We start from the raw sequence: 66,123 nt of genomic DNA, 5'->3' as shown, positions 1-66,123 counted from the left end.
CTACCCAAGGGGACTCATTCGACTGCATTTCCTCTCACCTAGCAAGGTGCCTGCACCGTGGTGGTTGCTCAGCTAACGTTAACATAATTTAGCCAGTCAATTATCAACCAACAATTATTGAGCACCAGTACAGCTCAATATACAGCGGTGACCAAGACAGACAAGGTCCCTGTCATCATAGGGCTTACATTATAGTTGGGGAGACAGTCCCTGTAGGAGTAGATACACACCAGACAATTTCAGGGAATCTAAGTGCCCCTGAGGGAAATGAAACAGGGTATTGAGACTAGTTGGGAAAGAATAAATGGTGAGCCATGGAGGCACCCACCCACTGGGCTGGGGTGGGAGATTAGGAGGAGGAGTTGGGGATCTTAAAGCCCAGGGCAGGGAGCTTGGTCGGGATGGCTACACTCCAGGCTGTAGGGCCAGGCCTCACAGCACTGGGAGGGAGTGGACAGGGAGTGGTTCCAAAGTTAAGAATTTAGTGTAAAGGAGAATGCCTAGAACTGCTGACAGGAGCAATGCTGTGTTCCCGAGTCCCCTGTGGGCCCAATCATGACTCAGACTTGAGCTCTGTGCCTGGCAAAGAACACTGAGGGGAAAAGGGGCATGGAGGACCTGGAGTAGCCCCGCAGAGGCATCCAAAGCTCCCACTGCTGGCAGCCCTGTTGGGAAATTGTCTCTTAGGACCCTGAGTAGACGTTTTGAGGCGGAGGTGTGGTGTGTGGGGCCGAGGCTAAGGACCGATGGATACTAGGGATCAGTGAGTCCTCAGAGGGTCAGTCCTGGAATACAGACACTGCCATGGCTGGCCTAGCATACCTCCTCCCGGGGAGGAAGGGTGGAGCCCTCACCACTGGGTCTCACTGGGCCTGTGAGCTCAGCCACACTCTGGGTTCGCCCCAGGTACTGTGCAGTTCTTTGCTGAAGGTTTCAAAGTTTCTGTGCATGGGGAAGGAGACAGCAGGGGAAGGGAGGATGAAGGGTCCAAGACCTAATCCCTAACTTTGAGAAGGAGTCATCCTTATCCAGGAAATGGATGAAGACATCTATGACTCGAACACTAGTCAAGAGCCAAGTGAATTTCATAGTAAGAGGTTCCCCAGAAGCGAGCAAAGCAAGGGTAGAAGACACCGGGAGAAACTTTTAGGAGGTTGAGATGGGCCTGGCTGAATGAATTCTGGCAGGCAAAATGGGGTTGGGGGCTGGGTGAAAGAAGAATGAGTGGTAATCCAGAGATCAGAACAGTTGGAGCAAAGGTACGGAGGAAAGGGAGTGTGGTCAAGTTTAGGTATGAGTAAGACTCAATGTGGCCAAGAGGAACTTAGGCTGGGTGAGCTTGGGAAAGCTTTCACCATTCTGCCCAGTCCCCAACCCTTCCTCTACCCAAAGTAGAAGGCCTCCAAAGTCAAAACCAAACCAGATGCTGGGCGCAGTGGCTCACGCCTGTAATCCCAGCACTTTGGGAGGCCAGGGCAGGTGGATCACTTGAGGCCAGGAGCTTGAGACCAGCCTGGGGAAATCCCGTCTCTACCAAAAATACAAAAATTAGCCAGGCATGGTGGCACACGCCTGTAATTCCAGCTACTGGGGAGGCTGAGACAGGAGAATTGCTTGAACCCAGGAGGCAGAGGTTGTAGTGAGCTGAGATAGCGCCACTGCACTCCAGCCTGGGCAACAGAGTGAGATCTGTCTCAAAAACCAAACCAAACCAAACCAAGCAAAACATAAAACAAAACAAAACAAAACCAGATACAAGGCAGCAGAAGCAGCATGATGTAGGGGAAAGACCTCACACTTTTATACAGTTATACAGATTTGGTCGAATCCAGACTCGCACTGTAAAGACTTACAATCCTGGATAAGTTACTTAGAATTTCTGAGCCTCAGTTTCCTCAGCTGTAAAAGAGTACTTGCCTCATGTGGCAGATGAAAAGAGTAGGGCCTGGGTAGAGTGTTTGGACATTGCAGGTGCCCAATAAACCTGAATTCTCTCAGCCCCTACAATAACACAGGTCTCTGATGATAGGGTGTTAATGTGACAGTGAAGGGCCAAAGCCAGGCACCTTTTCTCCCTCTTGCATGAGGCCCTCTAGGGACGCTCAGGCTGTGTCTGTTCTGGCTTTGCTCATTTCTTCTAGAACTGCCTCTCCAATAAGGAGGTAGCCCAGACCTCCTTACTCACCAATATGGGGCATATGTGTTGGTACTTGCTAACAGAAATTGCACAAAACCAGGCCCACTTCCTCCCTTTGCCACTTCCCAGCATTCCTCATGGGCTCCTCCATTCTCAAGGGTCTATGGAAGGGTCCTCATGTCCTCCAGATTCATCACTATCAAGCACAGGCAGCTTCTAGTTCCTCTCCACTGCTGGCATTTAAGTCCAGGCGGCTGGTGGTCCCTTGGCCTTGCTTCAAGCTGAGCCTGAGCCTGCACCTGGACTCTGGCTGAGGAAACTATTCACCCCCACGGCTGGCCCACTGCTGAGTTCCCTGGGAGGCTTGGAGCAGAGGGCAGTGGGCGGCGGCATCCCACTGGCTGCTAGAGAGAGAAATGCAGAACTCTCAGCACATGACAACTCTGTCCAAACCTCTGAACTAAGAGACTTGCCCAGACTCTAGATTGGCTTTTAGCAGCACAAGGCTGTATCCCTAGGGTGACCCCAGCCCCTCTTAAAGTGCCGGCTTTAGAAAGCTCAGTGCTGCCAGAAAAATTTATTATTTGTTCTAGCCAACACCTGATGATAGGCCCCCTGACCTCACTTTCTTAGAGCGTTTGGCTCAAAATGGCTTGCCGTTGTAAATATGTATCTTTTGCAACTCAGAAGCATCAGGTCTTCCTTTAAAATGTAGTCATCAAGGCCAGGCATGGTGACTCAATGCCTGTAACCCCAGCACTTTGGGAGGTGGAGGCAGGTGGATCACTTGAGGCCAGGAGTTCAAGACCAGCAACATGCCAAAACTCTGTCTCTACTAAAAATACAAAAAAAACCCAAAAAACAAAAAACAAAACAAAAAAAAACTTAACCAGGTGTGGTTGCACATTCCTATAGTCCCAGCTACTCAGGGGGCTGAGGTGGGAGGATCGCTTGAGCTGGGGAGGTACAGGTAGCAGTGAGCCGAGATCGTGCCACCCACTGAACTCCAGCTCACGCGACAGAGTGAGACCCTGCCTCAAAAAATAAAGGACAGAGCCCTAACTTAGATACATGCCAGCCAGAGACAGAGAGACAGCTGGCCTCATTCCATTCACTCTGAGGCTCTGCTAACCCCCTGCCTCCTCCCTTTAAAGCTCCCAGATCACCTCTGCACAAATCAGAATGGAGCTCAGCTCTTTCCCCTACTGTCAGTAGTTACTGAATAAAGCCTGCTTTCGCTGCTTTAACTAACATCTGCTATTTCTCTTTGATACCACCTGCAGAAGACCCAGCCCATGCTCCTCCTTAGCCCCTGCTCAGTCCTGAAGTGACTCCTGCCTCTTCTGCTGCTCAACATGAGGCCCATCAGCCTGGTCAAACCAGCAGCCACAGGGCTCTGAGGAGAACCCCGAGGCCAGGGCACCCATGGGCATGTGTGTTGGGGGAACTGAGTGCAGTGTCAGGCAGGGACTCAGGACACACTGAGGGGGCAAGGATGCCCTTGGTGGCCTGAAGGCAGGAGCTGAGACAGTGGTGAAGCTTGACAGAGAAAGGCAGGGATAAGAATGTTGTATCACCCCCAGGAAGGTGAAACCTGGATGAAACGAGAGTTGTGTCCAGCCTAGGGAGATGCCTGGCTGTGGCGACCCCTCCCGCTCCTTTGAGTCCCCACCCTGGGTCTTGCCATGGTTGCCTAATGTTTTCATGACACCAACTGGAAGCACTTTGAGAACTGGACCTTTGTCTCATGAGGCTTGCCTGTACCCGTCCACCCTGTCCTGCCCAGGATGGGCACACAGGAGGCTGCACAAATACCAGCTGACCAGGAGATGGAGGGTTAAAGATGGGATTAGAGCACAGGGGCCAGTGAGGACAGGCGGGTGATGGGCTGAGGGGTTGGGAGGAGCAGTGCAAGGAGGGGAAGCCTGAGAAGGTGGAGGCAGCAGGGCCCAGGGGAGTGCGCTTGGTGGAAAGGATGGGCCAAACGAGGGGAAGACCAGGGACTGGACATGATGGGGAGGGGCTGTGGCAAAGGACTTCTGAGGTCGTAGGTGGGGCTCTCCCCAGGGATGGGGAGGCCAAAAGCCTAAGGGACCAGATGCCTCAGCAGCAGTGCCAAGGCCTTTGGCGTGGGTGGTAGGTGACAGATGCCTCAGAGACAGTGCCAAGACCTTTGGCGGTCGTGGGTGGGTAGGAGCCAGGGTGAGAAAGGGAAAGGGCAGCCCTGGGCCCAGCCGCCTGCCTGGATTTTTCCACTGGGCCTGAGCTCCCATGGGGCCCTTATGCGTGCTCCTCACTCTCTGTGCCTGGATCGCACCCCACTGTCACTCACATCGCCTCCTCACTTCCCCGGCCTGCCAGAGACCTCCCCTCCTACTCATGGGCCCAAAGGGGTCTTCCTGAAGGAGGATGGAAACTCCTCCTCAGTGACTTGTCCGTAAATCTGGAGTCAGTTATCCCTTGGTCCAGCCCTGCACCCATCCTCTTCCTGTTTAATGTACCAGTTGGTCAAAGCTCACATCAGTGGAGACACCTGGAGATAAGAGGCTCCACAGTCAGCCTCATTTTGATACCTCACAGTCCTCGGGCGGTTGTTCTACAAAGAGGAATCTCCATGTGACATGCATCTCACAGCCATGTTTGGGTCCACTTCCTTGGAGGAGACCGGGGCTGGGCCAGGCTGCTCAGGCTGGTCTCTTCTAGGCATTCACACTGCTTCTCTGCTGTCATTAGTCTCTATTTAAGCTGTCACGCTTTCCTCTTACCCTCTCTGCTGGTGGGGTAGGGAAGTTTCTGGTGGTGGGAGCAGCTGCTTTAGGACCTGGGAAGGGGTTGGGGCTCTGAGTGCACTTAGAAGTGTTGGACACAAGGGCCAGAGTGGGCCTCAGACTGAAAATTATGATCCCTCTGCTGGAGAGAGAGGCCCAGATTTGCACGCAGCAAATCTCTTCTCTGAATATCCTAGACGTTTGCTTGTAAGGTATGGGCTTTCTCTGTGGCCACCCAAGAATGCAGTAGCACTAGCTGCCTCTGGGCTGAGGGCAGGGATGAGAAGGAGACTTTTCATTGTGCATCCTTCAATACCTTTTGGATTCTGAGCCATGTGAATGTGTTACCTCTGAAAAATATAAATCAACAGGCCAGGCACAGTGGCTTATGCCTGTAATCCTAGCACTTTGGGAGGCCGAGACAGGCAGATTGCCTCAGCTCAGAAGTTCGAGACCAGCCTGGGCAAGATGGTGAAACCCCGTCTCTACTAAAATACAAAAAATTAGCCAGGTGTGGTGGCTGGTGCCTGTAATCCCAGCTACTCAGGAGGCTGAAGCATGAGAATTGCTTGAACCTGGGAGGTGAAGGTGGCTATGAGTCAAGATCACGCCACTACATGCAGCCTGGGCAACAAAGAGAAACTCTGTCAAAAAAAAAAAAAAAAAAAAAAGTAACAATGCAAAACAAAAATCTCTTCTTCTCTCCCTGGGTTCCTTTGAGGAATTAAGCGTCTTCAGGGACCTGCCAAGAACCTTGACTTGCTCCAGTTGGGGCGGGCTGCATCTCGGTCAGGCCCTCAGTGCCCCACCAGTGCTATGTCTGGCAGACCGGCTTCTCCTTCACTGCTCAGGCACATTCTTTCTTTCTCTGTACCTGTTGCTGGTTTCATGGCATCCCTCAAGCCAGGGATACCACCACCACAGTCCCACAATAGTCCCAGGTGCCTGTTGACTCTGCCTCCTACAATGTCTCATCTGCTCACACTTTCACTGCATCACATCCCAGGGATACTGATAGCGGGCTAGCCTTCTGGCTACTCCTCTGGTGTCTGCCTCTCTCCTCCCACTAGTCCATCCTCCCTATACCTAAGCCCCAGTGAACTTCCAAAATTCAAATCTGATGATTTTATGCTTCTGCTTAATTCCTCCTGCAGCTGACAGTGTTAATGCTCTGCCCAGATCCCCCTTGAACTTTTTCATTTTTGTGCATGACACCTCACTCTGTCCTTTCTTTTTTTGTTTTTATGTTTATTTTTATTTTTAGACAGAGTCTCTCTCTGTTGCCCAGGCTGGAGTGTAGTGGCGTAATCTGGGCTCACTGCAACCTCTGCGTCCCGGGTTCAAGCGATCCTCCTGCCTCAGCTTCCTGAATAGCTGGGATTACAGGCACACGCCACCACACCAGGCTAATTTTTGTATTTTTAGTAGAGACAGGGTTTCACCATGTTGGCCAAGCTGGTGTGGAATGACTGACCTCAAGTGACCCACCCGCCTCTGCCTCCCAAAGTGCTGGGATTACAGGTGTGAGTCACTGTGCCCGGTCCCCACTCTGTGCTTTCAAGGCTGGCACCTGCAGCCCTTCTTGGAGGACTGCCTTTGGCCTCTTGGACTGCTTTGCCCTGGGTGGCAGTGTACCCAGTGACTGCTCCATGGTCACTGAGCACCATGTGCTGGTGGTAGTGTTGGTGGGAATAAAAGCCCAGAAAAACCTCGTCCCAGGCTGGAACTGCTCTGAGGCCTTACACGCCAAAGCTGTTCCCTTGCATCATGCCAAAGCTGCTTTCTGAAGCTGAGAAGGTGCTCGTGCTTGGCTTCACCAACGCTGCTTACTGGTCTCCCCAGGAGTACTTCATAAATCACTCAGGGTCTAAGGTGGATCCTCAGTGGAAACCTATCACCCACCATTTAAGTCTCAGTCATATATCTTTACTCCACTCTCTCTCTGAAAATGTATTCCATATCGAATCTAAATTTAAGCCACATCGAAATTCTAGCTGTTCTGCTACTTCTGTGTCTTAGTACCTGCCTTTAAAAAGCAAAAACAAGGCTGGGCGCTGTGGCTCACGCCTGTAATCCCAGCACTTTGGGAGGCTGAGGCGGGCGGATCACAAGGTCAGGAGATGGAGACCATCCTGGCTAACACAGTGAAACCCTGTCTCTACTAAAAATACAAAAACTTAGCCGGGCGTGGTGGCGGGGGCCTGTAGTCCCGGCTACTCAGGAGGCTGAGGCAGGAGAATAGCGTGAACCTGGGAGGCAGAGCTTGCAGTGAGCCAAGATGGCGCCACTGCACTCTGGCCTGGGCGGCAGAGTGAGACTCTGTCTCAAAAAAAAAAAAAAACCCACCACCACCCCCGGCCCATCCTTTACATGTCTGGTTAGTCTCGCCCCCTTCCTCAGTTCTCCAGGCATGCTGCTTCCTTCCTCCTGTGTCCTCAGGACACTCTGGGTAGTTTACTGTAGCTGTAGCACTCCTCTCGCCAAATTCAGCTAGTCTTCCCCGGTGTCTTGCACGGGGCTGGGCAGAGAGTTTCAAAAAACAAATGTTTTTGAATGAGTATTGATTCCCCAAAATGTCCTAGTGTTCTCTAGTGTCAGGCTTCTCACATCCTGAATCTCTTCTATCTTCAGTCAAAAGTGACTGTCCATGTGCCATTCCCTTGGGTGGTGTACTCTGTGGCTTATGTTTCTAAGATGAGTGAAACCTCGTCAGAGAGAAGCACAGTGGTCTGCTGTGAATAGCACTGTTCCTCCTGGTTTCTTGGGATACCAGGACCAAGGTCTTACTCCACATCTTATGGACTCTTGGGGTCCCAGTTCACTCGCTGCCTTCAATAAATGGAAGGTCTAGATGACTTCTAAAATCTCCATGGCTGAAATGAAAGTCTTCTGTGGGCGGGGGCCTGGTCTGTCTTGCTCTCTCTTCTATCCCGAAGCCAAGAATGGTGCCTGGTACAGAGCAGGCTGTTAGATTTATTTGTTGAGAGAAGGAATTGACAATTTCTTTTCTTTTTTTTTTTTGTTTGAGATGGAGTCTCACACTGTCGCCCAGGCTGGAGTGCAGTGGCGTGATCTCCGCTCACTGCAACCTCTGCCTCCCAGGTTCAAGCGATTCTCCTGCCTCAGCCTCCCAAATAGCTGGGATTAGAGAAATGCTCCATCATGCCCGGCTAACTTTTGTATTTTTATTAGAGACAGGGTTTCACCGTGTTGGCCAGGCCGGTCTCGAACTCCTGACCTCGTGATCCACCTGCGTCGGCCTCCCAAAGTGCTGGGATTATAGGCATGAGCCACCATGCCCAACCAGGAATTGACAATTTCAGTGGTTATGTATTGCTTGTGTGGGGAAAAGAACGAGAGATCAGCTTGTTACCATGTCTATATAGAAGGAAGTAGACATAAAAGACTCCATTTAGTTCTGTATTTGAGATGCTGTTAATCTGTGACCTTACCTTCAACTTTGTCCTTGCAAGAGACATGTGCGAAGGTGATTTAAGGTTAAAAGGATTTTGGGCTGTGCAGAATGTGCTTTGTTAAACAAGTGCCTAAAGGCTGCTTGTGGTTAAAAGTCATCACCATTCTCTTAAATCTCAAGAAAGAGAAAAACATTTGTCTCCTGCCCCTCCCTGGGCAATGGAACATCTCCGGGTAATACCCATTGTGTGCCTTGCTTACTGAGTGAGGAGAAACCACCTTTAGGAATAAGGTGGGACTTGCTGGAGCAATACTGCTAAAAGGTTTATGGAGATGTCGCATATACATCTCAAGGCACAGCATTTCCTTTAAACTTATTCATATTACAAGGATTTTTTCATATGTCTTACTGCCGATTTCCTCCCTACAATAATCCTATTGTCCAGCCACTCCCTTATCCTTTTAATGACTAAGATAATTCTCAATAAATACTAAGGGAACTCAGAGGCCGGTGCCAGCGTGGGTCCTCTGTAAGCTGAGCGCCGGTCCCCCGGGCCCCGCTTTTCTTTCTCTACACTTTGTCTCTGTGTTTTATTCCTTTTCTCAAGTCTTTCGTTTCCACCTAACGAGAAACACCCACAAGTGTGGAGGGGCAGGCCACCCCTTCATCTGGTGCCCAACGTGGAAGCTTTTCTCTAAGGTGAAGGTACGCTGGAGCGTGGTCATTGAGGACAAGTCGACGAGAGACTCCCGAGTACGTCTACAGTCAGCCTTGCGGTAAGCTTGTGCGCTCGGAAGAACCTAGGGTAAAATGGGGCAAACTAAAAGTAAATATGCCTCTTATCGCAGCTTTATAAAAATTCTCTTAAAAAGAGGGGGAGTTAAAGTGTCTACCAAAAATCTAAATACGCTCTTTCAAACAATAGAACAGTTTTGTCCGTGGTTTCCGGAACAGGGAACTTTAGATCTAAAAGATTGGGAAAAAATTGGCAAAGAATTAAAACAAGCAAGTAGGGAAGGTAAAATCATCCCACTTACAGTATGGAATGATTGGGTCATTATTAAAGTAGCTTTAGAACCGTTGCAAACAGAAGAAGATAGCGTTCCAGTTTCCGATGTCCCTAAAAGCTGTGCAGTAGATTGTGAAAAAGAGGCAGGGATAGAATCCCAGAAAAGAAAAGAAAGTTCACACTGTAAATGTGTAGCAGAGCCGGTAATGGCTCGGTCAATGCAAAATGTTGACAATAATCAATTGCAGGAGGTAATATATCCTGAAACGTTAAAATTAGAGGAAAAAGATCCAGAATTAGCAGAGCCATCAGAGTCTAAACCACGATGGCCAACTCCTCTTACAACAGCTCAGATGCCTGCAACCTTAGAACCTCAAATGCAGGTTAAACAAGTACAAACTCCAAAAAAAGATCAAATAGAAAAAGATAGAGTCTCTGTCACGGCAATGCCAATCCAAATACAGTGTCCACAATATCAGCAGGTAGAAAGTAAGATCCAGCCGCCAGTAGCCTATCAATACTGGCCGCCAGCTGAACTGCAGTATCTGCAGCCCCCAGAAAATCTGTATGGACAGCCAGGAGCACTTCCAGTGCCACAGGGCAGGGCGCCATATCCTCAGCCGCCCACCATGAGACTTAATCCTACAGCACCGCCTAGTACACAGGGTAGTGCAATACATAAAATTATTAATGAGGCAAGAAAACAGGGAGATATTGAGGTGTGGCAATTCCCAGTAATATTAGAAGCAAGACCACCTGGAGAAGGGGCCCAAGAGGGAGAGCCTCCTGTAGCTGAAGCCAGATATCAGTCCTTTTCTATAAAAATGCTAAAAGAAATGAAAGAAGGAGTAAAACAGTATGGACCCAACTCTCCTTACATGAGAACATTATTAGATTCCATTGCTCATGGACATAGACTCATTCCTTATGATTGGGAGATTCTGGCAAAATCATCACTTTCACCCTCTCAATTTTTACAATTTAAGACTTGGTGGATTGATGGGGCACAAGTACGGGTCCGAAGAAATAGGACTGCCTATCCTCCAATTAACATAGATGCAGATCAACTATTAGGAATAGGTCAAAATTGGAGCACTGTTGACCAACAGGCAATAATGCCAAATGAGGCCATTGAGCAAATCAGGGCTATCTGCCTTAGGGCCTGGGAGAAAATCCAAGACCCAGGAACCGCCTGCCCCTCCTTTAATACAATAAGACAAGGCTCTAAAGAGCCCTACCGTGATTTTGTAGCAAGACTTCAAGATGCTGCTCAAAAGTCAATTACCGATGAGAATGCCCGTAAGGTCATAGTGGAGTTAATGGCATATGAAAACGCCAATCCTGATTGTCAATCAGCCATTAAGCCATTAAAAGGAAGGGTTCCCGCAGGATCAGATGTAATCCCAGAGTACGTTAAAGCCTGCGATGGAATTGGAGGAGCTATGCATAAAGCTATGCTTATGGCTCAAGCAATCACAGGGGTTGCTTTAGGAGGACAAGTGAAAACATTTGGGGGAAAATGTTATAATTGTGGTCAAATTGGTCATCTAAAAAAGAATTGCCTAGTCACAAATAAACAAAATGTAACTACTCAAGTTACTACAACAACAGATAAAGGGCCACCTGGCCTATGTCCAAGATGTAAAAAGGGAAAACATTGGGGTAATCAATGTCATTCTAAATATGATAAAAATGGGCAACCACTGTTGGGAAACTAGAGGAGGGGCCAGCCTCAGGCCCCGCAACAAACTGGGGCATTCAAAATTCAACCTTTTGTTCCTCAGGGACAACAATCCCCACTGTTGCAAGTGTCTCAGGGAATAAGCCAGTTATCACAATACAGCAATTATCCCCCGCCACAAGTGGCAGTGCAGCAGTAGATCTATGTACTTTACAAGCAGTCTCTCTCCTTCCAGGGGAGCCTCCACAAAAAATCCCCACAGGGGTATATGGCCCATTGCCTGAGGGGACTGTAGGACTAATCTTAGGAAGATCAAGTTTAAATCTAAAAGGAGTTCAAATTCATACTGGTGTGGTTGATTCAGACTATAAAGGAGAAATTCAATTGGTTATTAGTTCCTCATTTCCTTGGAGTGCCAGTCCAGGAGACAGAATTGCTCAGTTATTACTCCTACCTTATATTAAAATTGGAAACAGTGAGATAAAAAGAACAGGAGGGTTCGGAAGCACTGATCTGGCAGGAAAGGCTGCATATTGGGCAAGTCTGGTCTCTGAGAGCAGACCTGTGTGTAAGGCCATTATTCAAGGAAAACAGTTTGAAGGGTTGGTAGACACAGGAGCAGATATCTCTGTCATTGCTTTAAATCAGTGGCCAAAAAATTGGCCTAAACAAAAGGCTGTTACAAGACTTGTCGGCGTAGGCACAGCCTCAGAAGTGTATGAAAGTACAATGGTTTTACATTGTTTAGGGCCAGATAATCAAGAAAGTACTGTTCAGCCAATGATTACTTCAATTCCCGTTAATCTATGGGGTCGAGATTTGTTACAACAATGGGGTGCAGAGATCATTTTGCCTGCTCCATTATACAGCCCCATAAGTCAAAAAATCATGACTAAGATGGGATATATACCAGGAAAGGGATTAGGAAAAAATGAAAATGGCATTAAAGTCCCAATTGAGACTGAGAAAAATCAAAAAGGAAAAGGAATAGGCTATCCTTTTTAGGGGCGGCCACTGTAGAGCCTTCTAAACCCATTTCATTAACTTGGAAAACAGAAAAACCGGTATGGGTAAATCAGTGGCCGCTACCAAAGCAAAAACTGGAGGCTTTACACTTATTAGCAAAGGAACAATTAGAAAAGGGACATATTGAGCCTTCATTCTCACCCTGGAATTCTCCTGTATTTGTAATTCAGAAAAAGTCAGGCAAATGGCGTATGTTAATGGACTAAAGTGCCGTGAATGCTGTAATTCAACCCATGGGGCCTCTCCAACCTGGATTGCCCTCTCTGGCCATGATCCCAAAACACTGGCCTTTAATTATAATTGATCTTAAGGATTGCTTTTTTACCATTCCTCTGGGAGAGCAAGATTGTGAAAAATTTGCCTTTACTATACCAGCCATAAATAATAAAGAACCAGCCACCAGGTTTCAGTGGAAAGTATTACCTCAGGGAATGCTTAATAGTCCAACTATTTGCCAGACTTTCATAGGTCAAGTCCTTCAACCAGTTAGAGACAAATTTTCAGATTGTTATATCATTCACTATATTGATGATATTTTATGTGCTGCAGAAACAAGAGACAAATTAATTGACTGTTACACATTTCTGCAAGCAGAGGTTGCCAATGCAGGACTAACAATAGCATTTGATAAGATCCAAACCTCTGATCCTTTTCATTATTTAGGGATGCAAATAGAAAATAGAAAAATTAAGCCACAAAAAATAGAAATAAGAAAAGACACATTAAAAACATTAAATGACTTTAAAAAATTGTTAGGCGATAATAATTGGATTCGGCCAACTCTAGGCATTCCTACTTATGCCATGTCAAATTTGTTCTCTATCCTAAGAGGAGATCCAGACTTAAATAGTAGAAGGATATTAACTCCAGAGGCAACAAAAGAAATTAAATTAGTGGAAGAAAAAATTCAGTCAGCACAAATAAGTAGAATAGATTCTTTAGCCCCACTCCAACTTTTGATTTTTGCCACTGCACATTCTCCAACAGGCATCATTGTTCAAAATACTGATCTTGTGGAGTGGTCATTCCTTCCTCACAGTACAATTAAGACTTTTACATTGTACTTGGACCAAATAGCTACATTAATTGGTCAGACAAGATTACGAATAATAAAATTGTGTGGTAATGACCCAGACAAAATAGTTGTTCCTTTAACCAAGGAACAAGTTAAACAAGCCTTTATCAATTCTGGTGCATGGCAGATTGGCCTTGCTGATTTTGTGGGAATTATTGATAATCATTACCCAAAAACAAAAATCTTCCAATTTTTAAAATTGACTACTTGGATCTTACCTAAAATTACCAGACATGAACCTTTAGAAAATGCTCTGACAGTATTTACTGATGGTTCCAGCAATGGAAAAGCGGCTTACACAGGGCCAAAGGAGGGAGTAATCAAAACTCAATATCAATCAGCTCAAAGGGCAGAGTTGGTTGCAGTCATTACAGTGTTAGCAGATTTTAATCAACCTGTTAATATTATATCAGATTCTGCATATGTAGTACAGGCTACAAGGGATGTTGAGACAGCTCTAATTAAATATAGCATGGATGATCAGTTAAACCAGCTGTTCAATTTGTTACAACAAACTGTAAGAAAAAGAAATTTCCCATTTTATATTACTCATATTCGAGCACATACTAATTTACCAGGACCTTTAACTAAAGCAAATGAAAAAGCTGACTTACTGGTACCCTCTGCATTCATAAAAGCACAAGAACTTCATGCTTTGACTCATGTAAATGCAGCAGGGTTAAAAAACAAATTTGATGTCACATGGAAACAGGCAAAAAATATTGTACAACATTGTACCCAGTGTCAAGTACTACACCTGCCCACTCAAGAGGCAGGAGTTAATCCCAGAGGTCTGTGTCCTAATGCATTATGGCAAATGGATGTTACCCATGTACCTTCATTTGGAAAATTATCATATGTTCATGTAACAGTTGATACTTATTCACATTTCATATGGGCAACATGCCAGACAGGAGAAAGTACTTCCCATGTTAAAAAACATTTATTATCTTGTTTTGCTGTGATGGGAGTTCCAGAAAAAATTAAAACTGACAATGGACCAGGTTATTGTAGTAAAGCTTTCCAAAAATTCTTAAATCAGTGGAATATTACACATACAACAGGAATTCCTTATAATTCCCAAGGACAGGCCATAGTTGGAAGAACTAATAGAACACTCAAAACTCAGTTAGTTAAACAAAAAGAAGGGGGAGACAGTAAGGAGTGTACCTCTCCTCAGATGCAGCTTAATCTAGCACTCTCTACTTTAAATTTTTTAAACATTTATAGAAATCAGACTACTACTTCTGCAGAACAACATCTTACTGGTAAAAAGAACAGTCCACATGAAGGAAAACTGATTTGGTGGAAAGACAACAAAAGTAGGACATGGGAAATAGGGAAGGTGATAACCTGGGGAAGAGGTTTTGCTTGTGTTTCACCAGGAGAAAATCAGCTTCCTGTTTGGGTACCCACTAGACATTTGAAGTTCTACAATGAACCCATCGGAGATGCAAAGAAAAGCGCCTCCACGGAGACGGAAACACCGCAATCGAGCACCATTGACTCGCATGATGAATCAAGTGGTGATATCAGAAAAATATAAAATATGAAGATTTCATGGACATTTTATTAGTTCTCCAAAATTTATACTTTTGTAATTTCCTGTATCTTTACTTTCATCTCTTAATCCCATCATCTTCTTTGTAAGCTGAGGAGGATATATGTCACCTCAGGACACTGATGATTGCCTTAACTGCACAAATTGTTTGTAGAGCACGTCTGTTTGAACAATACGAAAACTGGGCATCTTGTAAAAAGAACAGGATAACAGCGGTGTTCAGGAAACAAGGGAGGCAACCTTGAACTGGCCGCCGGTGAGCCGGACGGAACAGAGCCATATCTTTTCTCCTTTTGCACACAAATAGGAGAGATATCGCTGAATTCTTTTTCTCAGCAAGGAATATCCCTGAGAACGAGAATGTGCTCTGAGGGTAGGCCTATAAACGACCCCCTTGGAGGCGTGCCGCCTTTAACGGTTGAAGCCGAAGGGATGAAATAAGTCCCGGCCTCCTGTAGTGCTCCCAGGCTTATTAGGATGAGGAAATTCCCACCTAATAAATTTTGGTCAGTCAGGTTGTCTGCTCTCAAACCCTGTTTCCTGATAAAATGTTATCAATGACTATGCGTGCCCAAAATTTCGTTGGCAATTTTAATTTTAATTTTAACACCATCCTGTGATCTCGTCCAGTCTCCATTTGCTTTGTGATATTCTATTACCTTGTGAAGTATGTAATCTCGGTATCGTGATGACAATGGTGGTTTTGTTGAAAAGAAAAGGGGGAAATGTGGGGAAAAGAACGAGAGATCAGCTTGTTACCATGTCTATATAGAAGGAAGTAGACATAAAAGACTCCATTTAGTTCTGTATTTGAGATGCTGTTAATCTGTGACCTTACCTTCAACTTTGTCCTTGCAAGAGACATGTGCGAAGGTGATTTAAGGTTAAAAGGATTTTGGGCTGTGCAGAATGTGCTTTTTTAAACAAGTGCCTAAAGGCTGCTTATGGTTAAAAGTCATCACCATTCTCTTAAATCTCAAGAAAGAGAAAAACATTTGTCTCCTGCCCCTCCCTGGGCAATGGAACATCTCCGGGTAATACCCATTGTGTGCCTTGCTTACTGAGTGAGGAGAAACCACCTTTAGGAATAAGGTGGGACTTGCTGGAGCAATACTGCTAAAAGGTTTATGGAGATGTCACATATACATCTCAAGGCACAGCATTTTCCTTTAAACTTATTCATATTACAAGGATTTTTTCATATGTCTTACTGCCGATTTCCTCCCTACAATAATCCTATTGTCCAGCCACTCCCTTATCCTTTTAATGACTAAGATAATTCTCAATAAATACTAAGGGAACTCAGAGGCCGGTGCCAGCGTGGGTCCTCTGTAAGCTGAGCGCCGGTCCCCCGGGCCCCGCTTTTCTTTCTCTACACTTTGTCTCTGTGTTTTATTCCTTTTCTCAAGTCTTTCGTTTCCACCTAACGAGAAACACCCACAAGTGTGGAGGGGCAGGCCACCCCTTCAGCTTGGTGCCATACATATATATATATATATAATTTCATTTAATTCTCAAAGTGGTGGAGTCAGGATTTGCAAGACAGTTTATGAGTTTGAAGTCCATGCTTCCCTCATAGTATCTTGAGACTTCAGGAGACAATACCATCATGCAAGGTTTTGTTCCAATAGTGGTTTTGTTTGTTTTTTGTTTTTTTGAGACTGGGTCTCACTCTTGCTCAGGCTGGAGTGCAGTGGCGTGATCACACTCACCAAATCCTCCTACCTTAGCCTCCCAAGTAGCTGGGACCACAGGTGCATTCCACCACACCCAGCTAATTTTTTAAAAATCGTTTTGTAGAGATGGGGTACCCCTATGTTGCCCAGGCTGGTCTCAAACTTCTGGGCTCAAGCAATCCACCTTCCTCAACCTCCCAAAGGACTGACATTACAGGTGTAAACTACTACGCCCAGCCCCATTGGTGACTTTAATGATGGCTGTGCAAGGCTAGAGGTGGTCCTGAGGCGCATCTTCTTTTTATATCACATAGGCAACTGCCTTTGCCCCTCACCAGCCTCAGGGGATAACAGGAATTTAGGCTGGTAAGTGGAAGAGGGTGAACAGGTGCTGAGGAAATCTGATCACTGTGATCTTAATTAGCTGCCACAGCAAATGGTGGCATTTAGGTACACAGTTCCAAAGGTTCTATACCAGTCACGTACTGATAAGCCAGCCCTCTCTCTAAAAGAAAGCCTTGATTGGTAGCATTTGTGGACTTCCATGGGACATGTACGGTCGCCATGGCTGATTCAAGACACCACATGAAGTCACTGAATGAGGACTTAGAAGAGATGAGCATCAGCAGCTCTCACAAGCCGGTGAGTCACTCCACTCACTACTGGAACGGTAACCGGGGACGGTCTCCAGAAAGCCACAGGAAGAGTTCTGCCAACCTCATGGGCAGCCTGGGGAAGCCTCAGCTCTCACTCTGAAGATTTTGAATAAGTAAAATGATTTATGCTTCTCTGATTTATGGCAGCCATCCTATCACTTTGGATGGTTATCTAGGCTGTTGGGTGGAAGGATCCCTCAAAATAGCCCTTGGCTCCTCTTAGGAACATATCCCATTGCCTTGCTTCAGGCTAGGACAGCCTCCTGCATAGGCAAGGCAGCTCTATAGGGCTCATGCAATTAGTTCTGCAGAAAGCAATTCAGGCAGTACCATCCTGAGAGGAAGGATGAGAGTTGTCGGTGTCACAGCTATTCCTCTGTCCCTCACTTGGATTCAGGCAGTACCTTCTCCCCAAGTTCCAGGAAATCATAAACACCAAGGAATCTACCTTTGCTGGACTGGGCCTCAGTCAGAGATCAGGCCCAGCTAGAAGGTAGTAGGCATCTCTGAAGAGATGGTGGAATGGGGGTGGAAAACCAGTGTGGCTGGATGTGCCCGCTTCCAGCTGTGGAGTGACTCTGCTCCTCAGCTGGGGCATGGGAAATAGGTCTTGCAGGGCAGAGCAGGAACAGGTCTGGAGGAAAGGGGTCTTGTCCTGGGGCAGAACCCCTTGAGAAGCTTCACATTTATACATCTTTGAGTCCTTCTACCAAATAGGTAACATGTTGCCAAGTACAGAATCAGCAGCCAAAAACATATTGAAAGAGAAATGAGACTTTTATTAGCTCCCAGAGCATTTTTCAATACTAAGGCAAAAAGTAAAAAGAAAGGACCTAGGCAGACCCCAGAACTCACCACGGACACACAGCAGAGTCCTTCTTTTCATATCAAGGGTATGGGTAGGCAAGAAAGGCTGCTATTTCATTGAGATAGGACCAACCACCAAGCTCAAATGAGAAGACAAGTGGAGATGTGGTGTCAGACCAGGAGGGTTAGAACTTGCTAGTGTAGAGGGCAATAATCCACTTGGGCACACGGAGGAAGGAGGGCAAGTAGGAGGCCAGCCAGCCTATGCCGGACACGTGTGAGAGAACAGAGCTCAAAGACAAATAGTCTTGGACAGGGCGGCCTGGGAACAACAGGAGTAGGAGGATTAGATTCTCATTTCCCACTCCTCAGATACCCTCACCTTGGCTGGAGAGACCGAGGGAGGAGTGGGCAGGGAACAGAGGGAACAGCAGTCAAGGCTGGCTGCTGTGCCAGGGTCCTCACCGTCCACATCCTGAAGGCCATAGCGTCGAGCAAGGTCACAGGATGGTAGCACCTTACCACTCAGGCTCAGGATATTGGGATCTGCGGGCACAGAGACAGGTGGAGATGGCAGGCAGGGGAGCGTGCAGATGACAAGGTTTGGGCCCAGTTGGACAGGGTACTGCTGAGACAGACTCAGGAGCCCTGGAAAACTCTTTCTGTTCCTAGGAAGGCTCTTGGGCCTCGGATTTTTCCACACTTCCCAGGAGCCCACTCCTAAGGTTCCCAGACCTCAAACTGGGAATGCTGACCCCTTGGGCCTCAAAAAACAGAGAAAAGAACGACATGTTCCTCAATCAACTCCCGAGCCAGATCTGGGCACTGGATGCTACCACCCTACACATCCTCCATGCCCTTTCTTATTACCAGCTGCCCCCAAACTTCACCTGTTGCCAAAGCCACCACACATTTTCCACTCAATTCTGTGGTTTCTGCAGATGAGAAGACTGATTTGAACTGAAAAACAGGGGCAGAGAAGTGAAGGGTTAATTTCCAAGAGCACTGCCCAAGTCTCCCAGTTTCAACTTCTGTTCCAGGAGAAAGAGACCAAAGACCAAAGAGGCCAAAGACCTCAAGCAGGGCCTGTAGGATCCAAAGTATTGGCAGGTGCCAGAGCCACTCCTCCCCATATCCAGGTGAGCCCTGTTCCCTGGCACCAGGATCTGCTGTCTTTGCTAAGTGGAAGGATCTGGTAGTGCCAAATAGTGTTTGGACCTTCTAAGCTAGCTGGTGTGGGGGTCAAGCGCATGGGCTTTGGAGCTAGACAGCCTTTCCACTTAGGACATATGTGACTTTCAACAAGTTTTTGCCAGGCGCGGTGGCTCACACCTGTAATCCCAGCACTTTGGGAGGCCGAGGCAGGTCAATCACGAGGTCAGGGGTTCGAGACCAGCCTGACCAACATGGTGAAACCCTGTCTCTACTAAAAATACAAAAATTAGCTGGGCATGGTGGCGGGCACCTGTAATCCCAGCTACTCAGGAGGCTGAGGCAGGAAAATTGCTTGAACCCAGGAGGTGGAGGTTGCAGTGAGCTGAGATCGCACCACTTGCACTCCAGCCTGGGCAACAGAGTGAGACTCTGTCTCAAAAAAAAAAAACCAAAACAACAACAACAACAACAACAAAACCAAGTTTCTAAACCTCTCTGGGTTTCAGTTTTGCCATCTGTAGAATGGAGCTGGTATCTCCCTTACAGGATTAAAGGAAATAATGTGTGTCCCATGCTCAGCCCTGCACCTGCCACAGTAAGCAGCTGGTGAATGGGAGTATCGGCTCTTGTTATTGTCTTGTTATTGAGGATGGAGAGGCTGACTCCCCTGTGTTCTCTGCTTCCTTCGCTCTCCCCTTACCAACCTGCTTAAGCACAGGATCATTCAGGACCTCCTCTTTTGTCATATGCTCCTTCAGCAGTTCTGTCTGCACAATTCCTGGCCACAGAGACACATAGCTGACCCCATGGCGCCGCAGCTCGTGGGCACAGTCAGCAGCCAGCTTGTCACACTGTGGAGAGGTGGAAGGCAAGGTAAGAGCCACCTAGTCATGTCACTTTCCTGCCCTGCCCTCTCTGCTTCTACTGTGAATGCTCCACCAACCCTGCCCTTCCCAGGAGCCCCAAGGCTTCAGCTGCCCACCCTCCCCAGTGTGATGCCTACTCTAGCCAACCGAGAGGAGCACAAGCAAAGGAACTGTCCATGGATGAGGCAGAGGAGGAGCTGAGAGGAGCCAGCCTTACCATTCTGACCACTGGGGACTGTACCTTCTGAGCTATAAGTACCATCACTGTCTTTTACCTCCTCAGCTCCTATGCCACTGGGTCCTCACCGCAGCTTTGCCCACACCATAGGGGACGTTGAACATATACTGCAGGCTTCCAGGGGAGGAGATGACCACGATGAGCCCCCGGCCAGCTGGTACCATCAGCCGTGCCCCATACACAGAGCAAAAGTAGTGGCCTCTAGAAGGTGCGGCAAGGGAAGAAGGAATGAACCATGTTAGTGCTGGCCTGGGTGCCACAGCCTCCGGCAGCTTCCCCTGCCTTCTGGTGGTGGTTGTCCACTAGGAAGGCTACATAGGGCAGGGTAGCAACCTGAGGAATTAGGGGCTTGAGACCATATTCTGAGAGGAAAACTGGTCAAAATAACCACTGACAGGCCTGGGCATGGTGGCTCACGCCTGTAATCCCAGCATTTTGGGAGGCTGAGGTGGGAAGATCACAAGGTCAGGAGATTGAGACCATCCTGGCTAATACAGTGAAACCCGGTCTCTACTAAAAATGCAAAAAAAGAAGCCAGGCGTGGTGGCAGGCGCCTGTAGTCCCAGTTACTCGGGAGGCTGAGGCAGGAGAATGGCATGAACCCGGGAGGCGGAGCTTGCAGTGAGCCGAGATCATGCCACCACTGGACTCCAGCCTGGGCGACAGAGTGAGACTCCGTTTCAAAAAAAAAAAAAAACCACTGAAACAGATGAGAAACAGCAATCTTTAGAAGATGAAATAGAAGGCAAGAACCCTGTCACGGTAACAATTACAAACAAAATTGCCCAGGGGGAGAAAATTTAAGAAATATATAGTGTCTACATGGAAAAACTATAAAACCATGACAGAATAAGTACAGACAAAATCTTTCAAAGCTAAGAACTGACATGTAAATCATCATTTCTATGTAAATCAATCCATAGATTCAGTCATATTGGATTATATCTCAATAAGACCTTTTGGAGAAATTGATAAAATAATCTAAAGCTCAATGAGAATAATAAACATGTGAGAACAGCCAGAAAAGCTGGGCACAGTGGCTCATGCCTGCAATCCCAGCACTTTGGGAGGCCAGTGGGGCAGATCACTTGAGCTTAGGAGTTTGAGACCAGACTGGCCAACATGGTGAAACCCCATCTATACTAAAAATACAAAAATTAGCCAGGTGTGGTGATACGTGCCTGTAGTCCCAGCTACTCGGGAGCCTGAGGCAGGAGGATCTCTTGAGCCCAGGAGGCGGAGGTTGTGGTAAGCTGAGATTGTGCCACTGCACTCCAATCTGGATGACAGAGTGAGACCGTCTCAAAAAAAAAAAAAAAAAAAAAGAGAAAGGGAACAGCCAGGAAAATTCTGAAAAAAGGATTAATGTCTTGTGGGTGGGGGGATTGCTTTCCCTACCCCTGTTGTCACCCATATGAAAATGCACAGGGGCCAGGCATGCTGGCTTATGTCTATAATCCCAGCATTTTGGGAGACTGAGATGGGAGGATTGCTTGAGGTCAGGAGTTTGAGACCAGCCTGGCCAGCGCAGCAAGACCCCATCTCTAAAAAATAAAATAAAATAAATTAAAATGTACAAGACATAATAGTTAAAAGAATGCAGTACAAGTGTAACAACAGACTGATAAGTCAATGAAACAAAACAGTGAATAATTAGATACAAGTATATGTGAGAATGCAGTGTATTACAAAAGGAACCTGTCAAGTCAGTGGGGAAAGATGGATCATTTGGGACAACTGACCAGTTATTTGAGTTGGGGGAATTGGGTCTCTGTCTCATTTATTATTTTAAAATTAAGCCTAAAAGAATCAAATATTTAAATATAAAAAATAAAAGCACAGAAGTACTGAAAGAAACATGATCAAATGTGTTTATAAACTTGAGGTGGGGAAGGCTTTTCTTAGCACCACACCCAGATAGAAACTAAAAAAGACTGACAGATTTGACTTCTTAAAATTAAGACACACACACACATACACACACAAATACAAAGATACATGTATATTTCTGTATATACAAAGAGCAGGGCAGGACTGAGTGTGGTGGCTCATGCCTATAATCCCAACACTTTGGGAGGCTGAGGCCAGCAAGAGATGAGGGTGTGGAAGGCACCTCTCTTTGGAGGCTATGGCCATGAACACTGGCCAATTTCCAGCTCTTAGGGTGTTCCTTTCTTGCCTTTGGCCTGACCATCCTTCTCTGTCCTAATGATCTTCCTTCCACTTTGGAAATCACAATTGCATTCTAATCCTGCTTTCTTGGGATTGTCACCAGAGTACCAAAATTGGAGCAGTGGGTGTTCTTACATGCTTTAGTCACATATTTGCCGATAATCTGGTGGTTACTCCCACAGGTGACTGATCACATTCATCAGGCATGGCTTGATTACATGAGAGCGTAACATCATTCCAACAGTAACAGAGGCATAACTGGTGCACATTACGCTAGGTGAATTCTAAATGCTGTGTTTCATCTGACTCCTGGGCTAGATGACCCGGTGTGACCCAATGATATCCCTGCTCTCCCAACTCTGACCCGTGAGTGCCCTTGCCTGTGGGTATGGAGTTAGGATGTGGAGACTAAAGAGCATTGGTGTTCACTCCTTCTTCTTAAGCTTCTCCTGGTCTAAAACAAAACAATTTCTCCCTCTAACCATTTTGAAAGTATAGACTACAGGCTGTGTGCATTACTGAGAGGAGCAGGCTTTCTCCCTTCTGGGTATTTCATTTGGATGGGCAGAGAGTGAGGCAGAAGAGAGGCCAAGGGCTTGTTCTGATGAAAATTACTGACAAAAACAAGGCAAGAGTTGACATTCTCAGGAACAGACTCACCTGGATGGAACTTCTCCAGAGGTAAGTGGGACAAATGGAACAGAAGGGAGAAGAAAGAGATGGGGGAGGCCAGAGGGAAAAGGAGAGGGCATGTAAGGAAAGGCCTGGCTGTTGAGCTGGCTAAGTGAGTGAGGGAACACGGGCCCTGGCAGTGGAGCACCCACCTGAGTCCAGCGTTGTTGATATCATCCCACATGGAGGCAGGGGTTTCCCAGAATGCCTTATTCCTGGTGTTCAGGATCGTCTGGAAGGCACAGGGAGGGTGATGAATGATCTGAAGGCTGGGAGGTGTGAGGGGCTAGGTAATGGAAGGGACAATGAGTGGGGATGAAGATGCAGGGGTCAGAGGGGGAGGTCAGAAATGTGGAGCTGGGACCAAAGTTCAAAGGGTACCTGGACTCCTGCATAAGCGTTGTTGACCAGCACATCCAGATGCCCTTGCTGTTCCCGAGCCACTTGCTCAAACAGGCTTCGCACTTCACTCTCCTGGCTTGAATCACACACCACAGGCACACATCGGCCCCCGAGGGATTGTGCCTGGAGTAGGACAGGGGATATGAGCTTACATTCACACACGGGTGTAAGTCATGACAAAACTCCCTCAACCAAAAGTGGACTTGAGCACTGAGAAGACAATCCTAGGAGAGCCAGCTGCAGAAGCAACATGGCAGGCAACGCTGCCCTCTGGTGTCTGTTTGAGTAGTTCCAGGAATGATAGGCCTCCCCACCCCAGAACAAGGTGAACTGCAAAGTAAGTTTTAATAATCTACAAACATTTACTGAGGCCCACCATGTGGTGTGGAGTGAGGATGTAGAGACTAAAGAGCATTGGTGTTCACTCCTTCTTCTTAATGTACTTCTCAAAGTACAATGCAAGGCATTGTACTTTACAAGTAGAGGGTAAGAACAAGTGAGGCATGGAGTCTGTTCTTGAGAAATGAGTAGGCAACCTTTTCCTTTTTGTGGTCTTTTCTATCTCTCATGCCCTTAGCTCCCACCCTTCACCACTCACCTAGAACCTCTACTCAGTCCCAGCTCTCTTACCCTCACTCCACCAATGCTCCTGCTTGGTAACTGAAAAAACCAAAGCTATCAGCCATGAATGATTTCTACTTCCTGTTCTGTCTCACTCTCTACAAATGCCCACAAACCTCCAACTGCAGAGGAAGAAGAGTCCCTTATCCAAGAACAATCCTCCTATTCTCCAAATTTATGGATCTTCCCCTATTACCCTCCTTGCCTGAACTACTGCAATGCCTCCCAACTACTCACCTGACCTCTAGTCTGTCTGCCTCAAATTAATTCTTCATAATCCAGCCAGTACGAACCATCTAAAACACAAACCCTGTTCAAAATCTCCTAACTGGATCTCCATCTCTTAGAGAATGAAGCCTGAGTTCTCTTCTAGGGTCTTCCAAGACCTACTCTTTCCTCTCCAGCCTCTCACTCACTACTCTTCCCTTGCATTATCTCGACATCTACTCTTTCACACTGTCCCTATGCTTATGGAGCTCCCTCTGTTGGAAAGGTTTTCCTAACTTCCTTTACCTAACTCTTACCTTTCAAAACTCAGTTCAAGAACCACCTACCTCCTCCAGGATGCATTCCCAAACCACTTTCCCTAGCCACTCTCCTGTGGCATCCGGATGCTCCCCAACACGCCTAGAGTATTCTGTGCGTATCTCCCTCTTACAATTTACCATATTCACATTACATTGAAATGACTGTTTTCTGTACTTCATTTCCTGTTGGACTCTATCTTCATTTTTAATTTTAATGTTTTTTTTAGAGACAGGATCTCACTGTCACCCAGGCTGGAGTGCAGTGGTGCAATCATAGCTCACTGCAACCTCGAACTCCTGGGCTCAAACGATCCTCTTGCCTCAGCTTCCCAAGTAGGTGGTACTACAGGTGCAGGCCACCGTGCCCAGCTAATTATTCAAAAAATATTTTTTGTAGAGACTGGGTCTAGCTGTGTTGCCCAGACTGGTCTCCAAAAGGCTGCACATGTTCTTAATCTTCCTTCAGAAGCACAGAAGGCCCCAGCTCGGGAATGTAAGCCAGCTGATTCTGAAGTCCCTGAAACCTTTTTAAATTGCCTTCAGGACCTGACCTCCTCCTTTCTGAAGGACATTGCAGGTAAGTGATCTTGCTGCCTTGGCCTCCCAAAGGGCTGGGACTCCAGGCATGAGCCACTGTACTCCACCATGGACTGAATCTTTGAAGAGCAGAAATTAGATCTTATTAGTCTTGATAACTTCCGTGCTTTACCCAATGCCTAGCAAATCATGGATACTCAAATATTTATTTAACTGAAGTCTAGTAAATAAGCAAAAAATGTACAGTTCAATAAAGTCTTGCCTAAAATAGAGGAAAACACAGGTCCACAACCCTTTAGTTACAATTCCAAAATCTCTGCTCTCAAACACAAAGTTCTTTTCTTTTTCTTTCTTTCTTTTCTTTTCTTTTTTTTTTTTTTTAGACAGTGTCTCCCTCTGTCGTCTAGACTGGAGTGCAGTGGCGTGATCATGGCTCAACTCCTAGGCTCAAGCGATCCTCCTGCCTCAGCCTCCAGAGTAGCTGCTGGGACTATAGGCACATGCCACCATGCCTGGCTTAAACAAAGTTTTTTCATAAAACTCACTGGGCAGCAAAATTCTACCTTACCTGAAGTTATTTACGGGGTTTTAAATTTCCACTTTGAATAAATACTCACATCTTGTTGAGTAGTATTATAGTTTCAGGTAAGGGATTAGGAAAGGGAGCGGTTAAGTGGAAGGGCTCTCTTGGGTGGTTTCTGCAACTGTGGTCCCAGAGGAAGCACTCACCTCCTGAGCAGCAACGCGAAGGGTGTCTAGATGGCGGCCAGTGATGTAAACTGTGGCACCTGCTTTGCAGAGCTGCAAGGCAATGCCACGGCCAATACCCCTGGAGGCACCAGTCACCACACACACTTTGCCCTTCATGGGAGCTGCCATGACTCACAGGCAAAGGAGGAAGGTCTGTGGAAGCAAAGACTTGCTCTGAGGGAAGCCTGGAGACTGTGTGTGTGTTGGGGCGGGGGTCAGGGGGAGGGGAGAGCCTCACTAGGGGTGAGAGGAGGAGCCAAGGTAAGAATCCTTTGAGGGGAGAGGAGTCAGAGGCGGACAACTGGGTGCAGCCCTAAGGGTAAGGGAGTCAGAGGCGGACAACTGGGTGTGGGCCTGAGGACAAGGCTGACTGTCTTTTGGGACGCCCAGAGAGTGAAGAAGGGGCTGAGTGGGACTGTCCAGAGGTGGACAACTACTACGACCCTCTGAGTGTGGCTGCCTGGATGGGGGAATCTGGCGCGGCAGCCCCTCGGGGCGCGTCCAAGCAGAGTCCTGGGCTATCTGGAGCTCCGGTCCCTGGCCTGACCCAGTCCAGCTGAGCCAGAGGCGCAGCTTCCGGGCCGGGGATGAGCGGGAAGCCTGGAGATCCGAAACCCTAAATGTGAGGCGCGTGTGCCGCTTACCTGCCACCTGCGCTGCCGCTGAGGTCCTCGCGCTGACTAGCTCGCCGTACACGTATAGTTCGAGAACTTTAATTCTGGCCGTAGGGGCGGAACAAAGTGACTACGACTGGGGCAAATTGCGGGTCTGCGGTGGAAGTCTGGGTTCTGGCCCAGATTGAGCTGGCGACGTGGAGGTAGTGTTCAAGGACTGATTCTACAGTAGGACCCGGGACGATTCTGTGCTGGGATCGAAGGGCGGAGTCCTGGGTCAAAGTTAGAACCCGCGGATAGGGCGGAGCGATCTGGGGGACACACCCACCCCGCCCGGCTGGGGCCGCGCGTAACTATGACGTAGTAGTTGCGTCAGGAGCGCGCCCGCGTTTCTGAACTTGGTTTGGGCCAGGCACACGCTTGGCGACGTTGAAGGTTCGTCCACAGCTAAGGAAACTTTTGCAGCTGGAGAGGTCCCGAAACACACATGGGGCTGGGTCCGCGCTCTCCACACAAGGTGGGGCGCCGGTTCCCAGCTGGTGGCAAACGGGGGCGCGGGGCCAAGGGGTCGGGGCGCCCCTTACCCGGCAGTAAGCGGCAACCCTGGCCGCCTCCGGATAGGCGCTCGGAGCCGCCTCCAGATTCGCACCCGCACCTGAGCCCCGAAGCTCTGGGATATTTCCGCCGGGCGCTGTCAGCATTGAAAGAGGCTCCCGAGACTGGGGAAGAACGAGGTAGGAAGCAACTTCGGGGTTTAGACCAAGAGCATCAAATCCAGGGCAGGCAAGGAAACTTTCTCGGGTCGGCAGGGCGTGGGGACTTAGTTTCATTTCCCATGTCCTCTTCCTCGGTCTCCCACCCACGACCCTTGGTTAAGTGAGGGTACATAACCGTATTGTCTACTAAGTCTCTTCAAAGTGTGTTTTTCTTCACTTTTCCAGATCTGATGGTGCACAATATTATGAAGGAAGTAGAGACTCAGGCCCTAGCTTTGTCCACTAACAGGACTGGCAGTGAGATGCTGCAGGAACTGTTGGGATTCAGTCCCTTGAAACCGCTTTGTCGCGTATGGGCTGCTCTGCGCTCCAACTTGCGCACTGTGGCCTGTCACCGATGCGGGGTCCATGTATTGCAAAGTGCTTTGCTACAGCTCCCTCGATTGCTGGGGAGTGCTGCGGAGGAGGAGGAGGAGGAGGAGCAGGAAGGGGAGGATGGGAAGGATGGTCCCACGGAGACCCTGGAGGAGCTGGTCCTGGGACTAGCCGCTGAGGTGTGTGATGATTTTCTTTTCTACTGTGGAGACACACATGGCAGCTTCGTGGTCAGAACTCTGCTTCAGGTATTAGGAGGGACTATTCTGGAGTCTGAGAGAGCCAGGCCCCGTGGTTCCCAATCATCTGGTAAGTATTACAAGAGGAGAGTGGACCTAGGGGGAAGAAGAATTTAGAAAGTTCAGAAGGAGACAGTAAATAGAAGACTAAGTCTTCATCGGGGAGCTTGACCTGGAAGAATTAGCTTGACCTGTCCTAATCTGAACAGGGCTTTAGCAAGCCAAAGATTAGTGTGTGCAGAGGCCCAGAGGTAGGGATGTATAGTTGTGTTTGGGGGACGGCTATTAGAATGGACACAGGAGGAGAAATTTTTCTTTTTAAGCATGACTTAACATTTAAATGGACTTAAGCAAAAGTAACATACATACTGGACTCAAGCAAAAGTTCAGGAAAGAATACCCTTACTACATGCAGCCCACTCTGTTATTTTATTTTATTTTTTTCCTTTTCAAAACTTTATTCTGCTCTATTTCATTAAAAAAAAAGCTAGTTGAGACCGCCAACTTGATTTCATGATACAGTCTTGCGCTGTGATCCACATTTTGAAAAACTCTGGGAAATAAAGTTAGCGAGTTTAAATGAGGCTTAATTTTGGAATGCCTTGACTACCTGACTGAGGAGGTTGAACTGTCTTCTGTGGACCATGGGGAAGCTGGTTGAAGTTTCTTAGAAATATTAAGACAGAAATGTAGTCTCAGTTCTGTCATCCAGAAGAGACATTCAGTTGTACTACATCTGTTCTGCATCTCCAAGTGGAATCCTTGTCCATCTGTGGAATTTTTCTCTCCTGGGTGACAGTTTGTGATCTCCCCACTGCACATGTTCTTAATCTTCCTTCAGAAGCACAGAAGGCCCCAGCTCGGGAATGTAAGCCAGCTGATTTTGAAGTCCCTGAAACCTTTTTAAATCGCCTTCAGGACTTGACCTCCTCCTTTCTGAAGGACATTGCAGGTAAGGAGGGAAGTAGGAGGAGAGTCTCGTATCTACTTTTCTGGAGGTGATTTTACCACCAAGCAAGGCCCTCAGGTCAGGTTATTCCTCTTCTTTTCAAACCTGGTCTGGTTTGATGTTCAAAGCACTTCGTGTAGTCCCTTTGTGTCCATAGTGCCCTGTATCTTGTTGCCTAAAGTTTGAGGTTATGCAGGTTGTCTGGATTTTGAGAAAGCTGCTTTATTTCTGCCTTCTCTCCACAGTGTTTATCACTGATAAGATCTCCAGCTTCTGTCTTCAAGTGGCTTTACAGGTTTTACACCACAAACTTCCCCAGTTTTGCGCTTATCTCTGCAATGCTGTGATTGGCTACCTGAGTACTCGCAGTTCCTCAGTAGATGGCAGGTATGGTCAGGGCCTCAGGATCATTCAAAGTTGGTGGGGCTGTGTGAAATGAATGAGGTGATGTAGTGCAACTGTATTTTGCATGAAATAGAGTTAAGACTGCCTGATGCCCTTCTTGTCCCTAGTCCCCTACTGCTATTTCTCCGAGATCAGACAAGCTCTAGACTCCTGGAGCAGGTCCTGCTGGTGTTGGAGCCCCCAAGGCTCCAGAGCCTCTTTGAGGAGCACTTGCAGGGGCAGCTGCAGACCCTGGCTGCACATCCCATTGCCAACTTCCCTTTGCAGCGCTTACTGGATGCAGTCACTACCCCTGAGCTGGTGAGTTGGAAACCTGAGCTGGTTCTGTTTCTGCTAATTCTTGATCATTGGACCTTATTTTATGGTCTCTCTGCCTCTATATATTTTTGACATTGTGCTGGCCATTGCCCTTGAAAAGCTATTCCTTGAGGTTTTCCAGAGCTTAGGATAAATTTGCCCACCTTCCAGTGAGGATTTATTTTGACTTCTCTCAGGTATGAGGACCAGCAAGAGACAGGCTTCATTCAGGTTTACAGCTTGAGGTTCCATGGCCTACCCAGACTCTGGTACTTGGCTCTAAGCCCACATGAGTGCTAGAGCTGTTGCCATAGCTGCTCTTTTCCTTTGCTGCTTAGGACTAAGGTGGGCTTCCCTGTGGTCTCATGCATTGGGTGTTAGAGTGGAAGGGCAGGTTTAATTTTAGTGGCCCCTTGCCTCTAGTTCTCCCTTACACATAGGGAAGAGCCACTTAAAATTCCTTCCTGTGAGGTGGCACCTCTAAGACTGCCCCCTTGTCCTGGGCCTTATCTAGCCAAACAAAAGTCCTGATACTGGCAATGCTTTTTTGTTTTATCTAGCATTTTTAGTTGTTTTCACTGGGAAGGTTTCTCTGAATAATGTGGTCCACCATTACCAGAATGCCAAAGTTACATCCCATATTTCCCATCAGCTGTCCCCTGTGTTTGAGGAGCTGAGCCCTGTCCTGGAAGCTGTATTGGCCCAGGGCCACCCAGGGGTAGTCATTGCCCTGGTGGGGGCCTGTCGCAGAGTTGGGGCCTACCAAGCCAAGGTCCTACAGCTCTTGTTGGAGGTGAGTGGATATTACCCACAATCCGTTTATGCCCTCAGTCCAGCTTCTACCTCTTAGGACTTATCTAATCTTAAGTTGTTGTACCTCTGGACTCAGGAAGTCTAATGCCCAAGGAGTTCACAGGAATGGGGGCAAATGAGGCCTATAGGTGCCCGCCACCACTCCCGGCTAATTTTTTTTTTTTTTTTTTTTTTAGACAGAGTTTCGCTCTTGTTGCCCAGGCTGGAGTGCAATGGTGCAGTCTCAACTCACTGCGCCTGGCCGAGGCCAAATGCTATTTCACAGTCCTGGAACAAAACTTGTCTCCCAGAACTAAGAGAGAAGTTTATTTAAGGGATAAACGTTTATTAATCCCTGTATGTGATAGAGACTGGGGATACAGCAAGGCGTGATATCCTGCTCTCATGGAGCTCACATTCTTGTGGAGTTGGGGCTTCTTTCCTTTCCTGAAGGTGTTCCCTTAAAGTTGAGGTTAGGGATGGAGAAGTTCTCAGGTTCATCATATTTTGTCTTCTCCTTTAGGCATTCCACTGTGCAGAGCCCTCATCCCGGCAAGTGGCCTGTGTGCCTCTCTTTGCCACTTTGATGGCATATGAGGTGTATTATGGACTGATGGAGGAGGAGGGGGCAGTGCCTGCAGAGCACCAGGTGAGGTAGGGGAGAGGACAAGCCAGTGACTAATTGGGAGCCAGGCCTCCTAGGGTTTAGCAAGCCTCTGACTTCTGAGGTGAGAGTGGTGACTTCATCCAGGTGGAGGTGGCAGTGTTCTGGGGATGGGCTCATCCACCTGGCTTGTTGGTGCCTCCTAATTTCCTATCTCTGCGCTCCCAGGTGGAAATGGCCGCAGCCAGGGCCTTGGGGGACGTGACAGTCCTTGGGTCTCTACTGCTCCAGCATCTGCTGCACTTCTCCGCTCCTGGTCTTGTACTTCGAAGTCTGGGTGCCTTGACGGGACCACAACTTCTGGTCCTGGCCCAAAGTCCTGCTGGCTCTCATGTGCTGGATGCCATCCTGACCAGCCCTTCTGTGACACGCAAGCAGCGCCGCCGTGTGCTGCAGAACCTAAAGGTTAGATTTCTGGCTTCTGCCTTGATTCCCCACCATCATCCATTTAGAGAATATGAGCTTTCTCAGGACTGTACCTTCAGACTCCAAAAGGCTATGTAATTACTAGACTGTTTTAATTCAGCCCCTAAACTCTTCAGAAAATTCACTCCCCGCAAGCCCCCAAAATACACTTTTGTGGACTTTGCTAGGGAGACCTACTTTGCTTGTCTCAATACAGGGACAATATGTGGCTCTGGCCTGTAGTCGCCATGGCAGCCGTGTGCTAGATGCCATCTGGAGTGGAGCAGCCTTGGGGGCTCGGAAGGAAATTGCTGCTGAGCTGGGTGAGTACCAGCCCCTCTCTTTGATGTTTCCAGACTCTTCCCCTGTCTTACTCCAGATCACTGGGTGGCTGGGAAGTCTACTGAAATTCAACAGTCGTTAGTTCCAAAGGGTGGTCTTGCTCATGGGTTCTTAGCAGTCTGCTTTCCCCTTCCCTCCCGCTGACTGATTATGCAGTCCTCTGCCCTCACCCCTCCCCCTGACTTCTGTTCTTTGGAAAGTGAAGTGTTCGCTGTATCCCAGTGGGAGTCCCAGGGTCTGGGGGAAATGGAGGGACTTTTACCTCAGGTAGAGTCTATCTTTGAGCATGGTGGTACTAAACATGAGTGGTTCCCTTTGCAGGGGAGCAGAACCAGGAGCTGATAAGAGACCCGTTCGGCCACCATGTGGCTAGAAATGTGGCCTTGACTACCTTCTTAAAGCGACGAGAGGCTTGGGAACAGCAGCAGGGTGCGGTGGCCAAGCGGAGGCGGGCATTGAACTCCATACTTGAAGACTGAGGCTTTGGATCTGGGACTGCGTGTTGATGGGGGAGGGCAAAAGGGGTTATCCACCCCATCCCTTTCCTGGTTTAAATTGGAGTCAAAAGTCGTAGTGGTAAATATTTTATATTTTTATTGGAAATGTTTTTGTTAGTTTGGGGGGAAGGATATGAAGACATCTCAGGGTAAAGTCAGAGGGCTGTCATCAGTGTGCTGGGGAGTCTAGGGACAGGAGGCATTGGTAGGGGTTAGATGTAGCTGCAATCAGACTGGGATCAAGATGCCTGGGGGACAGGCTTGTGGCCTTTCAGGGCAAGTGGGAGGCCAGAAAGGTGGCTAGGAAGGGACAGCATTCTTCAGGTAAGGGTATAGACTTGGGACGTGAGGCATTATGCTGAAAGGTTCTCTCACAAGCGGATCAGAGGACAATGGGGAAATTGGGTGAGTTATCTAGCCTGTACTGTCTGCAGGTCCTGAAATTTGATGCTGTCATAGTCTTTGCAGTGTGTCTCTTGGAATGATTCTGAGGGCAGAAGCTCAGAGCCCCTTCTTAGTAGGAATGGAGGCGTCCCTTTTGCTGCCACTGCTCAGCCCCCTCCACTACATGACGAAGGGTGGAGGAAATTCCCAGCAACATGTGGCCCAGGCCTTGCAGCAGTGTGGAGGTCCAACGAAGGAGCTCCCTGAAGGGCAGAGACAAGAGGAAATCAGATGATTTGGGAAACCTGGGAGGAAGCCATCAAGCTGGGAGATGAGGACTTTCCACAAGCAAGAGCTAACTAGGGGTAGGTGGGTACAGGAGAAGGAATTATGGGGACTATCCAACTGTAGGGGATGGGGAAGTATGACATGTTGATTTCTGACCTGAGTACTTTCTTTGGGCCGAGTCCTTGAAAGTCACAACTCATAGAGTAGAGCCCGTAGAATGTGGCTTTGACATTCAGGCTGCCAAAGAGGTCTCGAGGGTTTTGCTTGTACACGTCAAAGGTGATGCGGGCGATGTCCTTGCTGTGCTTGGGCCTCTCCCGTCCCAGGCCATATGACAGGACTCCACTCTGTAGGACACCCTTGTCAGTGCAGTACATCCTCACACCAGACACCCACCACTAATCTCCATCGGCACTGTGTCAGACTCTCCCTTGCTTAGACTTTCTGTCCACTGTGTGACATCCTTGACAATTCCACAACTCCCTCTGCACCTGGTCCCCAGGATCAGGGTTAAGCTAGAGAGGAAGCCCGGGAAAGCTCTAAAGGACGGGCAGTGGAAGCAGCCCCAGTATAGGCCTCTTACCCTTGTGGGGCTCCAGCTCTGACCAGACTCCAACACCATCAGGCACGTGTCATCTTCCAGCAGCTGGAAGAAGTCCTCACTGTCCACTGCAGTTCCATCCTCCTCTAGCACCAGGGTTGGCACTCCATTCAGCAGTAGGGTCTCCAATGCCTGCCCAATGGCAAGAAGCAAGAAGGAAGGTATCCCATGCCCCTTCCCTCTTTAGCTGCCCAACATCCATCAGTTGGCTCTAGACATTGGTCGATGTCCCACCTTGACTTTCCGGCACTTTGATACCTCCTAAAGGCTGCAGCTCTCCGTGTTCTTCAGGTTTTGGGGGATCCTAGCTAGAGGCTGAGCTTTTTCCTCTTTGCTCCTACCATGTCATTGGCATCTCCCCTTGCTCCCCTCCAAGTCACTCCTGGTTTGGAATTGGAAAGCAAGCCATTTTCTCATGAAGTCCACCCTTCTGTCTTATCTACAATGCTGCACCTCACTTCCCACACCCTCAGAGTTCTCCAGAAGTGTTTTCAGTAATAGTGTTTAACCTTTTTGAGTCCTTACTCTGTGCCGGGTATGAGGACTTTACCTACATTATCCTCTTACTCCTTTCAACAACCCTAGGAGGTGATGTGTTATTATTGCCTTTTTATAGATGAAGAAACTTGAGGTTTTGATAGGTTGAACAACTTCCCAAGGTTTGACAGCCAGGAAGTGGCAGAATCAGAATTTGAACTTGATTTGTCATACAAATTGCTTTCCATACTGGCCTCTGAATTCCATCCCTCCAACTCTCCCTATCTCCTGCTAACCCCTGCTCCCATAGAAAAGCTCACTAGGTGGAAAATGAACAAACTGACCGGAGCTCATGAGGCCCACCCCACTGCTTTTAGCCCTCAGAGGGAGGGGCAGCTGTGTGACTTCAGCCCTCTCTGCTCCATCATCACAGTTGCCACTGTTGTGGAGCCCCTTGGCTTCCCCTGCTAAAGGAACCGCGGAACTTGGCCTACTTACTTTGGCTAGCAGCTCCTGGCGGGTGGCAGCTGTCAGGCCTTTCCGGATGGTCCGCTTGTGGTTACAGACACGGAAAGGTCGCTGGGGTGGTGAAGCTGAGGTCCAGACCCTCCGTCCAAACTCCGAGCTTATATTAGATACTGACCTGGTAGTTGAGAAGAAAAGTCAAGAAGGGGTGAGGAGGGGCTTAGTGAGTGTAAAGGGCATGATGGGGGTAGAGTGGCTAGAGGGCTAGGGAGGGAGAGATCTAGGTTTATAGATGGTAGAGATGAGGGAGAGACCATGGAGTACAGGTGGGGGTGGGTGGGTCAAGAGCTTGACAAGCCCACTATGGAGTGGGGAGCAGAAAAGGAAGGGGTACTGGTTAGTGTCCTAGGGGCTGAGTGGAGTGTTGTTGCCCTGCTTATAACCCCTAAAGGTAGAGGGCAGAGCAGAGGGTTAGCAGTCACCTGAGTAGGTCACTGGGGTTCAGAGCTGAGAGGTACTCCATGGTGGATGGGAGAGTTCCTTCCCTGGAACTTCTGGGCTGGGTGGTTCTCTCCTGTGCTGGGGCTTTAGTGGTGTTTTCTGTTACAAACCTGGGATCTCAGCCCAGGGCAACGTGGGAATGAGTCAAGCCTGGACTCTGGCCCCCCTGCCTGACCAGTAAGAAGGGCAAAGTCCAAGGGGAGGGATGAGGGAGGGGCCAGATGGGGTCCTGGAGGAAGAATTGCCTGGCAAAAGCCATTGGAGCTTGTATGTGTGCCTTTGGTAATGACATGTGTTGTGAGGGTAGATGGGAACCATGTAAAAGGATGAAACGTGACCTCTTGTGTTTTTTTATTTCTATGAGGGAATTTCTGGGGATGGGTTCTGGCTCTCAGACTCTGAGAAGCTGCATTTTATGTGAGTGGTTCTGTGTGTGCTGCCACCTACTGGAGTAGCCGTAAGCTTCAGCTTTAGGAAAAGGGATCCCGGGGTTGGAGTGTGGGGAAGCTGGATGGCAGCATGGCAGGGCTTTGGAAAATGAGAGGTGAGACTGTGTCCAGGAAGGGTGTAAGGAGAGGATGGATCCTGATCCATGGATTCAGGATCATTAGGGTCCTGTCTGGGACCCTGGCTTTCCTACTTACCTGCTCCTTCCTCCTTGGTCAAAGGAGGGGCTGGCTCATTGCTCTGACTTCGGTTTCCAGAACTGCCTGTGGAGTTCGGTCACACTTAGGTCATCTTCTCTCTCACCTTTCTGCTTTTGCCAACTAATGGACATGAAGGAGATGTGAATGGGGCAGGAATGTCCTTTGATGGCATCAAGACTTTAGCTTCTGGTGCACTGTGTCCCAGTCCTGATTTCAGTTGCAGCCGTGATGGACAGTTGCATGGAAGCTGAGACTCACTGACAGTGAAACCCTCAAATGAACACAATCCCTGCTTTCCTGCCCAGGATCCTTGTAGGGTCCCCCAGCTGCCCCACTTTTTTTCTGTGTCCTGACAAAGAAACAGAGTAACTTGATTGCCTTGTGACCTGGCCAGCTGCATTTCCCCTGGAGGCTTGAGCCCAAGCCAGAGCCTTGAAAAGGTATTCAGGTTGTTGCCCAAAACACAAAAAAACTGGCCCTGGCCCTGAACCAAATACCTTGAACCCTCATAATCTCCATACCCTGACCCCTTTGTTTTGGACATAGCGAGATAGAACAACTCTTTCTCTCACTGTCTGTTGTAAGGATATGCTGTAGCCCACTCATTAAGTACATTCTCCTAATAAATGCTTTGGACTGATCACCCTGCCAGTCTTTTGTCTTGGGCAATCTGTACTTTTCTTAGAGATTCCCAAGGCCTACTGAAGGGACTTAACACACTCTTCATGGTTTTCCCCTCTTGTTTTACCCTATGCCCTCACTTCCTGAGTTAACCTCCCAAATACAGGATTACTGGTACCTAGGCCCTTAGCTCAGACTCTGCTTTGGGAGGCCCCAACCTAAGACAGTGGTCCTGGTGCTCTGTCCAAGGAATCTCAAGTTCTGGCTGTTAACTTGGGCAGAGGCCTTTCTTTTCCCTTCCCCCAGCTCTATCCATCTGCCAGGCCCCCGTCAAATCTATTCATTTCCAAGTTTTGCTCGACTTTTCCAAGAAGAGAGGGCTGCTGCTTAGTATGTCCCTACTACTGCATCCTTTCCTTTCTTGTCTTGTATTCTTGTACAGCGTGGAAATGGGATCTCTTCGTGGTTGTGTGTCATGAGTCCCTAACCATTATGCCTCCATGCATCTCCTGTTCCTCCTGGAACCTGGCAGCATGCCGTACATGGAAAAGCTGCCACTGACAGCCCAGTGAGAGCCCTGAGGGTGGAGTGATTGGGGCAGGGCCCGAGGCAAGAGATGGGAGGAGGTAGGCCAGAAGCTGAAGAAAAGGGGCTCAGCCGGACCAGGAGACTGGAAAACAGGCAAAGATAGAGCAGATGGGGTACAGAGTTGTTTGGGTCACCTTCTCTGCAGACCAGAGAGGCCAAGCAACATACATGCTGCAGAAGGTAGGCTGGGAGGATTGGGGCCAGAGCTGGGGGAGGGATGAGAACAGAAGCGGGACCAGGGTCAGGATTCAGCAGAGTCCTCCTATTTCCTTCCACGGCCAGGGAATCTTACTGCCCCACTTCAGCTTATGCTGTTTCCTGGCAAGGCAGGCTCTCACACGCCCGGACACTTGGATACGTTGGTGATGGGAAGGAGTAGGGTGAGGGAGGGGCCCCAGGAGAGGCCCAGGATGAGCCTCATCTTGTCCGTCCCCATTCTTGCCTTACCCTCTGCAAATGTGATAGGCACAGGACAGGAGTAGGCACCTCGCCCACTGCTGCTTAACCTTTCAGCTTCTCCAGGCCCCCAATCGTGCTTGCTCCCACCTTGGTAAGTAGATCTGCGCAGGTCCCTTTATACCCCACCATCCACTTTTGCCCAGATGTGCTAGAATGGGGCTGGACAAAGAAGGAGGGGCCAGACTAGAGGAATGGTGGTAGAGATAGTGACAGCCTGGGGTGAGGACTTTATGCCTGTTTACCACTGAGCTCTGGGAAGGAGCCAGGAGTGGGGCAGGTCAGCTGACTGGGAGCAGGGGATCTGGGTTCCAAGAAGGAGTAGTGTTTGAGGTGGGGTCTGGGTCCTCGTAGAAGTCAGGACTCCCAGGCAGAAAAGAGGCAGGCTGCAGGGAAGTAAGGAGGAGGCATGGCCCCTTCTCATCGGTCATCACAGGTGGGGTTTTGCCCCACCCCTGAACGCCCTCTGTGGCGCCTTCCACCCACCTGTAGGCCCAGAAGGATGTCGGCCTGCTACCGTCCCCCAGGGAACGAGACACTGCTGAGCTGGAAGACTTCGCGGGCCACAGGCACAGCCTTCCTGCTCCTGGCGGCGCTGTTGGGGCTGCCCGGCAACGGCTTCGTGGTGTGGAGCTTGGCAGGCTGGCGGCCTGCACGGGGGCGACCGCTGGCAGCCACGCTTGTGCTGCACCTGGCTTTGGCCGACGGCGCGGTGCTGCTGCTCACGCCGCTCTTTGTGGCCTTCCTGACCGGGCAGGCCTGGCCGCTGGGCCAGGCGGGCTGCAAGGCGGTGTACTACGTGTGTGCGCTCAGCATGTACGCCAGTGTGCTGCTCACCGGCCTGCTCAGCCTGCAGCGCTGCCTCGCGGTCACCCGCCCCTTCCTGGCGCCCCGGCTGCGCAGCCCGGCCCTGGCCCGCCGCCTGCTGCTGGCCGTCTGGCTGGCCGCCCTCTTGCTCGCCATTCCGGCTGCCATCTACCGCCACCTGTGGAGGGACCACGTATGCCAGCTGTGCCACCCGTCGCCGGCCCACGCCGCTGCCCACCTGAGCCTGGAGACTCTGACTGCCTTCGTGCTTCCTTTCGGGTTGATGCTTGGCTGCTACAGCGTGACGCTGGCGCGGCTGCGGGGCGCCCGCTGGGGCTCCGGGCGGCATGGGGCACGGGTGGGCCGGCTGGTGAGCGCCATCGTGCTTGCCTTCGGCTTGCTCTGGGCTCCCTACCACGCGGTCAACCTTCTGCAGGCAGCCGCCGCGCTGGCTCCACCGGAAGGGACCTTGGCAAAGCTGGGCGGGGCTGGCCAGGCGGCGCGAGCAGGAACTACGGCTTTGGCCTTCTTCAGTTCTAGCGTCAACCCGGTGCTGTACGTCTTCACCGCTGGAGATCTGCTGCCCCGGGCAGGTCCCCGTTTCCTCGCGCGGCTCTTCGAAGGCTCCGGGGAGGCCCGAGGGGGCGGCCGCTCTAGGGAGGGGACCATGGAGCTCCGAACTACCCCTCAGCTGAAAGTGGTGGGGCAGGGCCGCGGCAATGGAGACCCGGGGGGTGGGATGGAGAAGGACGGTCCGGAATGGGACCTTTGACACCAAACCCTACAACCTGTTGCCCTTCCCTCTCCCTTTCCATCCTCTCACCCTCTGGAGCTCAGTGCTCTGGAACATTTGGGGACCCTTCTTTGACTAGAGTTTGGATCTGACTGGGTAGGATTACTATACACCTCAGGCAGGCCCAGGCTCCTGCATACTGAGGGATTATGAGGGTGGTGATGGTCCCTGTTAAGGACTATTGCGTGCTTGCAAGTTGGCATGTACCCATGTGCCAGGACTGCTTACTTGTTGCCAATAGCTGTTATTGTGAAATACACTGGGAAGCCATTAGATGATGACTTGTGTGCCTCCCCTGGTGGTTCTTCATGCCTGAGTTGTACTGAAGACACCTAGTTCCCTTCTGGGTCAAGCCAGGGCTGGGCAGTGCCGGCCTTCAGTGGCATCTTGACCTGCCCTCCTCAGTCCAGGTGCCCTGGTTCCACAGGCCAATCCATAGAACCACTCTGGAAATAAAGGAGAAAATGGAAGGAGAAGTATGGGAGCTTGGATGAGGGGTAGGAATGGGATCCATTCTCTGAGGCTTATAAAAGCCTCTGGGGGAGGAAATGGCTCTGAAGGGGAAACTGAATCTGTGGGGTTTGAAAGGAAAGTTTTCCTGCCTGTCTTGTGTTTGGTCCAGTGGGTGTGAGAGAGGCACACAAGGAGTGGACAGTGATGTAGGGGCCCTGGGAGTCTGAGACTTACCTTCCTCCCTGACCATCTGTTCCTCCCTGCAAAGGCCACCTGACGTGAAAAGGAGCCCAGGAGCAGGCACTCAGTCTGGGAAGTTTGGAGGTTGGCCATCAGGGGGTATGAGGAATGGCAGGAATATTTAGAGGACAGGAATAATTTTTCAGAAAAGTGCCACTTATTCTTTTTGCCAAGTCTGGGCTCCTTCCAGGATGCTGCTAGCTATTCCTGGCCCCTTCCCCAATACTTATCTGCCCCCACCTTTTGGAATCCATATCTAGGTCTAAAAACGGTTCTAGATCCTGACACCTTTGATTGGGGGATGTAGAATGGGATTCTTTTCAGGGGACATCCACAGGTACACACTCGTGGTCACTAAGGTGACCAGCTCATCCCAGTTGGCCCAGGACTTTCCCAGTTTTAGCACTGAAAATCCCTTGTCCCAGCCCTGTCGGTTTCCCAACAAACTGAAATGGTTGGCCCTTCAAGTGGCTACCCTGACCATCACCCCAGGCTCTACTTTAGTGACTGCTCATACCTCCCTGCCTCCCAGACAGAAGTTGAAACAGAGCAAAAGAAACCCAGTCCCCAGGATCATGCTGGGGCTACCAAAACTGGGATGAACTAGCATCTGTGAACTAGAACAGCAGGGAGTATGCTTAGAGTGCCTGGTCCTGGGTATGGGGAAGAAAGGCCATCAAGGTAGATGTGGGTGGGGAACAACTTGGGAGGGGAGGCAAGGACAACCCAGTTTCTGTCTGAAGGGACCTCTGGTTGACCCTGGAGCTTCTGTCCCCAAATATAGGCCTCACGGGATTCTTTCTGTCCTCGTGCGCTGGGCAGAGGTTCCCTAACTTCCTTTGTTGCATATTCCCCATCTCTGACACCCAGTGCGGTCAGAAAGCCCTTCCTTAACTCAGACTTCAGTTCTTGCTGCGGTTTCTGCCCATTGCTTTTCATCATATCCTCTGACAGCTACGAGGTCAACTCTGCTCTGGCTTTTCTCCAGGCAGAGCAAGTGGGGGCTCTGGAAAGGTTAAGGGATCTCAGTGACCACCATTACACTTTGCATCTTTCCTGAGAAGTGAGAGTTGAAAGGGAAACAGGAAGGCCCATGGTCAGATTGAAGGAAGGAATTTTTAGTTTCTTCTTTTCTTTTCTTTTTCTTTTTCTTGTTTTGAGATGGAGTCTCGCTCGGTCACTCAGCCTGGAGTGCAGTGGTATGATCTCAGCTCACTGCAGCCTCCACTACCTGAGTTCACGTGATTCTCCTGCCTCAGCCTCCCAAGTAGCTGAGACTACAGGCACATGCCACTACACCCAGCTAACTTTTGTATTTTTAGTAGAAACGGGGTTTCACCATGTTGGCCAGGCTGGTCTCAAATTACTGACATCAAGCAATCCGCTCCCCTCAGCCTCCCAAAGTGCTGGGATTACCAGTATGAACCACCACAACCCACCAGGAATTTTTAGTTCTTAGCTTTTGCAGGAGACTTCAAGGAAAGGAGATGTTCCTCTGTCCAGGAAATGGGGAAGGTGACCATTTTTGCATTCCTGGTTTCCCCTCTTGGCAGGGTAGGCATGAGGCATCACTGTTCCTGCTCTCTCACTCCTGCTCCTCATGCTCAGCCTGCCTAGCTCGGCCTCGACTTTCTCTGTGTGTCTAAAGTGGAACTGGATAGAAGGCTGTGGGAAGATAGGAAAGAGATGGTGCCAATCCCCTTGCCTAGATCTTAAATCCAGACTCAGCAAGGCAATCACATGGGCAAGCACAAGGCAGGGGTTTGGGGAAAGGGGAAGTAATTGGCATTCTCTGTGATACCAAGGAGACCATTTGGATTTTGGCTTCTACCAAAGAGAATGGAGAATTGGTTGACCTAAATGGAACCAATCCCTTTAAATAAGGCGAGGAAAGGGGGTGCTGGAAGATGGCCACACAACCTAGATCCTAGCTTGAACTGAAGCCAAGAGCAGAGTGCTGCCCCCTTTGGCAATTTACTGACATGCCCTCTTTAAATCATGATGTTATCTAACCCAAACCCAGACCCAGGACCTAGTCACAGCTCCAACCTACACTTCCTATTAATTAAAAAAAAAAAAAAGAAAAACTACATTATTAATGCAAAACAAACTAACAAACAAAGATATCAGCATTGTAGCCTCTCAATCTGAGCCCATTTCCCTTCTCTGGCTACCATACCTCTTTCTCCTATATGATACCATTCACTACTTTGTTTAATTCTCCAGTCTAGACCTGCATCTTGAGACCACACCCAGCCTACTCACTCCCCACACCCCTCTTTCCTCTCACTGCTCCTTCCTGGTCTCTTCTCATCTGGCTCCATCTCTGAGGAGTCCTCAGAGAAACCCTTCTGGGTTGCCCTGGAACACAGACTATCCCCCCTCCTAGTGAAGGGAGTGGGTAGGGGTTTCAGCCCCACCCTCAGGAAGATGCATCTTCCCTGTCCTCTGCTCTATGGTACTTCCTCTCTGGCTGACTTAGCAAACAGCACCTAGACTGGGGGCCAGGCCCTTGGCAGTGGGACAGATCCAGGGATAGGCTACAGCACCTTGCCCTGACCCTGGGATTGGCATCAGCTTCCAACCAGTTCCTGTCAAAGCTTGTAAGTAAGTATCCTGGGAACGGCAGTGGTTGTGGTGGTGGTGGGACGGTGTGCAGCCATGAAAGAAGGTGCAAAGGAATCTCCAAAGAAAGCCTGACCAGTGTAAAAGTTGGGAGGCTTTGTCCTTGTCACTTGTCCACTAACTCCTCCCCTCCCTGTTATTCCTGGTTGACCCTGGGCATCTCTGGGGACAGTAGGCAGGTGATTGGGAAAGTTAATGGGATTGAGGGGATGAGGGCCTGGCAGGGGGCAAGAAAGCTGGCCTTTCAAGGGGTGCAGCATTGGTAGGAACTCTCAGGTTGGTTCTGGGCTTTAGGGTCTCCTAAGGGGAGGAGACTGAAAAGGTCTGGAAATGCTGCTGCTGCTGCTGCTGCTGCTGCTGCTGCTGCTGTGGTCACTGTATATTTTGCAATTGGGTCTGGGCAGGAAGGGGCCCCATGACCCAGTTAGGAAACGAGTCTTTGTACTCAACCAGATCCCTTTAAGATGTCAGTCTGCAGCGATGGGGGCAGTATATTTCAGGGGGACCTCTGATGCTGCTGACCCTGGAGATAGACTAGAGTTCTCAGTCTAGGCGTGTCCATGGTGTCAGGAAACCCTTGGTCCTCTACTCTCATGCGTTTGTCCGCCCTCACTCTCCAGGTCCTCCCGACAGCCATGAACACTACATCTGCAGCACCCCCCTCACTAGCCAACTTTCTGTTGGCTATCATCCTGCTGTCAGTGGCGCTGGCTGTGGGGCTTCCCGGCAACAGCTTTGTGGTGTGGAGCATCTTGAAAAGGATGAAGAAGCGCTCTGTCACTGCCCTGTTGGTGCTGAACCTGGCCCTGGCCGACCTGGCCGTATTGCTCACTGCTCCCTTTTTCCTTCACTTCCTGGCCCAAGGCACCTGGAGTTTTGGATTGGCTGGTTGTCGCCTGTGCCACTATGTCTGTGGAGTCAGCATGTACGCCAGTGTCCTGCTTATCACAGCCATGAGTCTAGACCGCTCACTGGCAGTGGCCCTCCCCTTTGTGTCCCAGAAGCTACGCACCAAGGCGATGGCCCTGCGGGTGCTGGCAGGCATCTGGGTGGTGTCCTTTCTGCTGGCCACACCCGTCCTCGTGTACCGCACAGTAGTGGCCTCGAAAACGAACATGAGCCTGTGTTCTCCGAAGTACCCCAGCAAGAAGCACCAGGCCTTCCATCTAATCTTTGAGGCCGTCACGGGCTTCCTGCTGCCCTTCCTGGCTGTGGTGGCCAGCTACTCCGACATAGGGCGTCGGCTGCAGGCCCGGCGCTTCCGCCGCAGCCGCCGCACTGGTCGCCTGGTGGTGCTCATCATCCTGGCCTTCGCCGCCTTCTGGCTGCCCTACCACGTGGTGAACCTGGCCGAAGCCGCCCGTGCGCTGGCCGGCCAGGCCTCCGGGTCGGGGCTCGTGGGGCAGCGGCTGGCACTGGCCCGCAAGGTACTCATCGCGCTCGCCTTCCTGAGCAGCAGTGTGAACCCCGTGCTGTACGCCTGCGCCGGCGGCGGCCTGCTACGCTCAGCGGGCGTGGGCTTCGTCGCCAAGCTGCTGGAGGGCACGGGCTCCGAGGCGTCCAGTACCCGCCGCGGGGGCAGCCTGGGCCAGACCGTGAGGGGCGGCCCCGCCGCTCAGGAGCCTGGCCCTTCCGAGAGCCTCACTGCCTCCAGCCCTCTCGAGTTAAACGAACTGAACTAGGCCTGGTGGAAGGAGGCTCACTTTCTCCTGGCAGAATGCCAGCCCTGAGCCAGTTCTGTACCTGGAGGAGGAGTAGGGGCGTGGAGGGCGTGGGAGGCGGGAGTGGAGTGGAAGAAGAGGGAGAGGTGGAGCAAAGTGAGGGCTGAGTGAGAGAGTGCTCCATCCTGGCTCCCACAGGCAGCTTTAACCATTAAAACTGAAGTCTGAAATTGGGTCAACCTTGTGAGTGGGGTACGTGTGCTGTGGGCATCGGGGTGCTCGTGAGTGCCCTGGTGGGACCCCTTTTAGCAGCTGAGAGTCACCTCCTTTAGTTCCCCATGATTTACAATTTTGGAAAGGACACAAGGACAAACATAGATTGCCCCCATCCCAGGTGATTCCGAGTGCGCAGTCTGCAGACAATACTTAGCAAAACGCAGTCTACGGACTCCTAAAGCAGCTTGTCTAGGAAGACCACCCATGTGGGCCTATCACTCCAAGCTCTGTGACTCAGGGGACCTTCTGAGAAAACAGCACTGCTATGAAACATCTTCCCTGAAACCTGCGATAAGTCTCCTTGTTAGCATGACTCCAACTTCCTGACAATAATCTTTGTCCTCTCTGTAGGAGGTATTCTAGGGGATGCCTTCCTTCCTTCCATTTCACAAAGAGGTCAGACTTGAGGACTAAGTCATTAGATCTTATCCCTTAGAATTCTGCATATCAGCATCTGCTAACCTCCACAACACACCCTGGCACAGGGTGGGGCTGAGGGCCCCAGGAAACAAAGATTCCCAAAAGTGAGAGGGATGAGTCATTATTTCCTAGAGATGACTGTTGTTTTAGAGAACCTTGGTCCAACTCTGTTCTGACAAGGTTTTAGGAAGATGGCAACAACAGTGGCAGCAGTGTACTTTTTGGATCTTTCTCATAAAAAAACAAAAGAGCAAGTAAGAGAGTGAAACCAAATATTCACATGTAACACCCGCATCAAACCTAGTATGTCAAGGTATCTCCCATGGACCCCAAAGTATGAGCCAGTGAGAATGAGTCATCAATACCTCAAGACCCATATACCAGCATCTGTGCAGAAGGATACAGAAGGAAGCAAAGGGATGTTGGATGGATCTAAGAAGAGGAGACCCCCAAGCTGTCTACAGATCCTTACTGGAAAGCATGGTGTACCAATTTGAGAACAGCAGCTGAAACTGGGAGGGACCTAACAGAGTATTTCTCAGACCTCTCACCCATTCTGTATGGTGAACACATGATAGGTACTTGTTTAGTGTTTGTTGAATGAATAAAGTTCAAATGACATTTCCCTGGAGATTCTTCCGGTATTTGTGAGTAGGGGGCAGGAAAGGGCAAATCTTTGTTTTGAGCCATGTGGCTAAATTCTTTACGCTTCCAAGGTGTACAAAATGCTGGAATCAAGTTGGCAGAGAGGCTGAGGGAGTTCTCTTCCTGAGCTTGTGAAAACAATCACTCCCTTTCAACATGCTCAGTCTCACATGCATGCATGTGTGCACACATATGCACACACACACTTACACACACACACTTGCACTAAAATTGGCCTGGGAAGAATACTTCCCGCTGAAGGGCAAGGAGAAGGTGATGCCCAGCTATATTGGCATCTTCTGACATCAATGGGCTCCAGACACCCCAGAGTCTCTTTATTGAGGTTCTTAGAAGGGGAGTGCAATCTCAGCCTAGGGTAACTGAAGGAGGTCCACTTCGTGTCAAGTCTGTGTTCAGGAAGTAGGTGCAGAGCTGCCCTTTGCCTTTCACCTTGATGACCCCCCGGCTGTAGCAGGTGTAGCCCAGGGACTGTAGGGCCCAGGCTGTCTCCTCAGTCACCTACAATTGGAGGGGGGTGAGGGAATATAGAGGTGGCCCTATTCTTAGTTCCCCTCCCCCTATGCCTCCAATGTTGTTCACTCACTTGGATTTTGCCAAGGACTCCTGTACTCTCCATGCGGCTGGCCACGTTCACTGTGTTGCCCCAAATGTCATATTGTGGCTTCTGGGCCCCAATAACTCCAGCTACTACTGGTCCATGGTTCAACCCTAATAAGGGATGTGGTAATGACAGACTTGGAGAAGGAAGAGGGGAAGAGGAAGCACAAGGAACTAGAAGGAAGGGAGAAGAGCCTGGGGGGCCCTAGAGGAGAGGAGGGGTCTCTAAGGCTGGAGGAATGTAGCTTAAGAAAAAGAGTGGAAGAGCCTCATACCTCCTGGCCCAGCAGCTTCACACCCCATCCCAGGGAGTGAGTTAGGAAAGGGGCTTCAGGATGAACTGGGAGCAGCTAACAAAGGACTTGGACTGGGGCAAGCTCAGGAAGGTGAGGAGGTACCAGACTGCTGCAGCAGGGGAAGTCTCTCACCCACACGCAGGCGGAAGTTGTTGAATGAATGCTTGTTGATGACGTCCAGCTTAGACCCCAGGGCAACGGCAAATTCCACCATAGTGCCAAGGTGGCTGCAGCTCCGTTCAGCATCCTGGCAATGGGCCCACCCACCAGGGTGGGCCAGTGAGGGCACAGGAGTAAGTCCCACTAATGAGCCCATCAGTGAGAGACCAGAGGAGGGTGGTAGGTAAGGAAGGGTTGCTGTACCTGTTGTGCATCCTGTCCAGAGGTGGCATTTAATCCTGTGGCTGCCATGTAGGTGCTGCCAATGGTCTTGATCTTCTCCACCCCACTGAACTTGGGCTTGGAGAGCAGCTGTATATAGAGAAGAGTCCTGTCCCCAGTCTCTCTTACTCTCTCCATCCCCTCTCCCAGAAGCCCAGCCCCAAGCCTTTGGAGTTAAAGGATCAGGCTGTGGGAGTGAGGATGGTGTCAGGAAGGAGAGGGTTGGTGGTGGGCAATGTTGCTGGAGTGGGTAGATCTAGGGGATCAGAGGAGGTGAGGGAGTACTGTAGGGGGGAGGATTGACTTCATGGCCAGAAAAGCAAAGTGGAAGGAGGTACTGGGGGAAATTCTAGAATCTAGGACATAGGGTCTGGGAAACTCTTGGAATTTTCACCTCATCAAAATCAGCAATTATTTCATTGAGCAGCCTCAGACACTCTAGGCCCTCATGATTGATGTTGGATTCAGAGTAGAACTCCTTGAAGTCTGGGACTGAAGCGAAGAGGACACAAACGCATTCGTAGGACTGGTGGTAGAGATCCTGGGAGAGCAGGAGACTGGAGTGAGGGGTGCATGTCATGTTCCTCTCCTTTCTAGGTCTGCATGGGGCCCTCCTCCCCATGTCCACATTCCTGGTCTCCCTGTTTAAGAAGAATTGGGAAGGAGGGAGAGGAGTAGGGCCAGGCTACCCCAGGGAAGTGACTTAGGAGTCAAAGCTTGGATCTCATTGTAATTCTAGAAAAGACAGAAGTTTGGGGTCAGGATCACCTCATAGCAACACGAAGGGAATCACTCCTAGAACTGGGATCCTGTCAATGTGAATTATTTCTATATCCTATCCTATTGCTGAACGGTGTTTAAGTCAATTAAGTCAGCTACAAAACCAAAGGTAAAACGTGTTTAAGTGTTTAAGTCAGTTAAGACAGGTACAAAATGAAAGATAAAGTAAGCAACAATAGGGACTATGAGGCAAAGGGAAAATAAGAGTAAGATGATAAAGATGGAATCAGATCTGAGGGTGGTTCACAAAATGAGTGCCATGAAGTCCTATTTAGTCTTAGATTTTGGTTCTTAGCTTTCTAGCAGCCAAAGTGAAGAGAGAAAAGGATCGATTACAACATTCCCTGTGTCTATAAGAGAAGAAATCAGAACTGATCTTGGAGCAGGGAGCAGGCGGTGGGGGCATAAGGCTGTGAAAGAGCTCCTGAGCTGTTTCTTTTAACACCCCTCAATATGAGCCAAGAGCATTTCCATAGCAGAGGGCCAGCAGGTGATACAAATACGATGGTACAAATATGTGGGTGACTTTCTGATGGTTTGGCTCTAGCAAAATTTTTGAGGATCTAGAGCAGCAGCATCCAATAGAAATTTTTGCAATGGAAACATTCCCTATCTGCAGTGTTCAATAGGGTGGCCACTAGATACAAGTGGCTGTTGAGCCCTGGAAATGTGGCTGATGCAACTGAGGAACTGAATATTTTATTTTAATTCATTAACCTTAAATTTTCATACTGCTAATGGCTACCATATTGGATAGTACATGTCTAGAGAGAGGGGTGGACTATATCCTCTAGACCAGCAGTCCCCAACCTTTTTGGCCCCAAGGATGGGTTTCATGGAAGACAAGTTTTCCACGCACCCAGGCTGTTGCGGGGGATGGTTTTGGGATGAAACTGTTCCACTTCAGATCATCAGGCATTAGTTATCAGATTGGTGCAAAATTAATTGCATTTTTTTTTTTTTTTTTTTTTTTTTTGCCATTAAAAGTAATTACTTTTAGGTCGGGTGCAGTGCACTTGTAATCTCAGCATTTTGGGAGGCCGAGGCAGGTGGATCACCTGAGATCAGAAGATCGAGACCAGCCTGGCCAACATGATGAAACCCTGTCTCTACTAAAAAAAAAAAAAGCAAAAATAATTAGCCAGGCATGGTGGCAGGCACCTGTAATCCCAGCTACCTGGGAGGCTGAGGCAGGAGAATCACTTGAACCCAGGAGGCAGAGGTTTCAGTGAGCTGAGATCGCACCATTACATGTACTCCAGCCTGAGGGACAAGAGTGAAACTCCGTCTCAAAAAAAAAAAAGTAATTACTTTTAATTATATTACTTTTAATGGCAAAAACTGCGATTAATTTTGTACCAGCCTAATACATTTTCATAAGAAGTGTACAAACTAGACCCCTTGCATGTGCAGTTCACAACAAGGTTCGAGTTTCTATGAGAATCTGACGTCGCTGCTGATCTGACAGGAGGCGGAGCTCAGGCGGTAGTGCTGGCTCACCGCTCACCTCACCTCTGCTGTGTAGCCAGTTCCCAACAGGCCATGGACCTGGGGCCTGGGGGCTGGGGACCCCTGCTCCAGACAGCTCCCATCAACCCTAAGCTTCTGGAATGTATGGAATGGTCATGAGTTAGATAAGACATGCCTTCCAAGTAAGAATTTGAAATGCAATTTTGTGCTAACCAAAGACAGAATCTAAGATCTTGTGAAAATGAAGACGCTTGACAAGCACTAGAGAGAACCGGCCATAGGTCAAGACTTTCATCCGAGATTAGGCCCTATGGCATCCGTGGCTCAGGAGTCAGGGGGTCAGGAGTCACCTCGTTGCGCCGGTTCTGGCCAATGAACTGGGGGGCCACGTGTGCAGGGAGCACATTCTCCAAGAGCAGCCGAGTCAGGTTCTCCATCGTCTCTGTCTCCTCCCGCTCCTGCCTCAGCTTCTTCTTCCACAGGAAGTCCAGGCGGCAGTAGTACTCATTCTGGGGAGGGTCACCAGGGGCCATGGGGAGACACAGAGCAGGGGAAGCCCAGCTTCTGCGTGTTCAGCCCCAACTCCATGATGCCTGAAACCACCCCCACCCCACCCCCAGTTTAGACGTAGGGCTTAAGGTGCAAGTATCCTTGGAGAAAGACTATCCTTGAAATTAGATTCAGACTAGGGATACAGAATTGGCAGCAGACTTTTTCTAAAGCATGGGCTTTCCCAGATAGGGGTGTGGGAGAAAGGAGGGACGGGGAGTGAAAGAGAAAGAAAGGAAGCAGGAAGGCTCGCTTAGAAGCTTCCAATGGGATTCAACCCTGGAGATTAGAAAGATCAAGTCACAAATATGGGGGCCACTCGTAGGTGGGCCCTGATGGGGCTGAGCTGGGTGACTTACCTGGCGAGCCAGGACAAGGAGGGTGAAGAAGAAGATGAAGAAGGAGATAGCACCCATGAGTTTGGGCTCCTTCAGCACTCCGGGCCTGAAGGGGCCATGGATCAGGGTTGCCCCTTGCTCTGCCCCTTCCTGGCCTTCTCCCTGCCCCCAGTGCCCATGTAGGCCTCCACTTCCCTCCCACTTTGCCCTGTGGGTGATTCAGGTCAGTGAGGCCAGGACAGCTCTGCTGTGTCCCATCTCACTCCCATCCCAGGGGGCCTGGCACCTCTGTCCAGCAGCTGTGCACACCTGGAGTCCAAGGGGCCCAGATAGAGGCGGACGATGAGGCAGTCGGACAGCCAGGCGTGGGAGTGTAGGAAGAGGGAGCAGGATGCCGCCAGCCACAGCAGGAGCAGCAGCAGCTTCAGCTCGAAGCTCATGTGCAGAAAGAGGGAGCAGGAGAGGAAGCCCAGCGTGCAGCAGTGCATGGAGTACTGTGGGGCCAGGCAGGGGTCAGGAGTGGGCATGTCCCACAGGCAGAGGGGGGACACCTGAGGGCTCCCTTCCTGTCCCTCCCAGGCCCAGGTCCTATCTGGGAGACAGGGGGCGTCATACACACTGATACACACTGGGTGTGACTTATGTCTGTTCTAACCCACAGAATGGAGTGTTCCTCCACTCAGGGGGCTGTGGACTTGGGCTGAGGAAGGGTCTGCAGAAGGAAATTAAGGGCATGTGGGAACACTCACTGGGACACTGATGAGAGGCAGAGACCCAGGGAGCTCCCAGGAGAGGTTGGAAATCATGGAGGACACATTGGGAGCTTGGAAAGGGCAGTCTGATGATGTTGGGAAGAAGAACTGCAGAGGAGATGAGGAGCTGAAGAGGCAGGTAGTTTCTTGGGCACAATGGTGGCTTGTGCTGGGTTTCAGCTGACCCAGAGATGAGTCAGGGCCAGACTCGTCCAAAGGGGTGGATTCTGCTATTTCTGGTAGGGAAGGGAACCTCAGCACTGGGGTCCTCACTGGGGGAGGAGTTATGTGAGGGGCATCAAGAGTACTTCTCTGACTCTGAGCCACTGTGTGAGCTCTTGCCAGCCACTTAGCCTCTCTGGGCCTTAGCTTCCTCTTCTGTAACTTGGCTGATGGGTGATTCCCAGGTGCCCTCCAGGAATAGAATTCTAGGAATGAGTCTAAATCCTGAAAAATCAGTCAAGTTATCTAAGTAATAAATAACTGCCTACACAGAAAAAAGATAAGAAGGACATTCACCAAAGTGTTATTAACAACTATTATGCCCAGATGGTAGATTGCTGGTGACTGTAATTTTTTTCTTTCTATTTGTACAACATTTCCAGCATCCCCTGGGCTTAGTCCAGCTGCCTGCCCAAATCCAGGGGTTGCCTTTTAGTCCCTGGCAGGTCCAACATGCCCTGATGGGGGTGGATAGGGCCCCCTCTGTCCTCACCAGGCTGGTAGTGGCCAGGGCAAAGACAAGGAGGATGGTGGCGGTGCTCAAGGCTATTCTCAGTCCTGGTCGTGTGGCCACCAAGCCAGACAGTGCAGGCAGCCAATGCAGCATCTTGGGGCCTTTCAGGGCACACCTCTGTGGAGGGAGCATGTGCGTCTTAGCCATGGGGCTGGGGCACCCTCTTCAGGACAGGTTGTGACCAGGGCTCTGGCATGCCACTTCCACCCCTCAGCCCACCTCACCATCAGGTCCTCTGAGAAGCAGACAAAAAGGAGGAGGAGGAAGAGGAGGAAGGTGATGCTATACGTGATGGCCAGAGCTGGGGGCCTAAAGGGAGACAAAATTGAGGCCTTGAAGTGCCAGAACAGGCTCCCTGTGTGCTATGAAGGTGCTAGTGAGTTGGGTGGGAGATGGGGGAAGTGGTTCCGGGGAATCTGGGTTGGCTGGCGGTGGGGTCCTGGCTGATAAAACACATTGCATTCTAATGATCTGGGTTGGTTGGCTTAAGGGTCTAGAGCAGTGTTGAGGTGGAACAGGGACCCATATGGTGGGGAGTGGGGGCTCACAAGAATGACCAAGGCTACAGCAGACTGATCTCTGGGTCTTTAGGCCAAAGCTCTTTAACCTGGCTGAGTTTTTTGTTTTTTGTTTTTCTTTTTTTTGAGACGGAGTCTCGCTCTGTTGCCCAGGCTGGAGTGCAGTGGTGTCATCTTGGCTCACTGCAAACTCTGCCTCCAGGGTTTGAGCGATTCTCCTACTGTCAGCCTCCCGCGAAGCTGGGATTACAGGCGTCTGCTGTCTCACCCAGCAAATTTTTGTACTTTTAGTAGAGACGGGGTTTCACCATGTTGGCCAGGCTGGTCTTGACTCCTGACCTTAGGTGATCCACCTGCCTTGGCCTCCCAGAGTGCTGGGATTACAGGCGTGAGACATTACACCCGGCCACGTGGCTGAGTTAACAAGTCCTCGTCCCTGCTAGCAGTGGACTAGGAATGAGGGCCTACTTTCTAAGCTCACACATTTGCTACCAGATTTGGGTTTCTCAATGGAAACAAACCCGCCTTCATGGAGATGTTGTTAGCACCAAAAGAGACACTCGTGGGAAAATGCTAGGGCTGTGTAGAAAGTCCACAGGATGTACAAGATAAAGTAAGGACTGCGCTTATAATTTTCTCCAGAAAACCCGTTTCCTCTGTGGGTAAGTGCCTGAAGCTAAGGGGAAGGGGTGAACGAAGAGAGTGTGGCCAGGGGTCATGAGGGCCAGGTGATCCGCTTATGACAGCCAGGGCCGCCTTCACCTGGGGCTCTCTCACCTGTTTGTCACTAGCATCTGGATGATGAAGTTGGAGAGAAAAACCAGGAAGGTGCAGGCTTCATAGTATTTGAAGGCGGGGATTGCAGAGAGTCGGTACTGAAAGTGAGGGGGCCGGAGGTAGAGACAGGGTCCAGTGCTGCCCATCACCTTGAAGGCATCACTCCCGGGCAAGGGATGGGCTCCTCAGCCTCACTGCCAAGCCTCCAGTTCAGTTCCATGTAGACCCTACCAGTTCTCCAAGGAGCTACCCTCCTTCCTCCCTCTACCATCCAGTAGCTCAGTCTACAGAGTGACTTTCCTTTAGAGAGAGGCACAAGCTCTTCACCCCTAGGATCACAAACTGAGCAGACCTGGGGAGGAGACCCAAGGGCTGACCCCTTCCCAGCGCCAAGGAACTAAAGTTGGGAAGTCGTTTGGTGCCATCCACTCCACAGCTCACCTCTTTCTCCATCTCCTTCTCTCTGAAGTACAGTGTCAGTGGGTTGAAGTCCTTCGACTGCTTCCACTGTCTGGTGGGAGGTGGGAGGGTGGGTGAAAGCACCAGAGAGCAGAGGGCAGAGAAGGGCAGGAAGAGGGCAGAGTGAGGGCAAGAGCGGTGGTCAGGTGAGTCTTCCTTCCAGTCCCTCAGGGAGCACCATCCCTTCTCCACCACACGACCTCAGGGCCTGTGGCCCTCCCAGCCCTCTTTGTTCTCCGTACTTCTGTGAGTTGAGCTGCTCAATGACCTGGAAGAACTTGGCATCCCCGGTGTCCAGTTCATCATCTAGTCCACGGGGGTTACGGCTTCTGCACAGTGAGAGCCAAGTACATCACCACAGAGACTCTCAGAGCATCTGGGCAAAGCAGGAGCAGACCCCCAGGGAGGACGTAGGGGGTCATCCAGACAGCCCCACTGGCAAAGACTTTGAGGCCTCCTCACCGATCTAGGCTCCACTGGGGGCTGAAGGAAGCCAGGGTCTTCTCCTGTTGGGAAAGCACAGTGGGAGGTGGGCATGGTGGGTGTTTTTCTTGTAGTGAGGTAGACCATGAGCCACACTGCATGCTCTATACATGTCCTTGACCTTGGGCATTTCACTGGGCTCTTTCCTCTGCCTCTAATGACCTCTCTCTCTCCTAAATCCCACCTGCCCTTGAAGAGGAGGTTTGAACCTCCTTAAAGTTTCCCCCTGACTCTCTAGACTCCCAGAATCTGTGTGTGTGTGTGTGTGTGTGTGTGTGACGGAATCTTGCTCTGTCACCAGGTTGGAGTGCAATGGCGCGATCTTGGCTCACCATAATCTCTGCCCCCTAGGTTAAAGCGATTTTCCTGCCTCAGCCTCCTGGGTAGCTGGGATTACAGGCATGTGCCACCACGCCTGGCTGATTTTTGCATTTTCAGTAGAGATGGGGTTTCACCATGTTGGTCAGGCTGGTCTCAAACTGCTGACCTCAGGTGATCTGCCTGCCTCTGCCTCTCAAAGTGCTGGGATTATAGGCATGAGCCACAACACCTGATTGGATTTCTTCTTTCTTTCTTTCTTTCTTTCTTTCTTTCTTTCTTTCTTTCTTTCTTTCTTTCTTTCTTTCTTTCTTTCTTTCTTTCTTTCTTTCTTTTTTTGAGATGGAGTTTCTCTCTTGTTGCTCAGGCTGGAGTGCAGTGGTGCAATCTCAGCTCACTGCAACCTCCACCTTCCAGGTTCAAGCAGTTCTCTTGCCTCAGCCTCGTGAATAGCTGGGATTACAGGCACGGACCACCACACCTGGCTAATTTTTGTATTTTTAGTAGAGATGGGGTTTCGCCATGTTGGCCAGGCTGGTCTCAAACTACTGACCTCAAGCTATCCCTCTGCCTCGGCCTTCCAAAGTGCTGGGATTACAGGTGTGGCCACTGTGCCTGGCAAGATTTCTGATATTTGACTGATCCCCTGGAACTTCAGGGGCTAAGTGGATTTCTGTGCTAGTGAAGGTCCTGCCTCAGGAGACACTCTTGAACAACAACCTTGCACCTAAGGTCATCTCATAGTCCCTGGGCTTCAGCAATCCCCACATACCACTCCACCCACCTTAGAGGTCTCATCCTCCAACAGTCAGCTGAGCCTCAGCTTCTTCCTTCCTCTTCCTCCTGCCAGCTTAACCCTCTGACCTCTCCCCTACCTCACGTTAACACTTGGAATTAAGTACTTCCTGCAACCACTGCTGCCAGTGTCCTTCTTCCACTCCCCAGTGTTGGGGGGACTGAAGAAGAGAGCATGCAGTTTCAGGAACTGAGTTAAACAGAGACATTTCCTGGTGCTATGGGTGCACAGCCCTACAATCAGAGACAGGAGGAAGTGGGGGTCCAACTGCCTATGTGGTGTCAGGCGAAGGCACTCTCCTGAGTAGAGGCTGGGGAGTTATGGACATGGTGTCTGTAGGGATCTTGGATCTTCTCTGAGGTGAGCTGGAGGGCCCTTTCTCTGGAAGGAGGGGCAAGGAAGGGCCTGAACCAGTGACTGGGGTGACCAGACAGTTCAAGACTTTGGGATATCACAAATCATTAAGTGGCTCACTGGTGGTGGGGGCAGAGAAGGCTGGGAGTGGGGCCTGAGGATACTGGGGGTGGATTTAACTAAGCTCTGGCTCAGGATGAAGGTGCACATACCTGGAGAGGGGTGGAGGTGGACACAGGGCTGTCTACGTGGCTCAGGTGGGCAAAAGGCTTGGCTGCACCCCAGGACTCCAGGTAACGGGTCATCAGCAGTGATGGACGCATCTTGGGGCCCTCAAGCGAGGAGAGCAAGCCTCCTGCAGTGCCCTTCTCATCCTCCTCCTCTGCCTGGGACACACGAGGGCTGAGAGTAAAGATGACAGACACTTCCTCGTTCTTCCTCCACCCCCCACTAGGATCCAGGAACTCAATCTCTGGCACAGAAGAGGTCAGGCCTGTTGACTGTGGGACAGTTTGTGTGGACCAACCCATGGGGTCTGCGCTGGGCTTTTACCCGTGGATCAATGACCAGATAAGTGGGCTCCCCTAGCTCCCGAAGGTAGGGATCCCGATGCTCCATGCCTGCGTCCTCCACAGCATAAGCCCCTGCCAGCAGGGCCAGGGTAGCCCCTGTGATGTGCACTCGCCTGGAAGGAGGGAGGCAGTAGGGGTCAGCAGGGAGGGCCTTCACATCTCCTATTTCCTGCCCCCTCACGCCCGTGGCTCCTAGAACTGACAAACATCTCATGTCTTTTAAAGATCATTCCTGGAGGTCTGACTTCAAGAAAGAGCCTGTGTTACAAGAGGTGCCTCCCAGCTCCCCTCCCCGTACCCTAAGATCTCCCAAGCCCCATATGGGACTCATCTTAAGGTACTCATCTTGTGCTTATCTTAAGGAACTAACGAAAAGATTGGCAGCCTGTGGTAGGCCTGGTTGGCCTTCTGCTGTAGCTGCCTAGGGCCATAGGTCTCACCCTGGTACACCGCCTGCCTCCATGTGGTTAGCCAGTGTAACATCATGGGACCAAACGTCATACTGCCACTTCTGCAGCCCGATGACTCCACAGAGTACACTGCCTGAGTGCACGCCCACACGCATGTTGATGTCCACGCCAGTGGCTGCCCGCAGTTTCCTGAGCAGAGAGAGTGTGGGGCAATCTGAGTCCTGCCCACAGCCCTGCCTATGAGACACCCCTGATTCTCACAAAGAGGACTTCTGTCAGCTGCCTGCTGCCCCCCACATCCACCCTCAGCATTCCTCCTGACCACCGCCTGAGCTGACCTGATGGCCCGGCACATGTCCAGCCCCATGCGCACACAGTTGATGGCATGGTCTGGCAGTGAGAGTGGCAGTCCGGAGACACAGTAGTAACAGTCCCCCAGGATCTTGATCCGCATGCATTCATGCTCCTGGGAGTGTGTATGTGGGTGTGTAGAGGAACCTGGTTAGAGGCCAGAAGGGTAGGAGGGAGTTGGGAAAAGCGGGGAGCGAGTGTGGTATTCCTGAAGAACTTCCAAGGTGGGGTAGTGTCTAGATCAGATCTAGGGACTCCTTTCACCTGATATGGGGCTAACTGTCTTCCATGCAGATCTCTTTCTCAGAAAGGTTTCCGCAAGGGCTGGATGGCTGTGGCTCTTTCCACTTTTGGCATGTGAAGGGGGTACCCAGAGTTGAGTATGTGGTAGTGGTCTCAGGATTGAGAGGTTGGGGGGAACCCAAGAATTGGTTGCTTGGAGGTATCCCTGGAGTCTAAGCAGGTTGCTGGGCTGAGGTTGCATAGGGCAGAAATTTCTCTTGGAAGGGCCTCCTAAGGTTAGAATATCAAAACGTCTCTATAGATTTGGTCACAGTGTCCAGAGACACATATGTTGGGGCTCTGAGCTTGTATGGGGCATTGTACTTGGGACATCTGTGGAGATATTGAGGGATCTCTGCAGGTTTCAGATGTGTGGTGAGCAGCTTCATGACTGGGAATGTTTGAGAGGGTTTCCTCTTTCCATTGGGATATCTGGGGGCCTGCATGCACTGAAGTGGGCCTGGGATCTTATAAGGTGGGAGTTTCCCTTGGAAGGGGCTACCCAGGATGGGAAATTTGAGGGTCCCTGGGTGGGGAGGGAAGCCTTCTCTGACCTTGGCGATCTGGTCAAACTTGCCAAAGAGCTCATTGAGCATGAGCACCAGCTCCTTAGGGGAACACTCGCTGGCCAGCCGCGTGAAGCCCACAATGTCAGCATACAGCACACTGCATAGGGCAGACTGTGTCAGTGGGGCCAGGGTCTTAGCCCACAGGCTCTTCCCCTCCGGCCATTCTTCATCATACCTGACTCCCTGGTGCCTCTTGACATAGAGGCTGTGGAAATTGTTGGTGCTTTCTGGCCGTGACCCCTGTCCTGCCTGCAGCCGTGCCATGATCTCTGCTTTCATCTCTCGGGCCAGGTAGGCAGGAAGGATGGACAAGAGAAGGTGTTCCTAGAAGAGGTCACTATGAGCACCAACTCCTCTGCATCCTAAAGCCGGGAGCCCCTGCCCCCCAAATCACTCAGGAGCCCACACTGCCCACCACACGTGCTCCCCAGGATGCTCCCCCAGGTCCTCCCTCTGCACACAGCAGGGCTCCAGCACCCCGTCCTACATTGATCACCTTTAGGGACTGAACTCCCAGTATCAACACCTGAATGAGAGTTCACTTAATATCATAATGCTCTAAAGTGCTTTTTATAGGCTTTGGTTTGTTTGAGCCTCACAACCTTCTAAGATGGGCAATACCCACGTTTTATACAAAAGAGGAAACAGGTCAAGAAACCTGCCCAGAGTCACTCAACTTGTGGAGGACCCCCGTTATGTAATCTAAGCAACTCCTCTCTGGGAGCGCTGGTCTGGCCTTCCTAGGCCAGGCTGACCTGGTGCTTCTTTTCGGTGTCCAGCCGCCGGCGCGAGTGCAAGGAGCTGAGTGCCTCCCGGAACGTGGCCCGCAGGGCGCGCTCCATCAGCGCCTTGTGGTACACTCCTGCCACGTTCCCGCACAGGAACAGCACTGCATTTGCTGCCAACTGTGGGCGAAGGCCAGCCTCAGAGGACACGGGACCCGGGTGGTTGTCATGTGTAGCTGGAATTGGTCTCAAAGACTGGCTGGGGGAAGACTGGGTTCTACAGTGAGGGACCTAACATACTGTGAGACAAGTGGTGCCACACTGTGGCATCCCTAGGGGCGTTTCCCTTCCCAGAAGCTCCCTGCTCCAGACTCTCCGCTGCTTCACCAACACGACCTCTTAGGTCTGGAACCTTTGCAGGTACATTTCCTCTGTTTGGAATACCACTCCACTGTCGCTACCCACTTCCGTGGCACAAAACTTTTTTTTTTTTTTACATTCTCTGTCAAGGTTTCATTAACCAACATCTGTTGTCCCCGGGCAAACCACGACACGACTCCCTTCCTTGAGACCTGGATCCCTCTTCTGGTAACAGCAGGCATTGCACCACACTGTTGCACCAGCTCTGCGAAAGCAAGGTTGGGTATCCTACTCCCAACGTTGCACCCTGCCTTGGAGTCACAGCTCCGCAACCCCACCAAAGGAGCCTACTAGCACGTGACAGAGCCGTCCTGAGCGCAGCCTGTGCTACTTGCGTGCTCACCTGCGGCAGCAGTGCAGGCCGTGAGTCCGGCTGTGGCCCAAGATACAGCCCCAGGACCAGTAGATGCGAGAGTGAGGAGGCGAGGCCCGCGACGGCGGCGTCCCGCATGCCCAAGGGCAGCATGGCATACACCGTGAAGATGACGAAGAGAAAATAGGACACCTGGGGGCAGGGCGCGGAAAGCCGAAGGCCTGAGTGAGGCTATTCAAGGCCTGGTGAGGGATCGAAGCCCGGGCCGTCCCCGCTGCCCTGCCTGCCGCCCCTCTCACCTGGTCCCAGGCGCTCACCACGCCCCCGGTGAACAGGAAGGCGTGGCCTAGCGCTAGCAGCGCGACCCACACCAAGCCGGACAGAGGACGCGTCCAGCGCTGCAGTCGCTGCTCGCGGGAAGCGAGGCCCAGCAGCAGCGAGAAGCCGCCCAGCGCGCACAGCACAGTGGTCAGGAAGCTCGGGTCTGAAGTCAGCTCCTGTGGGCAAGGGGTGTATGAGGGAAGATTGTGACAGGGAGAAGGAACGCACCTGATAAAGGAAGAGCCGGCAGCCCAGCCCCTCAGCCCAGTACTGAAAGATGTCTCAAGCCTAAATACGAAAAGGAGGCAAGGCATCTCCGCTTGCCATTCACTTTAGGTTGAACCATTTGAAATTGCTTGTGTCCTACTGTTTTTATCTAGACTCAGCAATCTCGTGTGGTTTTTGTTGGTTGGTTGGTTGGTTTTTTGAGACAGAGTCTTGCTCTGTCGCCCAGGCTGGAGTTCAGTGGCACGATCTCGGCTTACCGCAACCTCTGCCTCCAGGTTCAGGTGATTCTCGTGCCTCAGCCTCCAGAGTAGCTGGGATTACAGGCTCCCGCCACCACGCCCGGCTGATTTTTTTTTTTTTTTTTTGTAGTTTTAGTAGAAGACAGGATCGCGCCAAGTTGCCCAGGCTGGTCTCGAGCTTCTGGGCTCAAGCGATCTCCCGCCTCAGCCTCCCAAAGTGCTGGGATTACGGGCGTGAGCCACCGCGCCCAGCCTCTTGCGGTCCAACCTATTATCTTGCTGAGCCTGGGACAGCTACCTAGAAGATCTGGCTCCCATCCCTATTTGTGAATCCATGACTTTTCTGAGCCTCGGTTTTCTTATCTGTCAAACGGGAACCAAAGCTTCATGAAGCAAGTAAAAGATAGACCCTAGCTCACAAGAAGGCACTTCGGAATGAATGTCTCCAAATCTGGCCAATTTGCTCATGAGATTCCCGGCGGCGCCGGGACCGGCGGCTGGCAGCTCGGAGGGCGGTGCGAGGCAGCGCTCGAGCAGCAGGGGGCGCCAGGACCCACGGCGTCCCGCACCTTCCTGGCCGCCAGGGCTGCGATCTCGCCACCTGCCTCAACTCCTTGCAGAAGTTCCACCGCCGCCCCTGCGTTTTGTCCCCACCTCTTTCCGGATTTAGGCGTGGACCAGCAAGGATTGGCCGCGCCCGGTGATTTTCCCACCTTGCCTCCAAGGAGTGAAAAGAAAACCCGGGGCAGGCCATTTCTAGAATTGGATTGAAGACCCCCGTCCTTCCCAAACAAGAACTGAACATGGGTTTACTTCGGGACTCAGTGAGAGCCGGGTGGAGGGTGCCTTCTGGGAGTCTGTGGGCACAACTGCCCCACATCCCCTAAGAGGCAGAGAAAGGCAGGAAATGAATTCCTCAGGGGCCTCCTAGAATTTCCCTTTTGGAAAACTGGAAAATCCGGTGATGGATTTATTGTAGAACCCATAGACCACGGACGTTAATGAAGTCTGTCAGAACCCAGACAGAAACTAGAAGTATCCTGGACTCAGCTTTCTCCCTGCGCAGACCCAGAAGGGTAGAGTGACTTGCCCAGGGTCACTGCAGTTCTTAGCCAGGCTCAATGGTTCTTTCTTTCTCGGCTCCCAGCAACGAAACACATCGAAAAAAATACCCCACAAACCCCAACCCCGAAAATGCTACCCAGGCAGCGACCCTCCCGCAGCGGCGGCCCGGCTTACCCTGCCGCTGGCCCAGGCAACCGCGAGCAGCGCCGCGAGCGCACAGAGCACGATCCCCAGCAGCAGCAGCAGCAGCGGGTACTGCTGGCTCAGGCTGTAGTAGGTCTCGTAGAAGAGGTCTTCGCTGGGGGGTGGCCGGGGGCTGAAGAGGCGGGCCATGATCTCCCCCGCCCAGAGCCCCGAGGCTGGCTAGGGCCGGGCGCCGGATTACCTGCTTCGGCCCGGCGGGCCCCACCTGAGCTTTTCTAACCCGTTCCAAGCCGCTATCTCCCCGCGCCCCCAAACCTCGTGGCAATCCCGTCTCCTTTTTCAGACCCTCCCTGTGGCCTCCCAGCCCGCTCCCAGCTGGCTATGAGGGGATCCCTCAGTCCTTTCCTCCTCCTCCGTCATGCCGGGATTGTGGAGGTGCCCTAGCAAAGCCTCATCGCCAGGAGGGCAGGATTTGGGGTTGGTGCGAGGGAGCCCCGGGTTCCGTTGTCCCCCGAACTCACTGCCCGCGGAGCTGGCGCAGCGGAGTGGGCTAGGCCCAGGGAGGGAGCCGGGGACCTGATGGCGGAGTCACGCTCGCCGCTGCGCTCTGGCTCAGAGTCCGGGGCGACAGGCGCTTCCCTCCAGGCGCCGCGGCCCCCCTCCCACTTCCCCGACAGGACAGCCCGGCCCCTTCCTGTGCCGAAGCCGGACTCCCCTGGTCTCCTCCCGCACTTGGTTTTGTCTTTCCTAACACCATCGCCTTCCCGCCTCAGCCCCTTCAGGGAAGGGCAATGTGGACCCTGGGAGAGATGCGAAGGGGTGGCTGGGGTGGACCGAATAGGGTGTGTCGAAATGAGGGTGAACGTTTGGTAGTGGGGAGACTGAGGGCGGGGGGCTGAAGCCTGGCGAGAATGTAGGGAAGAATGTGGGTCCTGGTGGGGATCTAGGTCAGAGCTGGGGGCATTCATTCTCCTCCTCTCTCCGCCTGGCTGGCAACCACTACTACCAGGTTTGAACTGTTCCGTGGGAGGGGGTGTGCGTGTGTACAGCTTTAGGAGCCATAGCTTTCCACTTCCGAACAGCAGCTGGGAATCAAAAGGGAAACAATGTCTAGGAAGCAACCTGAGTGTGTGGTGGAGGCAGGTACGGGGCTTCATGATCTCTAAGAACCTGAGGGCACTGTGGGGGCCTGGTCTGTGATCTTGCACACCAACTCATCCCTTCCCAGAGCCCTGCAACTGAGTCTTGAGAACCCAGAAGAAAAGGGACCACAGCCTCTATCCCCAGAGTTTAGGGTTAGGGTGGGGTCGCCATCCTAAGCTTTAGAGGAAGCACTGCCCTGAGATTAGAGTGGTCTGTGGAACCAGGCCTCTGAGATTCCTTCCTGTTGTAGCCGGCTGTGCCCTGACCTTGTGTGCCAGGCCGTTGCCCACTCCCAGCCCCCAGCATCCCTGCTTCCTGTCATAGCAGAGTTGTGGTGCCTCCCTATCCCTCACTGGCAGTTTCCACCCCCATCCCAGTCCCTCCCTGCCCCTGGCTGAGCTCAGACTTTGGCTAGCATTCCATCATGTTTATTGACTCCTGGGGGACAAATCACAAAGTCAGTTTCTGGGCAGGCCAGACTGCCCTAGAAGGAAGTCAGGAGCCTCAAGGGGTGGCGCTCTTCCTTAACTCGTAACTCTTGGAGGCAAGCTCTGAAGGTGCTTTATTTTCCACTATGATTATACCAACCCTGTGGCCCGCTCCAGGCTTCAGGTTCTTTAGGACCTTCTTGCGAACCTGTTGGTGGGGGGTGCTGCCAGCCCCTCCCCGTGCCTGAAGGTGCCAGGCCCCCTGTGGGCACGGCAGTTGTCTGTTGCATAATCAAGCAGTTGTGTTCTCCAACTTGCACCCCAGAACAGTTGTGGAAGTTAATGAATGGTCGCCCTTTAAGAGAAATAGTGATGGTGGCAGGAGGGTTTAGCTGTCAGAAAGGCCAAGTTGGGGGTGGGTGGGGAGTTTGAGGTCTCCACCCCCAACTTGGCCTTGAGTGGAGTGGTCGCCCAAATGGCTGTGTCAAGGTGTGTCCTGTGCCGTTCCCTTCAGAGTTCCTCTCCAGAATTGGCTTAGCAGAAGCCCTAGAGAGTGGCAATTGACATTTGAGACCCTGATCTTTTTTGCTGGGAGGTCCTCTGGACTGCTGAAACAATGGAACTTAGGGGGCTCACAGAGCTGGTGCTGTGGAAAGTTAGAAAACTCAGGGACAAACTCAAGCTTTGTTGTGTGACCTCAGAGGGCTCCTTTCACAGGGGGTGTCAGTTTTCCCATTTATGAAATGAGGTGGAGTTAGATCATCTTCTCCCCTCCCCTCCACAAAGTACCCTGAATCTGGATATAGATCTGGAGGAGGAGTCTGGTGGAAGAATTGAACAGGGAAAAGAAAGAGGTGGAGAGTGGGTACCTGTTACTGGACTTGGCTCCGGGGTCCTGGAGGACCAGTTCATGCCATGTCTCTCAGTCCCCTGCAAATAGCACAGAGCATCCAGTTTTGTCCTGGAGCCTGGACCTCCCAGTGCACTCCTCTGTTTTCCCTGGCAAGGGGACAGCATTTATAGGATTCTTAGTGCATCCCCTAATCCTGCCAATGTCTCACCTGATTCCCCTGGGGTCCAGGACTTGGTGTTCCAGTTGATGTGGGGCTGGGCATCTGGTTTCTGAAAGTTGAGGTCTCTGGAGTCTGGGGAGGTTGGGCCATTGAATCCGAAGATGTCCCTGCTGTCCTGGCTTGCAGAACCTGCTCCTCTTGTGCCCTGCTCCTCTTGGTAAGGCTCGGGTATTTTTCAGGAACAGAGCTGGGAGACTCCTCTAGATTCAGTTTGTTTAGCAGCTCAGAAACCATGACATCATTACGAGAGTGTTGGTTTCCTGTGGTTCTCCTAAAGCCATCCATTTCTGTCCCTCCTTGGCCTGACTCTGGGGTAGAAAATCTCGGATTGCTGCTTCTGAGCTCAGACAGGAAATTCTTTACCTGCAGGGATGGGAGGAGTTTGCTGGGTATGACTTGGATGAGCTAGAGTAAACCCAAGGGAGTAGTTTCTTGGAACTCAGGGGTGGGCTGGGGAGGGTGGGGACAAAGGTCAAGGCATAAAAAAGCTGTGGTTAATGGTGAGTCATTGGATGGCCTGGTAGCCATGTTGTGCCATCCCTGACCAGCTCCTGGAGAGGGGTGATGTTGGCACTCACTGTGGAGACAGCAGCATTTATATTGTTCTCCACCATCTGGAAGGCTTCATCAGTTTTTGGTAGGCATTCTAGAGGGACAGCAGAGTGTGTTGCAGGTGAGCAAATCTTCTTTTCCTGAGAAAAGCCCCCTGCTGACAGACCCAAGCTTACCCCAGATCCAGCTAACTGGCCAGCTCACCCTGGAAGGAGGGTCTGTCCGTGGGCTCACTGCTCCAGCAGAGCTGCATTAGCTCCTTCAGTCCTTCTAAGCCGGGAGTCTCAGGCCCGGCTTGGGGCAGCTCAGTCAATGAGGGCCGGGTCTGCCTCTTGCACACTGCTCCATACACCAGTGATGCTTCTGTTGGCACTGGAGTAGGGGAGAAGGGTGAAAAGAGAAGGCATTCAGGGTAAAAGGGAATATCTGCTCCATCATGGAAAGAGGCAGGGAGTGTAATGTGGGGGCACGAGGAGGGAGGAGGGCAATCTTAGTAGGTGAGCAGGAAGGGGAAGCTTTGGGGCTTTCAAGAGAAGGGCACCTGGGGTTAAGGATCCCAGAATCCGCCTAAAGTCTTACACTCAGCTTCTCTTCCAGCAAGCACTGCCCACATTAGGATCCCGAAGCTGCAGGAGACACAAAGCTGAGGACCAGTCCAATCACTGGCAAGACTCCTTTCCTATACATCACCCCCTGGGAAGGCCTAGAGAAGTGTAGGAATCCCGGCTGTGTGTTTGGGCTGGGATCCTTACCTGTAGACATCACTGGCTGTGGAGGCCTTCCGGTTTACATTAACAAACAGTTCTGGGGCCAAGTAGCCCAGGGTGCCCCCTGGCTCCCTGGACGCTGTCCCTGACTGTGAGCCTCCCTGAAATGTGGACAGGCCAAAATCTGCCAGCTGCAAAGGAAGGAAAGAAGTGGGAGGTAGGGAAGACAAGGGGGCCAGGCAGCCACCAGAAACCCCCCTACCCCCAGAAGGTTCAGGTTCAGCTTTGTAAAGGGAGTGTGGAGGTCAAAGGAAGAGGTTCCCTTGGATAGTAGATCTAGGTGCCTGTGGTAAGGCTGGGTCAAGGTCTGAGTCTCCAGGGCTGGGTCAGCCATGACTCTTTGGAGGGGCTGATGGGGCAGCTGGTGGACATGACTAGTGTGGGTCGGGGCCTCTCTCACCTGGTATGGCAGGAGCTAAAACTCCTGGCTGGGCTTTGTCCCCTGGCAGCCCTGTGTCCAGAGGGAGAGGCTACCCCTATTCAATAGACAGGGCTCTGGAGGTCTAGTGTCCAGGGGCCCTGGCTGGAGCTGCTCTGGGGTGGGACTTTGTCCTGAGGCTGAGAGGGGTGTAGACCAGCTGACCTTGACGTGCAGCTCTGGGTCCAGCAGGACGTTGGATGGCTTGAGGTCCCGGTGCAGGAGCACCGGGTTCTGGTGGTGCAGGTAAAACATCCCAAGCACCACTTCTTTCAGCAGGCGGCAAAGGAGCGGCCAGGGCCTAGGGCACTGGGGCTGCAGCAGCCGGGACAGGGAGCCATTCTCCATGAATTTAGTCACCAGAGCCGGCTTGGGCACGTGGTCCCAGTTCACTTTCTCGATGACCCCTTCTAGGCGCAGCACGAATTCGTTATCCAGACTTGCCATGGCCTTGACCTCCCTGGATATCTCCTTCCTATACTCCAGGAGAGAGCTGGAGTCGCACCTGGGTCGTGGAAAAAATCCCTCCATTCCCCATTCAGGCCCCAGAGCACAGTGGCTCCACCTTTTTGGCCAGATTGCGGCCGGGGGGCAACCGGGGTCACTCACGAGTTTACGATCTTGACCGCCACATCGTAGCCCCACTTCCTATGTCGCGCCAGGAACACTGTGCCGAACCCGCCTTTGCCGATGAACTCCTGGTTTTCCAGTTCCTCGATGGACACCAAGGAGGCAGAGGCACCACTGGGCCTGAGACAGGGGTGTCGCCCACTAGCCGGCAGTGCCCTACTCCAGCGCTGCTCCCCGCGCCCCTGTGTTTCGGCGCTCTTGCTGCAATCCCCGGCCTCCCTCGCCGGCCCCCACCGTCTCCAGACTCAAAGGCGTTCTCTGAGCTAGTCCGTGGGGCGCTCTGGGTGTGAATGTCGGAGGCTGAGATTGACATGCCACTTCCTACTCACCATAACTTGACGCACGACATCAGGCTGGAAGGTGCGAGGGGGCCTCCGGAAATTGCGAGCAGTAGGAGATGGAGTGACTTCTGGGGCTGGGGTCTTTGGCAGAGAGGGGAAGGGATCTGTCTCTGCAGGGATCAGTCTCTAGACCAAGACGGTGACTCCACTTTCCGGTTGCTACCCGTATTCTGAGTTGACTGAACAACTTCCCTTCCGGGCCCCTCTACAGCCCCGCCCCTGGGGTGGGGCAGGGGGCAAACCGAAAGCTAGTGCCTTTCTCCCTGACTAGCGTTTCCTGAGTGCCTGCTGCGTGCAGCGGCCAGGTTAGGTGTGGCTGGGCGTTGAGGATGTTAGGGAATGGGTCCTCACCTTCCAGGAACCCACAATCAACGCACTCCTACAGTCAAAGCCTTCCCTTTTCCCACAGGATTTCCTGCTCCACCACCTGCCAGGCCATGAGTGGAGATGGTGCTTAGAAGGGTTTTATGGTTTTAGGGCTCAGCTCTCTCATAGCTGCCCTAAGATCATAGC

General features: G+C 51.0%; 7 protein-coding genes across 20 annotated transcripts; 3 read left to right on the top strand and 4 right to left on the bottom strand.

Moving 5' to 3' along the window:
- Positions 1-17,762: 17,762 nt before the first annotated feature.
- DHRS1 (dehydrogenase/reductase 1) lies at positions 17,763-26,626 on the bottom strand. The gene is made up of 9 exons (XM_010363733.2): positions 26,396-26,626; positions 25,731-25,904; positions 23,296-23,439; positions 23,067-23,146; positions 20,139-20,271; positions 19,671-19,817; positions 18,702-18,771; positions 18,277-18,357; positions 17,763-18,133 (listed from the first exon to the last, which is right to left on the bottom strand). Exons 2-9 carry the CDS (start codon positions 25,878-25,880, stop codon positions 17,997-17,999), a joined length of 942 nt encoding a protein of 313 aa, XP_010362035.1. The 5' UTR covers positions 25,881-25,904; positions 26,396-26,626; the 3' UTR covers positions 17,763-17,996.
- Positions 26,627-26,734: 108 nt separating this feature from the next.
- NOP9 (NOP9 nucleolar protein) lies at positions 26,735-36,047 on the top strand. 2 transcript variants are annotated; one of them, XM_010363723.2, is made up of 10 exons: positions 26,735-27,099; positions 27,307-27,765; positions 28,537-28,647; positions 28,890-29,031; positions 29,157-29,349; positions 29,999-30,139; positions 30,662-30,787; positions 30,971-31,207; positions 31,425-31,530; positions 31,871-36,047. In XM_010363723.2, exons 1-10 carry the CDS (start codon positions 26,853-26,855, stop codon positions 32,026-32,028), a joined length of 1,920 nt encoding a protein of 639 aa, XP_010362025.2. In that variant the 5' UTR covers positions 26,735-26,852; the 3' UTR covers positions 32,029-36,047. The 2 variants fall into 2 exon arrangements, with proteins under 2 accessions (XP_010362025.2, XP_010362024.2); XM_010363722.2 differs by having other exon boundaries at positions 28,495-28,647; positions 31,871-35,099.
- On the top strand, positions 31,993-38,947 carry LTB4R2 (leukotriene B4 receptor 2). Of its 5 annotated transcripts, none has more exons than XM_010363725.2 (3): positions 32,685-32,795; positions 37,084-37,168; positions 37,567-38,947. In XM_010363725.2, the coding sequence occupies exon 3, from the start codon at positions 37,577-37,579 to the stop codon at positions 38,651-38,653; it is 1,077 nt and encodes a 358-aa protein (XP_010362027.1). In that variant the 5' UTR covers positions 32,685-32,795; positions 37,084-37,168; positions 37,567-37,576; the 3' UTR covers positions 38,654-38,947. The 5 variants fall into 5 exon arrangements, with proteins under 5 accessions (XP_010362029.1, XP_030787205.1, XP_010362027.1 ...); XM_010363726.2 differs by having other exon boundaries at positions 37,511-38,947; XM_010363727.2 differs by lacking the exons at positions 32,685-32,795; positions 37,084-37,168 and adding an exon at positions 31,993-32,125.
- CIDEB (cell death inducing DFFA like effector b) lies at positions 32,121-35,098 on the bottom strand. The gene is made up of 5 exons (XM_010363721.2): positions 34,744-35,098; positions 34,295-34,439; positions 33,302-33,451; positions 32,875-33,065; positions 32,121-32,693 (listed from the first exon to the last, which is right to left on the bottom strand). Exons 1-5 carry the CDS (start codon positions 34,782-34,784, stop codon positions 32,561-32,563), a joined length of 660 nt encoding a protein of 219 aa, XP_010362023.1. The 5' UTR covers positions 34,785-35,098; the 3' UTR covers positions 32,121-32,560.
- Positions 38,939-44,980, top strand: LTB4R (leukotriene B4 receptor). Of its 2 annotated transcripts, none has more exons than XM_010363728.2 (2): positions 38,939-41,974; positions 42,613-44,980. In XM_010363728.2, the coding sequence occupies exon 2, from the start codon at positions 42,628-42,630 to the stop codon at positions 43,672-43,674; it is 1,047 nt and encodes a 348-aa protein (XP_010362030.1). In that variant the 5' UTR covers positions 38,939-41,974; positions 42,613-42,627; the 3' UTR covers positions 43,675-44,980. The 2 variants fall into 2 exon arrangements, with proteins under 2 accessions (XP_010362030.1, XP_010362031.1); XM_010363729.2 differs by having other exon boundaries at positions 40,676-41,970.
- A 328-nt stretch (positions 44,981-45,308) lies between these two features.
- On the bottom strand, positions 45,309-60,884 carry ADCY4 (adenylate cyclase 4). Of its 8 annotated transcripts, none has more exons than XM_010363713.2 (25): positions 60,289-60,884; positions 58,561-58,758; positions 58,292-58,453; positions 57,559-57,708; positions 56,979-57,127; positions 56,789-56,900; positions 55,940-56,067; positions 55,632-55,790; positions 55,172-55,304; positions 54,832-55,005; positions 53,131-53,174; positions 52,911-52,997; positions 52,651-52,720; positions 52,210-52,307; positions 51,139-51,223; positions 50,894-51,031; positions 50,176-50,625; positions 49,736-49,920; positions 49,448-49,532; positions 48,890-49,048; positions 46,684-46,830; positions 46,272-46,379; positions 46,041-46,155; positions 45,599-45,723; positions 45,309-45,513 (listed from the first exon to the last, which is right to left on the bottom strand). In XM_010363713.2, exons 1-25 carry the CDS (start codon positions 60,445-60,447, stop codon positions 45,361-45,363), a joined length of 3,573 nt encoding a protein of 1,190 aa, XP_010362015.2. In that variant the 5' UTR covers positions 60,448-60,884; the 3' UTR covers positions 45,309-45,360. The 8 variants fall into 8 exon arrangements, 7 of the variants coding, with proteins under 7 accessions (XP_010362015.2, XP_010362017.2, XP_010362016.2 ...); XM_010363715.2 differs by having other exon boundaries at positions 50,176-50,286; XM_010363714.2 differs by lacking the exons at positions 55,940-56,067; positions 56,789-56,900.
- A 929-nt stretch (positions 60,885-61,813) lies between these two features.
- On the bottom strand, positions 61,814-65,836 carry RIPK3 (receptor interacting serine/threonine kinase 3). Its single transcript, XM_010363712.2, has 10 exons — positions 65,599-65,836; positions 65,249-65,389; positions 64,805-65,114; positions 64,207-64,352; positions 64,034-64,080; positions 63,659-63,826; positions 63,481-63,548; positions 62,891-63,265; positions 62,699-62,759; positions 61,814-62,184 (listed from the first exon to the last, which is right to left on the bottom strand). Exons 1-10 carry the CDS (start codon positions 65,616-65,618, stop codon positions 61,964-61,966), a joined length of 1,557 nt encoding a protein of 518 aa, XP_010362014.2. The 5' UTR covers positions 65,619-65,836; the 3' UTR covers positions 61,814-61,963.
- Between the last annotated feature and the right edge of the window lie 287 nt (positions 65,837-66,123).

This window comes from Rhinopithecus roxellana, chromosome 5, assembly GCF_007565055.1.
Source record: "Rhinopithecus roxellana isolate Shanxi Qingling chromosome 5, ASM756505v1, whole genome shotgun sequence".
Taxonomy (NCBI): Eukaryota; Metazoa; Chordata; class Mammalia; order Primates; family Cercopithecidae; genus Rhinopithecus; species Rhinopithecus roxellana.
This window is presented reverse-complemented; position numbering and strand designations above follow the sequence as displayed.

Coding starts and splice junctions, on each gene's coding strand:
- NOP9 (XM_010363722.2), top strand. CDS start 26,853: ATGGGGCTGGGTCCGCGCTCTCCACACAAGGTGGGGCGCCGGTTCCCA. Junction 27,766..28,494: donor CCGTGGTTCCCAATCATCTG/GTAAGTATTACA, acceptor CCTGGGTGACAG/TTTGTGATCTCCCCACTGCA. Junction 30,788..30,970: donor CAGTGCCTGCAGAGCACCAG/GTGAGGTAGGGG, acceptor CTGCGCTCCCAG/GTGGAAATGGCCGCAGCCAG.
- ADCY4 (XM_010363713.2), bottom strand. CDS start 60,447: ATGGCCCGCCTCTTCAGCCCCCGGCCACCCCCCAGCGAAGACCTCTTC. Junction 51,032..51,138: donor GCTTCTCAGAGGACCTGATG/GTGAGGTGGGCT, acceptor CTCCCTCCACAG/AGGTGTGCCCTGAAAGGCCC. Junction 49,533..49,735: donor CTGGGCCCCTTGGACTCCAG/GTGTGCACAGCT, acceptor TGGCCCCTTCAG/GCCCGGAGTGCTGAAGGAGC.
- LTB4R (XM_010363728.2), top strand. CDS start 42,628: ATGAACACTACATCTGCAGCACCCCCCTCACTAGCCAACTTTCTGTTG.
- CIDEB (XM_010363721.2), bottom strand. CDS start 34,784: ATGGAGTACCTCTCAGCTCTGAACCCCAGTGACCTACTCAG. Junction 34,440..34,743: donor AACCCCAGTGACCTACTCAG/GTGACTGCTAAC, acceptor CTCAACTACCAG/GTCAGTATCTAATATAAGCT. Junction 33,452..34,294: donor GCCAGGAGCTGCTAGCCAAA/GTAAGTAGGCCA, acceptor GCCATTGGGCAG/GCATTGGAGACCCTACTGCT.
- DHRS1 (XM_010363733.2), bottom strand. CDS start 25,880: ATGGCAGCTCCCATGAAGGGCAAAGTGTGTGTGGTGACTGGTGCCTCC. Junction 18,772..19,670: donor ATGATCCTGTGCTTAAGCAG/GTTGGTAAGGGG, acceptor CCTGTTTTTCAG/TTCAAATCAGTCTTCTCATC. Junction 18,358..18,701: donor TGTGGTGGCTTTGGCAACAG/GTGAAGTTTGGG, acceptor CTGTGCCCGCAG/ATCCCAATATCCTGAGCCTG.
- RIPK3 (XM_010363712.2), bottom strand. CDS start 65,618: ATGTCGTGCGTCAAGTTATG. Junction 65,390..65,598: donor ATGTCGTGCGTCAAGTTATG/GTGAGTAGGAAG, acceptor CCCCTGTCTCAG/GCCCAGTGGTGCCTCTGCCT. Junction 64,353..64,804: donor ACCCAGAGCTGCACGTCAAG/GTCAGCTGGTCT, acceptor CTTCCTTTGCAG/CTGGCAGATTTTGGCCTGTC.
- LTB4R2 (XM_030931344.1), top strand. CDS start 37,484: ATGGCCCCTTCTCATCGGTCATCACAGGTGGGGTTTTGCCCCACCCCT.